Below are 72,089 nucleotides of genomic sequence, written 5' to 3' on the forward strand. Positions count from 1 at the left end.
CAAAGTGATTCACCAAGATTAGTTAGTCAGAATTAAATATAGTTCCTATACAATTAAGTAATTCAAACAAAATTGGGTTCTTACTGCCCACTTCTGAAATCACCGCTCTCTCACATCACCTGGGATCTAGGTGTAGGTTGGCCACGGGTGGTCGTACATGAACTTAATCACCTCGGATATCTTCTGTGTGCACGCATTGGGATTTGGTGCAAACTTGTTAGAGAAAAAACCTCACATTAACAAAGACATAAGATAAACAAACTTAAGATAAACAAACTCGACATAAATAAACTTAATATTAAAAAATTAAACTCATGACTGCATGCCATCGGGCCAAATCTACAGTCAGATGACGGGCGGTGGTGGAGGGGCATGGGAGGAATCACCCACCGCGGGCTCTATCGACGTCATTATTGCATCTGCAGGGGGTGTAGCAGAATGAGACACCTAGTTCGGGTTTGGGACCATGATGACTTGCTAGTTCGATGGACCCACCTATGACGTCAAAGAGGTTGACGGAGTAGAAGGCGATGACTGGACAGCCCTAGGGGATTCGGTGGAAGCCCGCCCTCTACCACGACCATGTGACCCGCTTGACCTACCTCTGCTACCTGTCATCATATCTATACATTGAATATATTAGTAACATATTAATAACATAACAAATACCAATAAATAATAACATAAGAATAAACTCAAGAAGTAACAAATACTTCTAAAAGTGTTTTAGTTTAGTAAATTAAAAAAGGGAAAATTACATAGTGGTTTAATTTCAAAATAATTAAATTAAAATGAATAAGTATTTTGGTTAGTTTAGCAAACTAACAAGTTCTTATAGAGCACTAAAACACTAATTACAAAGGAGAAAATTTTCTTTCATAAGAACCAAAATGAATATACACATATATAGTTCTCTTGTAAATGCCATAAATGTTTATCATAACACCAACTTAACAAAATAAAAAACATAAACTAAGATCAAAATAATTATTCAAATTAACAATTGCACAAAAATATAGCAACCCAACAATTAATTATAACAATTTCAAAAACATAATTTTAGTTTTTTTTATTTCACTGAAAATCTCATAAAAATTTCAACAGAGTTTCCCCTAACATTCGGATTTCTCCACCCTTCAAGGGTTACATCCAAACCAAATACCCATCAACCCTTCTCAGCAGGTTAATTTTTTCAATTATTATTAAAGTAACATACAAACAGCTCAATCATTATTAATACAATCAAGCATTTTTCTAACAATTTCAACAGCAGGAATTAGCAAAACAACTCAATAATCCAACATTTTTCAGCAATCTCAGAGTCTAATATAACGTATTCTAACCTATCCTAACCACCTAAATCAACTAAAACAGAAAATTAAACAAACTAATCTCTACTAACTACTTAATTAACTTGATATAATAGAATTTAAAATAACTAGAGTTCAAACAAAAAACCTTGAAGAGGGTGGAGGTGCGGTGGCGGCAGGGGCATTGCAGCAGTGGCGGTAGGGACATTCAGCAGTGGCGGCATCATCTTCAACAATGGCAGTAACGTCTTCAGCGGCGGTGGCAGCTGCAGCGACAGAGGAGGTTGACAGAAGGGGAAAAGTTAGTAGAGGGGAGGGTGAGAGGAGAGAGAGAGGGACAAAGGGGAGAAGTTAGAGAGAGAGAGAGTGAGAGAGTGAGAGAGACTGAATTAGAAATGAGGGGGAGGGTTTCATGGTTCCAATTTAGGGCACGATTACCGTCAAATTTACCGTCGAATATTTTCGACGGTAACGTGGTGCGGATCACCAAAATGCAGCGTTTCATTAAACGTCTCTACTGTCGGATCTATTTGACTGTAACTCTGATGCAAAAGTTTGGCGCCAATTTGTCGTGGTTTTCCACTGAAAGTTACCGGTGGATTTACCGTTGGAGGAGATTATCCACCGATAATTATTTGACATGACGAATTCTATATCAAATCCATCGCTAAATCCGATGCCATGTTTGACGGTAATTGTCTTTACTAAATCCAATGGTAAATCCAACGGTACTGAGCTTTTTTCTTGTAGTGATGGAAAGAAGGGTAAAAAGGTACCACAGTGAGGGGCAAGAAGAAGATCTATAGCAGTAGCCTCCTCCTCCTACACCTGAGCCTCAAGCTAAACCCAGTCAACCTCAAGGTCAAGGGGTTGATTTGGAAAAGTTTTATTAGGAATTCCAACAGTTTTGGTTGGATATGATAGATAGAATGACATATCTTTGTGCTGTCATCCATTCCTTACACCCACAACAAGTTCTCACTTTCGAACATCTGAATCAAGTATGGAAACAAAATAGAAGAGAAGAGGAAGCTCGAAGACCATGGGAGGAGGCACAAGTAAGACAGAGGATGTAGTGTCCTAAAACCCCAGAGGGAGTAGTTGAGACGGAAGATAAAGAGGAATGTGACAATGATGATGAATAAACTTGGTAACTTTATTTTGTTTCTGGTGGTTAGTTTTTCTTTCATTTTTCTCTTTCTTTCATTTGTCGTTTTCTTCTTTTTTTTTTTCTTTCTTTTACTTTGTCAATTGTTTTCTTTTTCTTTCTTTGTTCAATAATAAAAAAAAGTATGGAAGATCAAAAAATTCTAAAGTTATAACGCTCTGAGCACCAATAACTATAACCCTGTTATGTGCCTGTGATGCTTATTGTTTCAAGGAGAGACTTGGGCAAGTAAATCCGAGGGGTGCCTCATCACCCGATAACTTAAGCCAACTGGCTCGAGATTATCGATTGAAAACTCATATTAAAGATTTGTCTTAAAACAAAGTATTTAGATTCCAAAGAGTCTCTAGGCATCCATGTTTGGATGAATGAATTCCTAGTTATGTGCTTGTAGTATGATTGTGTCAAGGAGAGGCTTGGATAATCAGATCCGAAGAGTGCTTTATAACCCGATAACTTAGGTCAACTGTGTCAGAATTATTGATTGAAAACCCACTAAGAACTGCCTTGAGACAAAACACTGAGAGTCAAAGACGTCAAACATCTTTTCCCGATTGAAACTGTTAAGTAATTGCTTCAAAATTCATACAATTTTAAGAGGATTCTCATGATATAATCCGCAATTGAGTTTTTGAATATTCTTGATTCCTAAGTATGCAAGATTCATCAAAATCCGAGAAGTCCACATATAATCATGGAATTTTCGTAAACCACACTTTTATTTGGACTTGAATTTACAAACTCTTCAATCTTTTTATTAAGATAAACTCTGTTTACTCTTCTTTTTTGCTTGAAGACAAGCAAAATTATAAGTTCGGTGTTGTGATGCCTAGGCATCTTTAGTTGTTTTTAGGTTTCTTTTTAATTAGTTTTCTTAGATTTGAATCAAAGTTCTTATGTTTTTAGTAAAGCTTTTATGACTAATCATATGTCTAGAGCTGTTTTGGAACAATTGTGTTTCAGGATTTATTTTCAAGAAATCAGAAAAAAATACAAGAAAATACAAGTAGGAGGAAACACAAGGCTAGCCCCAGGCTTGAATAGACCAAGCACAGCGCCAGGAACAGGCGCCCAATGCCCTTGCACCAACCTCGACGTCCCTGCTTCCAAGCCCAGTCCCCATGCTCCCTAGCTGGACGACTTGTCCTTCAAGCCCAGCGCCCAAATGAGCGCCCAAATATTGGAATCCAAATGCCTGGGAGAAGCCAAAATGGGCTGGCGCCCAACTCTAAGAAGTGGCACCCAATGCCATTTAAATCAAAGTGCTAGGCGCCCAGCGCCTAATTCTGAATCCCGGCTCCAAGTGTATTTCCAACTCCAAGTGGCCTAGGATTCATCAAAGCCCAGCGCCAAACCATGAAGCCTAGCGCCAAGTCCAAAAGTCCACTCCCAAGAACGAAGCTCTAAATTCAACCAAAGATTCAAGATTTAAATGATTAGTTAGCATTAACTTCTTCTAGAAAGATAATATTTGGTTGTTAGGATTTATATTATATTATATTTGAATTATTGTTTTGAATTTGAATAAGTTGTTATCTTACTCTTCGAAAGATAAGATTAATTTTTGAATTTCAAATACTTAGAAAGCTAGAATATAAATAGGTAAACAGGGTTCACAGATAGAGAGGAATCCACGGATCAAGGAGCTTTTTAGTTTTAGGTTGTTTTCTTTTCTATCATGAGTAACTGAACCTCCTCTTTTTAAAGGTTAGGAGCTCTGTTTGATTTTATGGTTTAGTAATGTAAGTGTTTTCTTTGTTTTGATTCATGTTTTTCTACTTTTTCAAGATTAAGTCTCATTCTTCATTTTAAAGGTTAAAAGTATTAGAAAATATTCTAATTTTGTTTTGGATTCTGTTATTACTTTGGAAAATTTAATATCAAAATTAGTTTGAAACTTCTTCTCATGATTTTCAACTTGACTAGGAATAGTATTTTAAAAAAAGTTATGTGGCTTTAAAATAAAAAATGTGCTTAACTGCTTAACCTTTTCTCTTAATTAGTTGACTAAAGAATTGGCAATTAATTAAATTAAGAGAAATTAAATTGCCAAGAAATTAGAATTTGAATATAAATTATTTGCTGTGAAAAGATTTTTGCATAAGTCAAAATAGAAAACACAAGTATTACTTTTTCTAAGAGTTAAACACCTCCAAAGCCTTTAACATCTCATTCTCTAATTGCTTCACCAAAATTTCTAAGCCTTCTCTCATTCACAATCAACAATCTTTTTTACTATTATTTGCTTTTACCTCAAGATTCATAATCCTCTTGCCAAGGTTTGATCAATCTAGTTAGAAATTTAATTAGACGTTACTTGATTCAATCCGTTAATCCTCATGGAAATGATATCCACTCACTGTTGGAGCGATTTGGTGCAATTACCAATTCGAGTGTATGAATTTTGGATTATCAATTATATATATTCATTTATGTTTAATATTATTTAAAACATTCTTTTTCTCCAAAATTCAAATGAAAAATTCTTTTTATTAGGAGATTATAATTTCAATGATAAAGTATATTTTTTGTCTTTGAAATTTATCAAAAGTTTTAAAAATATCCCTAATTTTTATTTTGTTTCAATTTTATCCTAAAAATTTTTTATTTATATCAAATATACCCATGACGGCTAATTTTTTAAAAAACTTAGGACAGATTTAGAAACAAATTTACAAAAATAACTATCAACACAAGCAAATCAGAGATAGTTGTCATGCATTATTACTGAATTAGTCCTAAAGTTTTTGAAAATTTAGCTATCAAGAGTATATATATTTGATGCGAATCAAAAATTTTAAAACAAAATTAAAATAAAATAAAATTTAAAGATATTTTTAAAATTTTTAATAAATTTTAAGGATAAAAAATATACTTTATCCTTATAATTATTAGGTTCCAATTAATTAGGTTCAAATTATGTTTAGCATCGCACCTGTATATACGAATTGATTAGGTTCCAATTATTGTTATTTTCAAGGACTTAATTGTTAGGTATTAATAGTTTGAAAGAATCATATAATTTGTGAAAATACAAACGATGATATTTGATTCTATAATTTCCATGTATTTATTATAATAATAAATCTAATGATCCGTTTAATTGGTATTAAATTAGGATATTATTTATCTTATAGTTATATATTAATTATACATCTATTTACACCGATTCTTTTATTAATTCTAACAATTCAATCAATATATGTTATATTTAATGATTATTTTATCCTATATTATTTTAATTATAATCATTATAAGAAGTTATTTTATTTATGATTTTGTATAAAATAAATCTTAAGAATATTTAATATTATTTAAAATATTTTTTTGAGTAATTATCTAAATTAGTTTCCGAGAATTTTAAAATCGGACGTTTTAGTCTCCGAAGAAAATTAATACCCAAGTCAGTCTCCATGGTTTATCTCCGGCGGCCAAAACAATCCCCAAACCATTTTTCCATTTTATGCCACCAGAAAAAGGTGAAGTGGCACAGTTACTCTCCAGCGTGTCCAGCAATAAGAATAGGTGTCATAGAAGGACAAATTAGTCCCCAGCCATGTTATGAAAACGGCGCCGTTTAAGGATTGGTACCAAATGTTGCGTTTAAGTGGGAAACACAAGGTCGCGCTTCTTCTCCTCTACCTCAACCCCTTTGTACTTGAACAGAAACGTCTTCTTCGTTGAAGCTTTTGGAACCCTAGTTTATCAGCAGCTGCAATGACACCAAGCAAAGGAAGCTCGTCATCTTCGAATCGCCATGGTGGGAGACTCGGCGATGGCCATAGTTGTAGCATTATCAGAGACGGTGACATCAGCAGCCTAAGCAAAGTTGAAATCCCAAAGGGCAACACTCAAAATGTCTATGCAGTTTGTATGCAATAATCTCCACTTCAAGGACTCATAAAAATCTGGGTAGACTGTTTTTTGGATGCCCACTATATAAGGTAAACAATTGTAGGATTTCAAATAATTTACATTCTATAAGAATTGTGTTGAAGAGCTATTTTTGTGTGATGACCAGGAAAAGTTATTTCATTGCAAGTTATTTGCATGGGTTGACAAGATTTTTGACATTAAGTTGAAGAATGATGACTCGGTGAAGAATATACCATGGGTGGTGGTGAGATTACTGCTGATATTTCACCCATGTATCATACCAATGATGCTGGTTTGGAACACAAACTGATGGAGTTGCAAAATAGAATTGATTTGTTAGAACTTCAGAAAAATGTAGTCCCAAAAGCTGAGGGCAAGAGTAAATGTACGAATATAGTAATTGTTATCATGTTCTTTGCAATGTTAGTGTTGATTTTGTCAGTAACAATAGCTATTTTGTAAGTTATATCTTAGTATTAAGAGTTCACTGAAACCTGTATGCAAATTTGTATGCTTTTTTTGTGATCTAAATGCTTGTGAGAAGAAGAAAATTTATGCAATATATCAGCTTTAAAGTTTTCTTCCAAAATTATTTAGTTGATGACCTTTATGAATCCAAATAGAAAATCATATTGCTATGTCATGTAGTAAAATGAATAATGAAAAAAAAAAGCAACAGCACCATTACTTATAAGTTCAGTAACAAGTAGCATGAAATGAATAATGAAAAAAAATAACAGCACCATTACTTATAACAACAAATATATTGCTTTAATGTCAAATAGCAACTTCAAATCATAGAATGCAAGTCACAGATTCGACCTAATAAAAACAACATAACTGTCATAGTAGCAACTTAAACTAAAGTCAGAATTCGGCTATACATGAGCCGAAACATAATTCACAAAAAAAGTTTCATCCACACTACTCTATCATCAATCTCTAAATTAAGAGTATTTCAAGTTTAGGTCCATCAACTTGAAAGCTCATTACCAAAATACAAACCAAACTATTACATCAAAAAGTATAATCATTTGTCTTCATTCACTTCTGTCTCGGATGCTTGAACCCAAAATTTGGAATAAACTGGAACATCCTTGATGTAGTACCCTCACTTGCCGCTGCAATTGTTTCTACCGAGACGCCTTGAGTTGGTCTAGGTGGTGGAATAGGAGGTGGAGTGCTAGACTGGACTGGTGCAGGATATTATGGACTAATGATAGGCTGCTTGGCCCTTGCACTTTAGAGAATTGTCGCTCTAGAATTTGCTGCACCCTATGATAAAGAAGATAGCATATGCATAGAGTAAACAAATTTATGGTAGCAAATCTAACAGTGCAGTAACACAAATTACATATCTTTACATTTAGTTTTTCACTCACCATACTAGACACAAAACTTGGTGCATTAGTTGCGGGCTGAGTTGAATTAGGATGATCGACCATATTCTAAAATAATGAAAAAATTAGCCAAATAGAAATCCAAATTGGTCCTTGTGGAATTTAAAAAAAGACATATAAGTCCCTAATATTTTTTAAAGTATCCACCTAAGTCCCTATAGAAGCCTTAAAAACTCAATTTAACAATCGCGAGCAACAATTAACAGGTTATATATGGTGGTTTACCTGCACCTGGGGTGCTGATTGTGAGAAATGTATCTCCTCTGTAGGTTGGTTTGATGTTCCAGGATTTGCACCAGCCTTTGTCTTTCTTCTATTTGGATTAGTTAGACGTCTAGTTGTTGCTGCTGGAGGTCCTTTACAAGTCTTGTAATTATGGCCAACCTCTCCTCACTTGCTACAAGTAACTTGAAATGTTTTCTTAACTTTGTTGCCGTCAGTTCTGCTCACTTCAGTCTCGGATGATTCTTTTCTTCTTCTCTTGACGGGTCTGCCAACTAGCCTCTTTAGCTTTGGGGGAACAGGTTTCAGATAATTTGTCTTCTCCCAGTATTCCTTAGAATTAACAGGTTATATGCAATGTTGTACGTTGCTATTGCTGCCCCAATCTTAAGCAGAGGGTGGACATATGTCTCAGGTCTATCACCCCTTCTAGCTATGGCAGCAAGTGCATGAATGCAAGGAAGACCTACAATTGCAATATATTTAGCAACATACAAGTGTAATTTAACAATTGTAAATTAACACACAAAATATAGTGAGTATACCGGTTAATTGCCAAGTGTTGCATGTACATTTGTTTGTAGACAGGTTGACAGAAAGCTTCTTGGAGCCTTGTTGAACCTCGAAGACTCTCCTTTCATCGTCACCAACCCAAACTGGCTGCCAATATCTAACATCCTTCATAATGTCATCAAGCCTTTTTTGTTGAGTGGGTGCGATCTCAGTTCCGATGTGTGTCTCCAATACTTGTTTGTACTTGGTCATCCGTCGCATGATATAACACCGAAGCTCCTCACACATTGTAAGAATTGGTTTTGACCAGTAGTTCACTATTTTTGCGTTCCAAACCTCACACATGTTATTGATGAGGTTGTCACATTTTGGTCCGTGACTGAAGTGAGCTTTGGTCCAGCAAGCAGTCTCAAATTTTTTTAGATAACTCCATGCTTCTTCATTGATCCTTTTCAACTTCTTCATTCTTGCTTGGAATTCAGCATCAGTAGTGCATTTAGCACATTCCCACACAATATTCTTGACTTGCTTGTCCTTGTATCTATTGGTAAAATTTTTTCAAATATGCCTGACACAATTTCGGTGATGAGCATGCGGCATCACCTCCTTTAGTGCCGGCAACAATCCCTAAGAGCAAGTATATAAACACAACTTAAATTGAAAATAGCAAGCAATAAATAGCAACTGAATTTTTTGAACAAGCAACAATCCCTAATAGCAAGCAAATAAACACAATTTAAATTGGAAATAACATGCCATAATAAGCAATATATTGATAACATCATTAGAGCAATCAACTCGAAAACATCTAGTCCTAATAAAATGTATCGTCAGTTTTCATATTAAAAACTTAAATAGGTTTTGCTAGAAAGAGAGAAAACACTTAAAACCAAGTATGGTATTGAAATTCTACTTCAAATTCTCTTATGACTAAATCAATTAGTAATGTCCATTTTTTTATTGTTAGTACTCTGAAAATATTACTTTATAGTGATCTTTGAATTAATTATATAATTTTGTCAGGTTTCTAGGTGTGTAGGTCATGATTATGTTTGATTGAGTCTTAAGAGAAATATATTAGTCTCAACACATTGAACTAGTATTTTGGAAGCTGCATTAACAGAACGTGTTCCCTTTTATATATATTCTAAATAACTTTTGAAAGAATGGGGAAATTTCTTCTAGTGCAGAGCAAGATAATTAATCAATCGCTTGTTAGTTTATATCCATCAAGTAAGATAATTAATCACAACTAAATTAACTTATACATTAACCCGAAAACAACTAAATTAACTTATAACTTAATCAGCAACTATAAATAGTCCCAACAATGTAACATAATCAGCAATTTAACTATAACTTAATCAAAACTAATAGAACTAACAATGTTAATTAAAAAATAGTGCAGAGTAAGATAATTAATCAATTGCTTCTTCATTTATATCCATCAAGTAAGATAATTAATCACAACTAAATTAACTTATACATTAACCTGAAAACAACTAAATTAACTTATAACTTAGACAGCAACTATACTATAACTTAATCAAAACTAATAGAACTAACAATGTTAATTAAAAAATAGTGTAGAGTAAGATAATTAATCAATTGCTTGTTAATTTATATCCATCAAGTAAGATAATTAACCACAACTAAATTAACTTATACATTAACCTGAAAACAACTAAATTAACTTATAACTTAGACAGCAACTATAAACAGTCCTAACAATGTAACATAATCAGCAACTTAACTATAACTTTATCAAAACTAATAGAACTAACAATGTTAATTAAAAAATAGTGCAGAGCAAGATAATTAATCACAACTAAATTACCTTATACATTAACCCGAAAACAAATAAGTTAAAAGAATACCTTTGGTTGGTCTGAGATAAAATTTCACCCATGAATATATTGATCTCCAAGATCTTCTTATAACAAGGTGAGGAAGCACTTCCAACTCTCCTTTTTTTCACTGTCAACAACAGCGAATGCTATCACATAGAAGTGATTGTTTGCATCTTGACTTACAGCGGACAATAGCTGGCCCCAAAGTATCCCTTCAAGAAGCAACCATCAAGACCAATTAGTTTTCTACATCCAGCTTTAAAATCCCTTTTACATGCATCTAGAGAGATGTATAGTCTGTTAAACAGTGGGAGGGACTGAGGGATGGGTGTCACATCAAGAATGGTGGAGCTCCCTGGGTTACTCCTGTGTATCTCTGTTAGATAGTCCCTCAACTTGCTGTATTGTGCTCTCTCGTTGCCAATCACACGCTCCCTTGCTTCCTTGAGGGCCCTATATACCATCTTCCCATTAATCATAACGTTGTAGTCGATTTTGATGTGCTCATAAGCCTCACTCAGAGTCATGTGAGGCTGAGTTTGAAGCCTCTTCTCCAGCTTCTTGGCTACCCACTTCTGATCTGCCATGTTGCTTCCAAATTCTCTAGCACAAGTGTGATGAAGAGTATAAGTCTTGATTTGGTAACTCTTAAGCTGATTATTCCATGCATAATAAATTAGCCATGGACAATGATTTAATTTGGCACTACCAGTTCCATTTTTAACACAATTCTTAGTTCCAGCATTCATATTCCCAGCGTCAACTTTGGAAGCCTCAGTTGTCAGAGTCTCTTCAGTCACAACAGCTTCATTCACATTGTGCACACCTGAAATATTACTTTGCTCTTTTGGCTTTCTTGGCTTTTTAATCCTCTCCACCCCATGTTCACAATCGCATCTAACCCTCCTTTGATCATTCTTTATGTACCTAATTTTTCTCCCCTAAAAAATTACATGATCCTTAAGAGCATTCTTAAAACTTTCAATTGTGGCAAACTCCATTCCCAACTCAAAGTTTACCTCCCCAAATCCAACACCTTCATTAAATTGAGGGAATTCATACCTATCTCTCTCATCTTCAGAGCTTTCCGGAGTCAATAATGTCTCTGATTCATACTCAAAAATTAGATCTTCTTCTTCAATATTTTCCTCAGCCTCATCTTTACCACTATTGTTAGTAGCTTCAGCAGCATTGGCAGCCTCAAAATTTGGCAATCCAGCACTTGTTCTAACAGTTTTTGGCCCATTTACAGTTGGGCCAGATGAAGTTGACCAATGACCTTTTTGTCCAGCATTTTTTGGAGCCCTAATGTTGGGCCTAGCAGCAACAGCAGCCCTTGACATGTTTGGGTCTGCATACTTTGATCCAGAACCAGTAGCTCCATTAGTGTTTGTCTTGATTGTACTTGGCCCATCTGTAGCTTTCTTATTCTCTTTTAAAGCCTTCCTTCTTGCACCTATATTCCTCTGTGAACCTACATTCCTACACCACCCTCTATTTTTTTGCCAACTTTTCTAGTATTTCTCTTCACAATCAAACAATCTGAGTCACTATCTTCATCCTCAAATCCTGCTGGGGGTGGTCTATATGGTTCATCCTCTATCGTTTCATACCCGTCATCACTAGACTGCTCCTCAACATCTACATCAGCATCAAAGTCCAAATTGATGTCCTCTGGTGGAGTAACCATTATTGGGTGATCGAAATATAGATAAAACTCGTCAGTCTCCTGGTTCATCTGTTTATTTTCACGCAAATGATTAATCTCCACATCTCCTTTTATAGGGTGCAGCCCCCTCTCTAAGTCAGGAGCCTTAGGATCAAACCAGTACATAGCCTTGTAATCTAAATAGCCTAAACCTTTGAATAGAGTTTCCAGGTCAAAGAAGCATATAAGGTCAATATCCATCTTAGGAAATTTGTCAACTTTTCCATCAATATATAGAAGAACTCCCTGGTTATCCCTTACAAAATGTCCACCGTGGTGGAAAATAGGAACTACATAATCCTCCATCTAACTGCAAGTACAACATACTTGAAATCAACAAACAGAATCATCAAATCCTAAACTACTCTATTTTGAGAATTTTGGTAACTGAACCCTAACCAAACACTATACAATCACAACATAACAACCAAACCATTATACTCCATAATTATCACAGAACAGAAACTCAAAATCCAACATACTCTGTAATGGTGACATGCAACATTGTACTTAACTAATTCAAAATTCCATAAATCTAATCAACATAAGAAAGAGAATACAAGCTCACCTTCCTCAATGAGCGTGTTCAATGATAGTAACATCCACTTCCCTCCGTCTTGCGCGCCAATTGTTGCTTCTGTTTCGGGAGCGACGCGTCAACAGAGTCACCCAATGCTAGCGTTGGTGATCGAATTCTTCAGCTGCTCTGGGAGATTAGGTGCAAGGGATTGACAGCCACCTTTTCTGTAACAGTTTGAAGAATGTGTGGGGTTTGGTTTCTATTTGAATAGAAAAGGGTTGAAGTTGAGAAGAAGAAGTCTGACCTTGTGTCTCCCACTAAAACTCAACGTATGTTTGGTTCCAAGCCCTAAACGATGCCATTTTGATGAGGTGGCTGACAAACCCCAATTTGACGGTTTGTTTTGCATTGAATTTAGAACATTTTGATAACCTTTTGTCACATTTAGCCTAAGAATTAGCATGGTTTTGCTATCTCTTCCATAATTGTGCTTAAGTGTAAAAACATGCTTTTTAAGCCTTATTTTGGTGAATTCTAGTTTCTGTTTGATTCCATAAGATGCCTTGATGTGTTTGCTAGTAACCTCAGGTTGAAACTAGGCATGGATCAAAGGAAGCAAGGAAGGAAGCATACAAGTGGAGAGAAGCATAAAAAGTCAAAGAAGCAAAGTCAGCCATGCACGCGCACGCGCACAAGGCGCTCGCGCGCACATTGCAGAATCGACCAGGGACGCGCACGCGTACCATGCGCGTACGCGCCGATGATGGCACATGACCTCATTAATGCAACACGTGCCTGGCGATTTGAGAGGTTTTCTGAACCCATTTTGGCGCCAAATTGCTAAGGGAAAGGAATAAAAGGATGAAGGATTAAGGGGAAGGCATCACTTAGGACTTTTCATACTTTTCATACTTTAGAAGTTAGTGACCATTAGTTTAGTTTTAGCCTTGTAGTTAGTTTCTAGAGAGAGAAGCTCTCTCTTCTCTCTAGGATTAGGATTAGGTTTAGGTTAATCTCCCTTCTTAGATCTAGGTTTAACTCATGCTTTGATTCACTTTTCATTTACCAATTCTTAATCTTCTCCTCTTCCTCTTTCTAGTTGTGTGCTTTAATAATTGTAATTCTTCATTTTGTTTTGGATATATTGTTGTTCCTTGGTTTTCTTTCAATAATGCAATTTGAGGTAATTCATGGTAATTGTGATTTCCTTGATTGTTGTTGTTAATTCTTTACATTCAATTGTAGTTAGAACTCATTCTTGTTGTGATTGACTATACTTTTCTTTTGTGCCTTCCAAGTGTTTGATGAAATGCTTGGTTGGATTTTAGTGTAGATTTTGTTCCTCTTGGCCTAGTTAGAGTAATTAGTGACACTTGAGTTATCTAATTCCTTTGTTGATTGATAATTGGAGAGACTGCTAATTGGTTTGGAGTGCACTAAGGCTAGTCTTTCCTTGGGAGTTGGCTAGGACTTGTGGCTCAAGTCAATTCATCCACTTAACTTTCCTTTCTTTAGTAAGGGTTAACTAAGTGGTAGCAACGAACAATTCTCATCACAATTGAGAAGGATAACTAGGATAGGACTTCTAGTTCTCATACCTTGCCAAGAGCTTTTATAGTAGTTAGTTTATTTCCATTGCCATTTACTTTTCATGCCCCTCATCCAAAACCCCAAAATAACTCATAACCAATAACAAGACACTTTATTGTAATTCCTAGGGAGAACGACCCGAGGTCCAATACTTCGGTTTATAGATTTTAGGGGTTTGTACTTGTGACAAACAAATTTTTGCATGAAAGGATTATTGTTGGTTTAGAGACTATACTTCAACGAGATTTCATTTGTGAAATTCTAAACCGTCAAAAATCCAATCATCAAAATGGCACCGTTGCCGGGGATGAGCAATGGTGTTATGTTATTGGTTATTGTACATATGTGAATAGTGTAAATAGTTTGTCTTTTGCTTGTTTACTAGATTTTGTTAGCTTTATTTTGTTTTTCTATAATGAATTCTCACTTTGGCTATGAGTTTGGTTCTAATTGTGTTGTAGGGAATGTGAACTTCAATGCTAACATGTACCAAGGATGGAACACTCCAAGCTGGGAGGAGCCTCAAGGAATCGATCACGCCTATTGGCATCAACCTCCGGACACTTATAGGTATAATTTCCATCCTAATACATGCCAACTTAGCGGCTATGATGATTCTTTTTGTGACATTCAACAACCACCATCATATGCCTATGAATCTCATCCTCAACATGAACCTCAACCATTCTCACAAGCCTTTCATCACCAAGCACCACCCTATGATCCATATCCATCATATAACCAATCATCCATACCATATTTTTATGGCCATTATGAGCAAGAACCTCTAGAATCACCACAACCATATCAAGATTACTCCCAAGAACCACCTCAATACTCATCATCTCCATACCTTTACCAAGAAGAACCACCTTCCTACTATGAACCCTCTCTCCAAAATAATGAACCTTCCTATTTACCCCAAGCCCCAATAGACGAGCCCCTCATCTTGTTACTTCAAGGACAAGAAGCCATGAAGCGGGATACACTTGAGTTCGTGACCAATTTGACCAAGGTGGTGCACACTTTAGCCCACCAATGCTTGAATACTCAAGGTACTTCCGTGACCACATGTGAAAAGTCAAAAGAAGAGCAAAGCATGAAGGAGAAATTGGAAAATTCGGTGGAAAAGGAGGAGTCAAATTTTGTGTTGGAACAATTGGAGAAGCCTATGATCATTGAAGAAAGGGGAGAAGTGGTTGAAGATCTAGGAGATGTTGAAAGTCCATGGGAATGTAGCATCATGGAGAACTCTTCCAAGAAGCTTGATATTGATGTTGAGGAGGGCGCGCAATCTCCAAGACATATCATCGTTGGAAACTTGGAAGCGGTTTATCAAGAAATGGATTCAATCATGGATGAATTTCTCTCTACAATGGAATCCCCTCCCATTGGACATGGAGTTGAAAGTATAAAAGAGTGTGCACAACCTCCCATACCCTTAGTGAGCAATGAGAAAGAGAGCTACCAAGAGGAAAACGTTGGCATGGTGTATATCGAAATTGAAGAATATGAAGAGGTTGATCAAGAAATGGATTTATTCATCAATGAATTTCTATCCAAAATTAAACCACCTCCCATTAGGCAAGAAATCAAAGTTTTTGAAGACAACACCAAGCTATGTGATAAAAGGGGAAAGGTTGAAATCGAGGAAGCTCGCAAAGAGGTGGAAATACACAAAGAAGAGCACAAGGAAGTAGACCTTGCATTGTCTAAGTGTGGGGAGGTCTCCCTTCCCGAGTCATCATCCAACACAACATTCAAGTGGGTAAAATTCTTATCCATAAGCTTCACTTTCTCGCTTGAATATGGTTTGATTGAAAATGATGGTCAACTTAGAGCTCTTTGTGGAGTTAAAAGTATAAGAGAGTTGTGCAGTGGTTGGAAACATCATTCTAAGCTCATGATGGTTGTAAGCTCAACATTCAAGAACAATGGTTGGTGTAGAACCAAATTGCATGGGTCTAGGAAGTTGTTTGGAAGCTTCTTCGAGAATTCTACATGTCAACCACACTTATGTCAACCACCCGGAAAGAAAATGTATGAAGATCGAATCGAAGATGGGTGTGAAGATAAGATATGGGATCCCGGTTCGCTATGTAAAGACCAACTATGGGGACTCATATCTTGGGTAGAACTTTGCCCAAGTTTGATGAATATGGTTGGAAATTCTGTCAACCAATTGAGGAGCAAAGATCCTTGGAGATTCAAGGATGAGTACAAACATAAGCCACCATGACAATAAGCATCTCAAAATGTCCAACTTAAGGACTTAAACTAAAAGTGCTAGGTGGGAGACACCCCACCATGGTAAACTCTTTCCATTCCCTTTTAAATTTGCCTAATAAGTAATTTGAGTTACCATTGTAGGTGGATGTTTCATACAAATTTGTTTGTACAATTTAATTGTTAGCTTAGTCACATGCATGTTGTGTTTAGTAGTAGATGAATAATATCAAAAATTGTATTTTTGTGAATTGTATGATGGTTGAGTGAATAAGAATTGTGACACTAAGGGGAGCACTCAGCAAGTTTTTTTTTTTTTTGTTCTTCTGAAAAAAAAAAACAAGGAGGGGCGCAGACGGGCACTACGTGCGGGCGCGCCGACTGTTAGATCCTGGAAGTTCGCGCGGACGCGCACCTGCCGCGTCCGTGCCGATTTGCTGCTGCAAATGATTGGGCCAAACCCCAGAGAGTTAAGCCATTTCTGGGCAAACTCTAGGCCCCAGGCCCAACCCCATCTGCGCGAGCGCACGCATCACGCCAGCGCGCCATTTCACAAATTCGTCAATGTACGCGGACGCGCACTTGCCACGCGTGCGTCCTTGCGCGGTGCCACCAAACTAGGCCATGGACCAGAGTTGGGCGTGCCTCAAGCCCATTCTAAGCCTACGGCCCAATCTCATGTACGCGTGCGCGCACGGTACGCGCATGCGCCCCTGCCTCATATGCCACCCCACGTTAGCGCGCACTGTACGCTCACGCGTGGATCTCCATCCCCCTCAATTCACGCGGACGCGTCTATGCCGCGTGCGCGCAAACCTCGTGGCGCGACTCCCAAGCCATTCTCCAGAGAGTTAGGCCTGAGTTGGGCCAACTCTAAGCCCCTGGCCCAACTCCATGCACGCGTGCGCGCACGGTACGCGCACGCGTCCTTTCCTCTTTCTGCTCATCCCCGCTTAAGCGCGTTGTACGCGCACGCGTAGGGTCCACATTCTCTCAATGGGTGCGGACGCGCAAGGTGCGCGTGCGCGCCAATTCAAAATAAGGATAACCCTAGCTCGCGAGGCACACTGCGCAGTCGCGCACCCCCAACTCTCTCTTCCTCTAACGTTCCATTTTCCCCACCATTCTTCACCTTCTTCTTCTCCCAACCGGCCGTCCTCCGGCGAGCACTCCGTCCCCGTCGCCGCCGCTGCCGTAGCCTCGTCCTTCTCCCCCTCTTCTCTCACCACCACCCGTTTTCCCTCTCTTTCTCACTCCTCTCTTCCTCCTCCCGGCCAAACTTCCACCGCGCCACCATCCTCGATGCCGCGCCATCTTCACCGCCGGTGACTCGCCTTCCCTCATCACTCCATCTCTCTCTCTCTCACTCGTCCATTAGGCTCAGTCTCGCACGCCTCCGAACGCCGCCGGCGACTCGCCTTCACCGCCCTGCCATTACCGCCACCACCCACGGCGGCAAGCCTCACTGATTCTGCTGCTTCCGTTCCGACCCCAATTCCCTTTCTCATTTTTTTATTCGGCCCAGCTCCCAGGTTCCTGCCCTAATTCTGCTTTCTATCAATCCGTCATTTCTGTTAATTTCCTGTTAGTTAGTTAGAATTGGAATGTTGTATGTTAGGATTAGTTAGAAATACTTGCGGTTAGGTAGCTAGGACTGGATAGAGGATTCTAGGCCTGATAAGTGCTCCGTATGTGCTTACTTGCCGTTTGTCTGTTTGACTGTTGTATGCTGCTTTTGGACTGCTTTTTATGTACTTCTTGTTGCCTGAATGCTGTACCACTGCTGCTGTGCTTAATTGATGCTGCTTTCTTACTGTTTGTGCTATTCTGCTATCCGGGAACGTCCAATTTTAAGCCGGAATGCTGCCCGATTTTCAAGGAAATTAGTTTCATTTTGATCTTTATTTCAGTTTTGGGCAAATTTCCGTTCCCTTTTTGACTTCCCGGATTTGCACAATCATCGTGAACATGAACCGCAATTTCTCGTTCAATTGAGCCTATATATCATCATATCACTAATCCACTTTTCTAACCAACTAATTTCTTTCACCATTTTACTTACACTCACTTTTAACCCTCTTTAACAATTCTTTCATGAATATGATGATATTAGTGCCTTTTGCATATGAGGTGTTACCTTTAATGAGGATTACGGTTTTGGTTCAGTCACTTATGCTTACTTGTACACTTTTACATATTCAGTGCAACATCATGATTGCTCTTTGACAATGGTATCCTGAACATGTCTTCTTTGTTACATGCTAAATGTTTTATATATTCTATCACATTTTTTTTTCAGGATGTCGGATAAAGGCAAAGCCATAGCCACCGCCTCCAAGAAGAGAAAACACTCTACCCCCTCCATTCCTTCCATCTACAAGAACTATGCTAGGAATCCATTGCAGGACGAGGATAAAGAGAATCAGCAGTTGCCTTCTACCAATCCTGGCAAATTCCCCAATCTCTACTGTGAGCTTCGATTCTCTAGATATCGAACCACGAAGCTAAATATTGAGAAGAAGTTGCTCCTACCTAACGATGTGAGACGGCGCATTAATGGTCGGATCCTTGAGTTAGGTATTGACTTTGTTGACCGGGATTTGGGTGACATCAATATATCTTGGGTGAAGGAATTCTACTGCAACTTCTTCCGTCCGACCTTGGATTCAGTTCAGCTGAGGGGTAGAGAGATTATGCTCACCGAGGCCGCCATTGGGGAGGCATTACATTGCCGATACATTCCGCATGACCAGTGTGCCCATCATCAGGCTGAGATAGCCATCCATACCATGACTTTTGATTATGAGGCGCTTCGGCGCGTGATTGGGATACCGGAGGCTTCATGGGTTATGGATGCGGGCAACACCAAGCCAAAGGGGATGTTATTCACTCATTTGACTATAGAGGCCAGGACTTGGCAAATGATCTTCGCCCACTACGTCCTGCCTACCACCCACTTTTCTGAGGTCCCCATGGAGATGCTTCTGCTGATCGGGTGTGTTATGGAAGGGAAGGATGTCTCCTTCCCTAGACTTATCCGACAGTGCATGTGGCGGGCGCATATTCGTGGCCTACTTCCGTTTCCTACATTGGTCACGAGTATGGCAGCCTTGGCTGATGTCCCGTGGTCAGATGATGATGTGCGACCACCACCAGCTGATGCAGATGACAGGGAGATTACTATCCCCTGGGGTGTTTGGGTGCACGAGAAGCCACCTGCTAGCCGCCGCTCTCGGGCTAGGGCTGTCATAGGGACACCTTCACCACCAGCCCCTGCAGCTGGCCCATCCTCTTCTACAGCCGCAGCTCCTTCACCATCTACAGACCCTCCAGCAGCACCTGAGCCTACCTATCTCCTGGTCCAGCGTCTCTTCCGGTTCTTAGAGCGAGAGCGACACCATGTCAGACGCCGTTTGGATCGGATGGACCAGGCCCTTATCTCTCTGGGCGCTGAGCTACCTCCGCTTCCCGATTCTCCGGCCTCCGATGAGCAGGATCATCAGGAGGAGGACGCAGAGGCACCAGCTCCGCAGGATGCCCCTGACACTACAGAGCCAGCACACATGGAGGCACCACCTCAGACACAGGAGACTCAGCCGGTCCCACAGCCACAGTCAGAGCCAGAGCCTATCGTTGTACCTCCCACTGATCCTCCGGTTTAGCATCGAGGACGATGCTTAATTTTAAGTGTGGGGAGGGCACCGGTAGCATTATTTGGGAACCGGTGAACTTTTTTTCGGCCTAGTTATCTCATTTTGCACATCCTTGTATATATTTTGATGCATTTGCATTTCTAGTTTGCTTTGGATACTTTTATTGCTTATTTTGGATTTTAGACATTTTGATGCTTCTAGATATTATTGGATGCTTTTGGATATTTTTAGATCTTTTGGATGATAGATTCCGTACTTTTAGTGGATTCTTCTTTATACATTTTGTTTATCTTTGTTTTTAGTTTGCGGTTGTGATTAGAAATCATGTTTTAAGTAAAAACTTAGGCACCCTTTTTGCATATTATATTGATTCTAAGTGAAAAAGGAAAGGGTGAACTAAGAAAATTTTTGAACTTTTCAATCACAACAATGCTTAGTCAAACATTGAGTTTTTTTTTTTCAAGGAGTTAAATATAGGGCATTAACCCAATTGATTGAAAAAAAAAAAGAATTTTTGAAACTTGCTTGAATTTCATACCTTGTGAAGCATGTATTGAATTGAGAACACAAGCTTGTGAGACTTGAGCCTATTGATGTGGTTACATTTTATAACCACCTATTTTCCATTCTTGTGTGAAATTGTTCTCTTTCCATGATTGTGACCCTTAATTTGCCTGATTCTATATATCTGTTTATTTCTTGTGTTTGTGCATTTATATGATTGAGGCCATTATTTCATTTGCCACTTACCCAAATAGCCAACCTTTTACTCTCCATTGTTAGCCAATTTTGAGCATATGCTTAACCAACTCATTCTTATTTTAGCTCATTACAAGCCCAAGGCGGAAAACCAATGAAAAGTCCTTGTTTGGATCTTTGATTAGCCTAGGCTAGTGAGAGTGTGTATTATTCAAGTTGGTGAGGCTTGGGAACATTGGATGGGATAAAAAGGGGCAATACACTTTTATGTTTAGGAATTGGGCACATATTCATGTATTAATCAAATGTAGAGACCTTATGCATTGATGTTCTTGTATTTAGCTTGAAAGAAGAAAAAGAATATATATATATATATATATATATATATATATATATATATATATATATATATAAAGGAAAGAAAAAAAAATGATGAAAAGAAAAACAAAATGAAAGAAAAAGAGAAGAAAAAAAAAAGAGAAAAAAAAAATAAAAGGGGACAAAATGCCCCAAAGTGAAGTCAATAAAAAGGAATCAATGCATAGGTGTTGTGAATCAAATAAAAAAAAAAATGCATGAGTATGTAAGAAAAAGTGAAGAATGGGTAGTTAGAATAGCTCACATTTGTATAGGTCATTAATTAGGTTAGGTGGGAAAGTCTATGCTAATCAAAGATTCAAATCCTAGCCCACTTGACCATAAATGATCCTACCTTGACCCTAACCCCATTACAACCTAAATGAAAGACCTCATGATGAATGTATGCATGCATTGAATAAATGTTGATTGTTAGAAGAAAATCAAATCTTGGAAAACATGATTAGAAGAGAATTGAGTGAATTAACCCTTAAACACTTGAGTGAATAGAGCGGATACACATCCGGTGAGGGTTCAAAAGTTCAATCACATGTGTTCACCCACATTATCTATATTCTTGCAAGTTTGAACTCCTTTTAACAATTCAATACAATTGTGGTTTGGACTTGGTCCTTATTACTTAGCTCTTGTACTTACACATGCTCTCTTGGGAATTGATTTGTTTGAACTAAGCATTTCCAATTGCTTTAGATAGTTGCATTTAGATAGGACTCATATAGTTTAGTTGCATTCAATAAATGCCATACCCCTTAGTTCCTTCTTATTTTAGCATGAGGACATGCTAAGGTTTAAGTGTGGGGAGGTTGACAAACCCCAATTTGATGGTTTGTTTTGCATTGAATTTAGAACATTTTGATAACCTTTTGTCACATTTAGCCTAAGAATTAGCATGGTTTTGCTATCTCTTCCATAATTGTGCTTAAGTGTAAAAACATGCTTTTTAAGCCTTATTTTGGTGAATTCTAGTTTCTGTTTGATTCCATAAGATGCCTTGATGTGTTTGCTAGTAACCTCAGGTTGAAACTAGGCATGGATCAAAGGAAGCAAGGAAGGAAGCATACAAGTGGAGAGAAGCATAAAAAGTCAAAGAAGCAAAGTCAGCCATGCACGCGCATGCGCACAAGGCGCTCGCGCGCACATTGCAGAATTGACCAGGGACGCGCACGCGTACCATGCGCGCACGCGCCGATGATGGCACATGACCTCATTAATGCAACACGTGCCTGGCGATTTGAGAGGTTTTCTGAACCCATTTTGGCGCCAAATTGCTAAGGGAAAGGAATAAAAGGATGAAGGATTAAGGGGAAGGCATCACTTAGGACTTTTCATACTTTAGAAGTTAGTTACCATTAGTTTAGTTTTAGCCTTGTAGTTAGTTTCTAGAGAGAGAAGCTCTCTCTTCTCTCTAGGATTAGGATTAGGTTTAGGTTAATCTCCCTTCTTAGATCTAGGTTTAACTCATGCTTTGATTCACTTTTCATTTACCAATTCTTAATCTTCTCCTCTTCCTCTTTCTAGTTGTGTGCTTTAATAATTGTAATTCTTCATTTTGTTTTGGATATATTGTTGTTCCTTGGTTTTCTTTCAATAATGCAATTTGAGGTAATTCATGGTAATTGTGATTTCCTTGATTGTTGTTGTTAATTCTTTACATTCAATTGTAGTTAGAACTCATTCTTGTTGTGATTGACTATACTTTTCTTTTGTGCCTTCCAAGTGTTTGATGAAATGCTTGGTTGGATTTTAGTGTAGATTTTGTTCCTCTTGGCCTAGGTAGAGTAATTAGTGACACTTGAGTTATCTAATTCCTTTGTTGATTGATAATTGGAGAGACTGCTAATTGGTTTGGAGTGCACTAAGGCTAGTCTTTCCTTGGGAGTTGGCTAGGACTTGTGGCTCAAGTCAATTCATCCACTTAACTTTTCTTTCTTTAGTAAGGGTTAACTAAGTGGTAGCAACGAACAATTCTCATCACAATTGAGAAGGATAACTAGGATAGGACTTCTAGTTCTCATACCTTGCCAAGAGCTTTTATAGTAGTTAGTTTATTTCCATTGCCATTTACTTTTCATGCCCCTCATCCAAAACCCCAAAATAACTCATAACCAATAACAAGACACTTTATTGTAATTCCTAGGGAGAACGACCCGAGGTCCAATACTTCGGTTTATAGATTTTAGGGGTTTGTACTTGTGACAAACAAATTTTTGCATGAAAGGATTATTGTTGGTTTAGAGACTATACTTCAACGAGATTTCATTTGTGAAATTCTAAACCGTCAAAAATCCAATCATCAGTGGCTGGGGACTAATTTGTCCTTCTATGACACCTGTTCTTATTGCTGGACACGCTGGAGAGTAACTGTGCCACTTCAGCTTTTTCCGGTGGCATAAAATGGAAAAATGGGTCTAGGGATTGTTTTGGCCGCCGGAGATAAACCATGGGAACTAATTTGGGTATTAATTTTTTTCGGAGATTAAAACGTCCAATTTTAAAATCTTCGGAGACTGATTTAGATAATTACTCTATTTTTTTTAATAGTTGTGCTCTCCTACAACAACCATACATAGGTAAAGAAAAAATAAATATCATCAAAACAAAATCATACCTAATACACTAAAAAATAAATTCTCAAAATAATTGCTTAAAATAAATTAATTACGAGATTTAAAAAAAAAACTAAAAATATTATTTTATTATCAAAATTTAATTTAAAAAATTTATTTAAGAGATTAACGTATTTACCCCTTAATCCGAGATTATGCATTTAATTATCATGCTTTTAAGATTGGAAAATAAATTATTAATTAATGATATAATAATTTAATTTTCTAATTTAAGAACAAATAATTATGTATAATTTATATTTAGTGTAATTAATAATAAATTAAAATATTATCTTTTCCCTAATAGTATAATCATATATGTCCCTACCATTAATTGATTTAAAACATTACATGTTCCTCTCATTAGTAAATTCTTTAAGATTAGGAAAAAATTATTAATTAATGATTAATAAGAAAGAAGCATCAAAATAAAGTCATACTCCATACATAGAAAACAAAATCTCAAATTATCTAAAACAAACTATGATTTTGGAACAAAGAAGAAATTTGAAAATATTATTTTATTCTCAAAATTTAATTTAAAAATTCTATTTAATAGACTAATATGTTTACTCTTTGGTGAGAGTTTATGCATTTAATTATAATATTTTAAAATTAAAAAATTATTAATTGATAAGAATGATATAATAACTTGATTATCTAATTTAAGAAAAAAATAATTATGATAATTTTATGTATAATTTGAATAATTTATGTTTAGTATAATTTATAATATATTAGAATATTATCTTTCTCCTAATAATATAATCATGTACCTTCTTATTATTAAGTAATTTAAAATATTAATACATATATTATAACTTTAATAATATATAAATATTATTTCTCATAATCATGTATTAATATCCATACTTTTTTTTATAATATTTGTTAGTAATATTATATAATTATGTAAGGATTATATAAAGTACATATTTAAAGCATTTTTTATATAGATTTAGTATTATTGAAAAAAATATTATTATTATTTTAAATGATTCATGTTTTATGTATTAATAGCTTGAAAGTATATTGAAATTAAATGTTATACTATTATATTAGTAGTATTTTTTAACTTAATTACTTGGATATATTTGAATTTGATAAAAAGATCCATAAATGGTAAAAAATGAAATTGAAAATAAAAAAATTAAATGTTACATATCCAACTTAAATATATGTAACTTATCATATTTAAATATAATTAGTATCTGGATAGACGAAAACCAATCTAGGTGGAACATGATAGATGTAATGAATTATAAATAATTGTGTAAAAGATAATCCTGACTGCAAGGATAAAAAAAAAATTAAGTAAAATCTCTCATTATGTAATTAAAAGAATAAAAGTAAGATTGAATTCATAAAAAATGGAAACATTATAATTTATTATGTAATTAAAAGAATAAAAGTAAGATTGAATTCATAAAAAATGGAAACATTATAATTTATACCTTAAAAAGGATCAATTTCTATTAACAAAAAGAAAAATACAATATCATTATATGAAATAATTAAAAAAAAATAAAAAAACAAAAACAAAATACTTGTACTTTAAAACTTACACTCATAAACAATAAATAAAATACTCTATATATAATATCCATAAAGATATAAAAATAAATTATTATTATTTTTAAAAAGATATGATATAAAATATTATGATTATTAACAAATATTACTATAATTAATTATTAAATGTTAATAATATAATAATTTAAAAATTGATATTTCAAAAAATAAGAAACAAAAGAGAGACACAAATATATTTACAGTAGAATGCACTAGGTCAGTATACTTGTCACTTGGCACCAAAATACAATTGTTATAGAACAATATAATGATAATGCATGATAAGTGATTTAAAATATTAATATACACATTCTAACTTTAATAATATAAAAAATATTATATTTCTCATAATCATGTATTACTATCCATGTTTCTTCTAAAATATTTGTTATTAATATTATATAGTATATTAATATATGTAAAGTATTATGTAAAATACGTATTTAAAGATTTTTTTTATACAAAATTGACAATAAAAACCTATTATTATTTTAAGGATTTATTTCTTACGTATTGATAACTTAAAAGTATATTAAAATTATATTGCATGGTATCATATGAATTGTATTTTTAATTTAATTATTTAGATATTTTTAAATTTGATAAAAGAACTCATAAATGATAAAAAAATAAAATTGAAAATAAAAAAATAAATATTATATATCCAAATTAAATAGACGTAATTTATTATATTCAAATATAATTAGCATTCAAATTCACGAAAACAACTGAAGATGGAGCATAATGAATATAATACATTGTAAATGATTATGTAAAAGATGATCCAAGTGCAAGGACAACAAAAATTGAATAAGAATACTCATTATATAATTAAAAAATAAAAAAAGGTTGGATTCATAAAAGAATAGTAAAATTATGATTCATACTTTAAAAATGATCAATTTCAATTAAAGAAAATACATTATCATATGAAAGTTAAGGAAGAAAAGGAAATTAGAAAACAAAAATAAAGTACTTTGGCTAAATAAAAGATCGAGCTCCTCCCAAAAAATTAATTTTATCCACATTCTATTAGGTTGGTCATAATATATGAATAGATTCAACGATTCTTCGATAAAATAGAGTTTATTACCCTTTCATTAAACTCTTACATCCATATAATAAGAACCTGGATAAGTGAATACAACCGATATGGTATTTGATGGATGTGGTATATTGTAAATGATTGCGGTAAAGAAGAATCGCGCTGTAAGGTTAGATAAAAAAAATAAATTTTAGTAAGAATAATCTTCAAATTATAAAAAGAATAAGAGAATAGCTAAATCAATAAAAGATCATAAAAATTATAACTTATATCTTAAAAGGATTAACTTCGATAAAAAGTGAATGATACATTCTTATTCTATGAAGTAGTCAAAAAAGAATAATAAATTAAAAAATTAAACAAAATATTTTACCTCTAAAACTTAGGCTCATGAAGGATTAAAAAAAACCACTATATATAACCTTTAATCTCACAAAATTAATTATGAAAATGTTCAATCAATATATATGTTATTAATACACACATATATAACACATATATAAACATAAATATCAATATATCATATAAGTAGTAATTATATATGATTGATAATTATATTATAATAATTGGCAATAAGTATAATTAGAATTAGAATGATTTATAATTGAAATGATTAATAATTAATATAATTATTTATAAAATACTATTTTTATATAATTATCCTTTTTAAATATGTTGAGAAGAGAGAAATATCCATACTAACACTAAAACACACCACGTCAATATTTTTGGCGCCAAAATGTGATTGTTGTAAAATAATAATAATATAATATAACTTATGATAAATAAACAATATTAATTTGTTGACAAAAAAACAACAAAAAATATGTACAATATCATAACAATAGTTATGTTATATTAAATCCTTTTAATTTTAAAAAATACCAACTCATTTAAAAAATTAACTTTATTGATATTTTCAAAAGTACACTTAAAACTTTTAAAAGTAAAAAAAGCAAGCAATGTTTATTTTTATTCTTATTTATCTTATTTGTTAAACAAAAATATATAGAGCGAAGTGGAACGTTTATACCTCTAAAAGGTACAAATACATTTTTAATAAATTTTTTTGAATTTATTCTTAAGACTTGTTTGATTGAGTTTTTATAGAAAAAAATATTTTTAAATAATTTTTTTAAAAATGAAACAAATTTATATTTAAATATCTCATATAAAAATATTTTTATTAGCAATTATATTTAGAGTATAGCAATATATAAGTATTTTTTATTTATTTATTATGTTAAAATATCTTTCTTTAGGTAAAAAAATATAAATTACAATTTTGTAAACAAAAAATGTTTTAATATTTTTGTTTTTACTACTGAAATTTTACCAAAGACATCAAAAAATAAATTTTTTTTCATTGAATTTTCTTTTTCTAATAACTTATTCGCTCCCAAACAATTACTTAATCAGTTATTCTACCGAGAATTCATCAACGATTGTAAAAAAGAGTAATGGAGCACTGAATTATTCACCACAAAAGAAACACGTTACTTTTATGTTTTTTTTTTTTTAGGGATATTAATTTCGGACATTCCCCTAAATAAAACATAAAAATAAAAAAAATATCCCGACAAAAAAATAAAAAATAATATTTATGTTCAAGAGAGTGAATGGACCAAATAATTAGAAGGCCCAACTTTGATTCCCAAATCCCACTCTATCGTCTAAAGTCTTAAACCCTCGGAAAAACTCCATGTCCCATTTTCCTGTTTTGTTTAAGCAATTTTCGTGATCTAACACTCACTCCACTCTAAATGTTTACCTGAAGAAGAACCAGAAGAAGATGATGCATCTCAAACGCTTTCAGTTTGTTCGCACGCTTTACCGTGCTTCTTCTTCTTCTTCCTCCTCCTCCTCATACCTGTTAGTAACCAGTTCCTAGCTTAATTGCTTTCTCAAATACCTGAAAATTAAATAAAGCATCTTCTTTTTCATTTTTGTTTCTAACTTTTATATGATTATTTTCTTTTTCTTTCTGAAATTGCATTGTGATTTGAACTTTCAGGCTCGGTAGTAGCTGCAGGAGCTATTCCAGTGCTCTATCCAATGGTAATCTCTTTCAACCCTATACTGTTTTCTCTCTTATTTTTTTTTTCAATTTGAATTTGCAGTTTAATAGTTTCAATGTAGATATTATTCATGCTGCGTATTTTTTTTAAAAGAAAAGTATAGTTATTGGTGTACATAGATGTATATGTTAAGAGTTGAAAATTGTGCTTCGACCTTCAATTTGTTGATGACTGAAGTGAATTCTTCTTTGATCAGGTTCTGAGCGTAGTTTTAGGAGCTTCTATCCTCATTTGAATAATGGATACAATGAATTTTCCTTGGCTAGTGTTAAGGCTTTGACTCTCAGGTCTACAATGGTAAATTAATGTATTCTCCAACATGCTGTCTCATAAAGACAATGGTTTTTAGAATTTTTTTTTTTTCATTTTTCGTTATTTTTTGTTTTCTTTTCATATTGGGAGAGTTGACTTCCAACTTTGTTATGTGTTTATTAGGCTGCGGAGTTGTCTCTTTTCATGAACGATAAGAGGCTTTTATCAACTCAAGTAAAAAGCGCTCCCCCTCATGCAAGACCAGTGGTGCGCTCTCATAAATTTCCCCTCTTCATTTTTGTGATGATTTAATATATACCTGTATCCAGTGTTCAATTTCATGTCGGATCGATAAACTTATGGGATAATTTTGGCTGTATGGACGATGGAACTTGTTTCACTCTGTAGTGCTGCTTGTCTGTATTTTAGGTTATAGTGATAGGTATTGAGCAATGTTTTTTAATTTATATGTTATTTTCCTTCTTCTTTGTCACTTCCTTATGCAATAGTGTATATCCATTTTTTGCACTATCTTTGTCATTTTTTAATCGATGCAATGTTTTTTAATCGATATGTTATCTTTTGTTTCAATTTGAGGATGTCTTCTTTTCTACATTCTCTTCTCTTCTAATCAAATTGTATTTTCTACCCAAAAAAGAAAGAGAAAAAAAGAAAAAAAGAAAAAAAAAAAAAAAAAAGAGAAACTGATGTTCAAGCCGTAAAGACAGCCACCAATGTTATTATCAGGTTAGGCTGCGTACATTACACCCTTTGGGTGCAGCCCTTCCTCCGACCCTGCATTAACGTAGGATGCTTATGCACCAATCTGGCCCTGTGTTTTTTATAAGTAGTTTTGAATTATTGTTCTTCCCTAACAAAACATTTATGCAGGGACAACAAATAGCATTAACGAGCCCTGGATTTGTCTATGAACCTTACAAACCTCGTGAAAAAATCCCACTTTGGAAGAGGTTAGATACCCTTCTTTTTTATGATTAGGTACCAATGGTTTCAAACCTCTTTGGTTGTGTACTTGATTTCTTCTCTATAATATAATCTAACTAAAATCACACTAAAAATATATTATAGGGTTTGTCTATCTTGTGCCCTTAGGGCACCTCTTTGGTTTGTGTTTTCATTTTCTGTTTTCTGGATTTTGTAAAGGAAAAAGTGAAAACAGTAAAAACAATAAAATCCTGTTTTTTGTTTTTACCTTCTGTTTTCACTTTTTCCTTCACAAAATCCAGAAAACACTGAAAATGAAAACACAAACCAAATGCACAAGTTTTCAATGCATTTGTTTTATATTCATTAAATAAAAACATTTAAAACTTTCTATTAATTGTAAGCTTATCATGTGCCCTTAGGGCACATGTTAGCTAAACCTCATCTTATAAGTCTCTAGGTAAGTTGTAACTTTTTCAGTTATTTTCTTCCACCAAATTTTAATGCCTTCCACACACGTAATGCATTATTCCTTATATGGAGTCATAATTTTTGTATCATAATGAGTTCTGTGATCCCTGACCCTGATATATTTGATGTTTGTTTTTATCAGATTGTTCACTAGAACTGGTTGGAGAAGAACTAAAGAAGACATGATTCTGGAGGTAATGATGCTTATCACTTATGTATCTGGTTGCATAAATTATTTCCGCTCTTTAGAGCCTATGTAATAGTTTCTCTTTGTCCAAAATTTTCCTTCTCATTCCCGCTCTTCTTTTTCCCTCAATGTCATACTGTTGCTTTCTTTATGAGGATCCCTTCTCATCTGCCTTACTTTTCTCCATTTTTTCTACTAGTTATTTTTCTTTTATAGCAGTATAGAAAACAGAGTGCAAATTAATGTTACACTGGATGTTTTGAAACTTCAACTATGGACAATTGCCTTTCCTTTTAATGGATGGTACCAGTCACTCTGATTTTTCTTTTATCTTTTTTTTCCCCTTTTTTTTTTCTTTTTTTTTTTGGTGGCTGTTGCAGCTAAAAAGTGCCTATGCCATTGCAAAGTTAAGGAAAAAAGGATATTCAAAAAAAGAATTCTACAATGAGGTTGCCAATATCTACAAGGAGGTTTGTAGCTGTCATTCTATATAGCCTTTACCATGTGTTACATTTTCCTACAACTCATTCTTTTGTTTGATCATTTTAGAATACAAGGTGGTCCTTGAGTTTAGTTCATTTGGACGAGCTTCTGCTAAAATATACTTTTTAAAATGATCTTCTCTTAAAGGTCTTGTAAAGAAGTAAAAGTTGTTTATGTTTGGATGCAAAATGATACTTTTCTAATGATTACTTTTACTGAGAGAAATTACCCTAACATACTAAAAAACACAAAAAGCACTAGAGCCACTGACGGTCCTTCTGCACTTTCTTCTCTTGATGCCATTGCTTTCTTCTTACCTCCTCATCTCAAATCAATGTGGTATGCATCAATTCAGAGCCAATGTGGAGAACATCCTTGGAATAAGAACTGGGGACCAAACTGAAATTTTTTTAGAACTATATGATCAAATTTTCATTAAGATCTTGACAAGTTAAAAGCTATTAGATAAAGTAATAAATCATAAATATTTTGTTAGAAAGATACATTCTGCAAACCTGAAATCAGGTATGATATTTGTTTTATTTTCTGTTTGGAACCCAAAACTATGGTTTGGGTAAAAGCTAGAAAACATGCTATTATATTGTAATGATTTTAAATCCTTTTGTATGTAGTTTCTTATTTGTTGTCCATCCGTTTAATGGAACAATTTCAGCCTGATGAAAACAGATATAAATTGAATTTCATTAGCCTATTCAAGAAATGAAATAGTCCAAATTTGATAAAATTGGAATGGTACAAAGAAAGGAACTTCATTTATTTTGTTGTGGTACCACACATTTTGAGTACCAGTATTTGTATCATTCAATAGATTAGGAAGAGGGTTTATTGTGTTGCAAGTTGCAACAAAGTTTGTAAGGAAAGGTATTTCAGAGTGAGGTAGTTACTTTGGATAATGTTGAGAAGAAAAATATTGAAGATTTTGCATTCAAGAGCTACTAAGAAATTATGGATATAAAAGACTTTGATGCTGGCCCCTCTGTTTGGTATATTTTTTACCAAATATGACAATTTTCCATCAGTAGTCCTTGGCAGCTCTCTTCTGTAATAATATGTATTTTATTATATGATGAATATCATCTTTTCAATTGGCTTACGTGTCTTGTAATATTTGGCCGAATGCTGAGTGTTTCTTCTTTCTTTTGCAGTTAAACACTCTAATAGCTAATGGTGACAAAAAGACATTAAGGAAAGTAGTTACGGAGAATATGTTTTCTGTATGCTTCCATTCCTTTATGTGATTTTATCATTATACGAATTATGATGAATCTATGTGCATTTTTAGAGGTTCAATTTTTAATATGTATTTAATTTACTTCTCTACAGGCACTAAAGAATGAAATTAAGCAAAGAGAATCTGTGTGGAGCAAGGTATACTGGGAAATGGTTCAGCCTGTTGTGAGCATACGAACATTGCGTGCTCGTTTGGTTAGTATTCTACTCAATTCTGTTTGTATTAAACTTTTGGTCCAGGTGATGTAGTGACTTGAAATGTAGAACAGGTATGAATTTTGAGAGTATTGACTTTGCTGGCATTTTGTGATATCGAAGAGTTGACATTGTTAACTTGATGAAAAAAAGTGAGGAGTCATTGATTCTAGTCTGGTCCAATTTGTGCAAGTTGGATTATTATTTGAATGTGCTGCGAATAGCACAAGAGGTTATTATTTATGGTATTGAACTGTACTATCTGTACTCTCTCTCTCTCTCTCTCTCTCTCTCTCTCTCTCTCTCTCAATGAAGTTATTACATGCTGTTTTTTTTCATTGCTTTATCATTTACAGATTGGTGTCGATAGAAAAGACCATGATAAAGTATTTATTCAGCTTACTCTAGAGATTATGGCTAAGCAGGTATGCTTTAAAATTTTCCCCACAACAACTAAGCTTAATCCCACTAAATAGACATTAGAAATAATCTTATGGCTGTAAAATTTTAAACATCGACATGGTTTCATGAGCCAGAGAAATTTCAAGACCATATATACAATGAATTAACTTCAGATTACTTGCAGAAGTTTGAGGCATACGACTCAAAAGGTGCTGTAGTAGCTGGTGATAAAAATAAGGAGGTAATGATACTATGATAATAAATTTCTTTACTTGTTTTTTTTGCTGCTATTTCGAGAAAATGGTTCAAACAATTAAATCAACATCAAATCTTTCTTAATTGGCTTGTCTTTTCTTGGTATGTTTTCCAGGTTCTTGTCTGTGATATATGGGTTTTTGAGAAGTCTCTATTTCACAAAGGATCATATTGGCGTGTTTGTGGACGATTATCTACAAAAGCATCATAGCTATATTCTAGCCATTCCTATGTTGTAACTCACGATTCCTGCCTGAACTGAATTCTTATATTTGATTTGATGAATAAAACTATGTATAGGTGTAAACCTATCCAAATTTTGTTCTTTCAACGGAACTCATTTCAAGACTTTTATTTATTTATTTATCATTTTTAATTTTTCTATGCCCCTTCCTTTTTCTTGGTGACAAACCATAAAATAATATGGAGTGAAGGAAACCATTTGGGAAAGGAATTCATTGACATTGACATGAATAAAGATAAAATAAATAATAAACGTGGAAGAACGGTCAAAGTGATATTCTACTCCAAACCCCACGATTCATTTGTGGCAAATGGATTAACAATTCAGTAATAATTTGGCAAGATTTAGGGGGAAAAAAACGACACAGTATTCTTGTATTAATGCTGATTAGTTGTATCTTTTAAGTGTGCTCTTGCCGCAATTAGAGTATGAAAGGTTCAAACAATCTTAAGCAATGTTTTCTCATATTAATTATTATTGCTTTCCACTTTCAGTTATATTAGTTTCTTTATAAAGGCTGCAAGATTTTTCTATAACATCCCTTCTAAGGAAAGCAAAGAATGTCTTCCAAATAGTTTCATTATCTACTTCCAAGTTTAAAATTCTTTATTCTTGGGATTGATCAATCTCATTGCACCCTACCTACCCATTTACATTTAATGCACCATGGACCAAAGAGAATGCCATCTTCAACCTCTTGGCATCTGCTATAGGGTCTATAATTTCATCACAAAAACTCTAGCTATGCGGGCGTTGAAGACAGTGACTTTAGGGCGTCCGGCACGTTGCACTAAAATGGTATTGGTGGAAGATGGTGACAGGAAGGAGCTCCCACCAAGTCAAGGGAGCGTGACGAAGGGTGATGAGACGGCGGAAGAGAAGGTGACATTGGCATCACCAAGTGTAAGTTTGCCACAAGAAGCAAAACCTCCAAAGAAAATGGTAAGCATAAATGAAATTGTGGAGGAGATACCAACTAAGAAGATAAAAAAAACGAGGAGTAAGAAGTCCTTCAGAAAGTCAAGTTCTAGGAATCAGGAAGAGGAAGAAGAGGGAGAATCAAAGCCTCTAAAATCAATTCTAAAAGTGGGTTCTGAACTCCCCGAAAATCATAAAGTTTGTTAGTAAAGTTTATAGCTGTGTGAATCATAATATATGTAATGAGATAGGAGGCCAAAGCCCACAGACCAGTGTGAATATGGGGTATGACAATCTCTATTCTATGCATTGAAAATTCCATAATTGTCTTCTTTCTTCTTTCTAATTTGTGCATCTATCTTATCCGGTTTGGAATTTGAGGACTCATTCAAACTGATTTCTAAAGCAAGTGGTATTTTATTGAATGCACAATTCTTACTTATTCCATGGGAGTTTTCCACATGAAGAGATCATGTGATTCAGATAAAGAGGTGGACATAGATATGAAAACTATCCATTAGATTCCACAGATTTTGTCATGTGCAAGTTGTCTTTCTAAACTAGAAAGAAAATAACCTGAATAAAAGGAATTCTCAAGAAAATTCTCAACTAAATTAAGTCATCCTCCTCCTTGTCACAAGAGTTCAACACAAATCAGAATTCAAGTGCCTGAGAATCATAAACAATGTTGAAACCAAACAAGATCAGTACAATACTGAGTACAAACTGGAACATCACGATCTTTCTATACCATATATGCTGGTTCTTCCACCATATAATGAATAATGAATAATATACGACATATTGGAAGTTTGAAACAAAAGAAACCATTCCCTACACTAACATAATCTCCATATACCTACAATCAACTAAATATTTTATGGAAATGAATTAACCAATTAGAACTGGAAACCAGCAACCAATACCCTATTATCTTATCCGACTTCTTGTTAATTTTTCTCCTTTTTAAGGTTTTCCTTTCTAATACAATTTCTTTTATCACTTAAAAAGAAAAAGAAGACCAACCTAGTATCAATTAGAATGTTGAAAATGAATCTTTAACCCCCAATTAGCTGGCTCGTTATGGACATATGCTTCATGTATTTGTTTCATCTTCCTTTTCAGCAATCTCATCGTCAGAGTCAGGAAGATGATCAAAAAAAGCATCAAGGTACCACGGACACTGATCATTCCAGTCACCCCTGCATGCGGTGGCACGCCATTTTTGGTCGGCTATCATCTCAGGGGAGAGGCCCCATTCCAGCATTTCTTGTGCTGTATGATGAACTGCTAAGCTGTATTCCCCGCCAGTTCCTAGCTGCATGACCCGGAACTCGCAGTTGCCAAAATTGTTTAGGTGCTCAAACTGTTCAACTGTCCATTTGAACCACTTCATTAGGAAAATACGTGATGTCAGCCCATGAGACACAATCACAAGATTCAAATCATTGCAAGGATCATGACGAAGCCTATTCATGTCAAGGTCCCTCCAGAGAGATTCAAAGAAACCTGCAGAGGAATTAGATTCTCCATTACAAACATGTTCCAACAATTTGTTGGAGATTCATATTAAAGTGACCAAAACTCCCTAAAATTTTAAGCATCATTAAGAGTTGAGCTTTTCTGTTATATTCCTAATAGAATTATTCTTTTTGCCTAAACGAGTCCATTAAGAATTCTAGACTTGCTAGAACAGTAGAACATGGGTAACTCATTTTGCAGTAAAGCTCTTCAACCATTAAACATTTGTTGAGAGTGGATTTTTTTTTCAATTTTTTTTATTCAATTGTTTGATAAAATATAATTTTTTATTATTTAACTACTTCTCTTACATATTTCTTTTTGTTTCACTTACAAAATGTAAACTGAGAAATCACGCTTTATTAAACAATAAAAAAAAAATTAAAAGGATTCCTTTCCATATTTTTCATTCACAAAATTCGAACAAGGACCTTATCATAAATGAAACAAGTGGATTAGAACCACACCAAACAAATCGAACACTGATAGTGGTAGTGGTATGCATAGGGCATAAGTAATCATATATATATATATTCAAATCTATTTTACAGAAATATCCAAACAGCTTTTTATTTTTAGTATTGTAGTTCAAGTGGTATTTTTCAACAATATGAATATTTAGTGTCTTTTTTTTATACCACAAAATTGAAGGTCATATTTATGTTTTTTAATAAAAACCGACCCATTGATTTGTTTATCACTTAAAAAAATTTCAGTTCATAGAAATCTGAGACTCAGATTTTTTGTTGGCCCCATATCCGACCCTAAAAAATAATTTGTTTACTCAGCATTACACCTAAACTTATATTTACCAAAAGCCTACACTAAATTCAAGAAAATGTAATATGCTTATTATATGTGTACCAATCCATTAATAACGCAAAATTCATCGAAAGTAAAAATATAATCAATGAGGGGGAATTGGGGAAATGAAGTATGACTAAGACTAAGAAGAAGAAGAAGAAAGAAGAAGGATAGTAAGTGGCGGTTACTTGAGATGCGATCGAATACATCGGCGGCAGATTCTCCCTCGGGAAAGCGATAAAAGAACCTTCCAAACCTCTCACGCGTCTCCTTCACAGCCTTCATCCTGTCTTCAATCTGAAAGTTCCCGAAATCCTGCTCTCTAATCCGAGACTCCTCCCTCACCCCTATCACTCTCTTCCGGCTTAACCTCCTCCCAACCTCCCTCAGCGTCGACCTTGTACGCGCGTATGGCGACACGTAGAAGTACGCGCGCCACTCCGGCGAGCATTCCTCGCCGGACATCAGCCGCCGGAGATCGCCCCCGGCGCGCCGGGCCTGCTGGATCCCTTGCGGAGTCAGCTGGATGGCGTGGTCGGGGGTTGTTGTGTATGCTGACGTGTCAAGGTTCCCTTGTGACTCGCCGTGCCGCATCAGGATTATTCTTTTCGGAAGCATATTCTATTGTTATTTTGGTACTACGCGGTGTTTATGTTATGTTTAATTGTTGGCATATATAGCTGGAGGTTGGAGCCACTGGGGATTCATATTTCTTAAATTCTTTTACTATGTTTTCGTAGGAACATGGTTTGTTTGGTCAAGATGCTGCAGCTGTAAACGTGTATGATTATTATTCCATCTTTGTTGAACAGGGTGGGATTTGATGACTTTTGTACTTAGCACAGTTAAAGAAATTCAATTAGGAGTTGATTTTCAAATTGAATATTCAGCATTGGACTTGGATCCACTTTTGGCAATTATTGAATTCAGTGGAATTACCGAATTACTGGAAAGAGGTTCTCCATTTGGGGAGGAGATCTTCTCCAATGAAAAAAAAAAAAAAGATGGTGTCCAGTGTAGAATTTTAATTTTTATTGCTATATCTCTCTTATTAATTTTGTTCTTATTTATAAAACTATTTGACTTTGATTAAAAAGTAAAAAAAATAAAGAAATGAATGCGAATTAAAAATTACAAGATGTGGAGATGCGGGGAATCGAACCCCGTGCCTCTCGCATGCGAAGCGAGCGCTCTACCATATGAGCTACATCCCCATTTTACTAGAATTAATAATTTGTTTAATAGTATTTAACATATTCGTTGTGTGTGAGAGGGGTTAACAATTTTGTTGTCAGAACAATTTCTCCTTTAGATACAAGGGTAGCTAGAAAAGCTACAAATGTCAACAAAAATTATATGATTTAGATAATTTATATCCGAAAAATATATGTTAAAATTATCATTAGTAAAAATTTTTAAATTTTTTGTTGAATAATAAATGTATTAAAAATTTAAATTTAAATTTATATTATTTTTATACAAAATTTCTTAGTTGATAATGATAAAATGTATTTTTAAAACACAGATTAATTAAATTTTAAAATATATGCTTAATCAAAATTAATGACTAAAAATTCTAAAAGAGAAATTGTTCTTACTACAAAATTAACTCCTCAATAGTGTGCTCACACAATGAATATCTTGAATAATATGGAATTAATTATTAATTTTAACCAAAATGATATGCTTAAAATGTTCTCTTAAAGTTGATGTTGCACTGTAATAGTACAGTATTATTCTGAGAGTTACCTAAAATGGTGATTTGGTTCTAAATGTGAAGTCCAAACTCTTTCTAAGGTAGCGTTCGACTTGTTCTAGTACTGAGGTGTCGCCGTCCGAGTTCCTCGTGAAGAGGTGGGGGTGGTATCTGCAAGAGACTCCGATACTTAAGTTAGCAAGGAATTTAGGTAGGTTTTTAGTATATTGGGAGGTGAATATACTCAAGGGGTGTCAGTGTATTTATAGTAGAGTTGATAACCACCTTTTTAGAATAGTTCCACTTTTGTTGGTAGATGACTGTTTCCTTTATCTTGGTTTTGTTGGAATCTATCTTTAAGTGGAGATAGAGATAGTAGGAGAGTTTCAGGGAGGCAGTTAATTATTTGGATAAGTAGAACTGGACTTTTTGGTCGTGTCGGACCTCTTAGGAGGTCGGGTAAGTGGAGGTCCTTAGTGAGCCTTTAAACTTAATGGGCCTGGCTTTACGTTTTGGGTCAAGGTATGAACAGTGTCCCTGCTTGAGTCCGAGCTTTCATAAGGTCGGGTTCAAGCATTTATAGTTCCTGCTTCATGCCTCGGGTGCGCCGCCTTCATGAGGTCAGGCACTCAATGTGTTTCAAATTTTGAAACGTTGCCTCTTTAATGATATGGCGAATGTTACACGAAAGTTTCCTGGAAATCCGCCCATGGCTTTAAAGAGGGGGTGTGAAATGTCTTTTTGCCCCTTATTTCTTATAAAAGCCTCGCGCTTTTCTTCTTTTCTCTTTTCTATTTCTGAAAACGCATCTCTCTGCTTCGAAAGTTCATAAAAAACCTTTCATTCTTCTTCCCCTGTTCTTACTTCATAACAAAATTCTAGTTCAAGATTTCTCCATCTTGAATCTTTTGAAGATTTCTGTATGCTTCGAAGCAGAACGTTTGAGTTTTGTTGCTGTTTGACGTGCCCTTCCATATTCGCGCTTCATCAAGGTTGGTGCTTTTACCCCTTTTTCTTGTTTTCTGTTTCGATTGTTCTGGTTTCTTTTATCTTCTTTTGGATGATATGATAATTGGAGATATTTGTTGGTGACAGGAGTTTTTGCGTTTCCTTTAACTCTCACTGCTTGTTTGTTGTTGAAAACATTTTTGAGACTGTTTATTGTCTGAGATTGTTGCTATGGACTTTGATTGTGTTGCCCCCAATTGGTGTCACATTTGTTTTTTTGAAAGTGACAACATTTCAGTATCTTGGGGGGTTTTTGTTGAAAAAAATATTTTTGAATTTGTAGTCTTTATTCTGTTGATAGAAAACCCGACTTCTTTAGTGATGATTTCTTTGTTTGTTTTATTTGTAGGTATAGCTTTATGTCTCGATCTGTTATTCACAACATGTCGACCAAAGTTCCCTCTCACTTAACCTGGGTAGATATTACTGTTCCTACTCTTGTCCCCATTATCGATAGAGAGTATGCCGAGACCTTCCGTAGGCACTATAAGTTGTGTGAAAACCGAGAAGATGAGCGAAGCTATGAGATAGTGGTAGTTGACCCCGAGGAGAAGGTGTGTTTTCCCCCGCTAGATAGGTCGGAACGCCCTTTCTTTTATGCTTATGACTATTTTTTCACTAAACTAGACATTAGCCTTCCTTTTTCCAACTTCGAAATCAATGTCCTTTGGACTTGCAACGTTTCTCCTTCCTAACTTTATCCCAACTTGTGGGCTTTTCTGAAAATATACCAACTTTTTTGTCGGGAGCTTGATGTCCGACCTTCCCTCAAAGTTTTCTTTTACCTCTTTGTTTTAACCAAGCCCTTTGGTTCCAAAAAGATAGCTTGGCTTTCCTTTCGTGCCGTTTGGGGTAGGAAGGTTTTCTCCATTTTTGACGAGTCCTTCCACGATTTTAAAATTATTTTTTTAAAATTCAAGCTGTTAAGGATGCCCGACCTTTCTTCCTTGATGAGAACAATGAACCTAGTTTTTCATTGTATTGAGAAGAGAAACCAGTAATAGCCAAGTATAATATAGATGATTTAGATGATCTTAAGAATAGTGTAGTTGGCTTGTTTCAAGAGTGTTGGGGCCAGGCACCTTACTTGGATACCAAAAAATTCTTAGGGAATCCTAGTCAGCTCCGGTCTGAACTAGGTAGCCTTTCTTTCTTTTACTTATGAATTCTTGTTGTGAAATTATGTCGGCGACTGACGTGTCTTTATTTTCAGAAAAAATGGCTCTTAAGTCGACTGCCATAAAGATGCTTTGGGCCACCAGAAAGAACATCGTAGCTCGGGGTATACAACAAAAGGAAGCTAGTGACACTACTGCCCGACCTTCACCCTCAAAGTCGAACTCGGGAGCATCAACTTCTCGAAGGATTATACCCACCCCGGTGTCTCATCCAATTCCCTCTACCTCGGACAGTGTTGTTGCCTGTCCTCTTCCTTCTTCCTCCAAACCCCCTCCCAAAAGGCAGAAGACTTCTAAGGGGGAGAGCATATACGACAAAGGTTTTGACGGGCCTGGCTAGAGCGAAAAACATATCCTCCCTCCCTCATAGCCACAATATCATGGATGATGTATCCCTTAGAAACCATCTTTAGCTCCTGGCCTGAGGCAGAATTCGAACAGCGGGCATATGTGCAGCCTTGGCTAGGGAGTTAGAGAAAACTCCCCTTGGTGCCACCCACAGTTCCTTGGTGGCTTCTCAGGCCGAGGTAGAGAGGTTAAAGGAGATAAAAAAAGGAGCTTAAGGAGGAGAGATATGGATTGACATCCGACTTGGGTAAAGCTCGGGCCAAGGTGATGCAGGCAGAGGTGGCCTTGGTTATGTTGGAGGGGATGAAGAAGAAGGCAGAGGAGAGCTATACCCGTGTTTTCGGGGAGAGGCTCGACCTTGAGGATGAGATAGCTAAGGCCTGGGACAGATATGCAATTCTGGAGGAATCTATGGCTGAAGGAATGGACAAGATGCCCGCAAATCTGAAGGCCCAGATCCAAGTCATTGCTCCAGATGCGGGCCTTTCCCTACTCAGCCAGGATAATATTGTGGTAGAGGGAAAGATCATCTCGGGTCCCGAGGATGAATAAGAGGTTCCTCTACCTAACCCGAAGACTTCAGGTGCAGAAGTCGGTCAAATTCCTCAAAATCCTGAGCTTATAAATGTTGAACTCCCGCTTTCGCCGACTGGTCCTATTCTGGCTATGCTGGTTTCTGAATATAACCCGACTCCTTCTGCCCGAGCTGAGGATGTTGCTACTGGCGATGAACTCAACCCTTTGTAGTTCCTTTTACTTGTTGTAGTATGAATGGCCCGAAGTGTGGGTCTTTTATGAACAATCTTTTATTTGTAATAGCTTTGTAGCTTTCTGAATAATTTATTTCATTATAGTTTAAACACCTTTTGGAATTTCCTTTTAAGAACCTTTCCTTATTATGACTATGATTATAGGTTTTTGGCTTTTTGTTAGTTTAGCTCTTAGCCTATACAGTTGTTTAGTTAGAAATCATGTTTCAACAACTTTTACTATTGTTTTCTTTGCTAAGTTTAAAATTGATGTCAGCGAGGTAGATCGGTAAAGAATATTGTGTTTCCCTTTATAAGTTCCGACTTCGTGTAATCGAACTTTGTCAAGTTATTTTTACACTTTGTTTTTATTCCGCCTTAATTTTTTGGCTGATTTTACAAATTTTTTATATAAATTCTTACATTAATTTGTACCTCGTCACTTCATCTTGCTAACCACTCTAGGTCGGGCAATAATTTTTGCGGTTTGTCGAGCTTAAATTAATGCATTTTTAAACTTTAAAGAAAATAGATTTATCATTGATAAATGAAAAATTTCTTTGCATAAATTTGCTACTAAGGATTTTGACTACCCTTAACCCTTGTTATGGTGCCTCATTAAAGTCCCCTTCAGAAAAGAAACCATTTTTCGAAAAAAATCTTTAAGGTCGGAAAAAAGAGTACACCAGGGAACCAGGTGCGCAACCTAACTATAGTATTTCCTTAGGTTACATGCGTGCCACGACCTCGGGAGTTCCCTTCCTTCTAGGTCAGACATTTTATAGTAAAATTTTTCCAAGACTTCAATAATCTTGTAGGATTCTTTTCAGTTTGCAGCTAGTTTTTCTTCTCCCGACTTCTGGATTCCGATATCATTTTGGATCAGTATAAGGTCATTTGTGGTGAAGCTTCTTTTGATCACCTTTTGATTATACCTTAAGGCCAACCTTTGCTTTAGTGCTTGATAAACCACTATGAATTTGGTGAGGAAGAGCTCGAAAGTGAAGAATCTTTTCAAAAGGTGGAAGTCCTTCGGCAAGGTTGGACGGGAGTTGAATACTTTGTCAAGATCGTCGGAGACTTCTCTACCTAGGTTGTCGTCTACTCCTTTGTTTGAGTGGGTAAAACTTATCTCTCTTAGCTTCAGATGGCCAACTTAGGAGGCTTTGTGGAATGAAGTGTAAGAGAAGGATGTTTAGTGGTTGGAGTTGCAAATCAAGACTCATCAAGGTTGAGATTTCAAGAGCTACATGCAAGGGTTGGACTAGTGATCAATTGGTTGGATCTAAGAGAAGAGTTTGGTACTTCATTGAGAATTCGGATTTCTTGCCACCCGGTTGGAACAATGATGATCCACTTAAAGATGGACGTAGAAACAAGATTTAGGATCCCAGCATACAAGAGGATCAACTTTGGGAGCTCAAAGCTTGTGAAGAACTTCATCAAGGCTTGGTGAATTCACTTGGAAATATTGGAGCTTGTTGGAAGTCCAAGCATTGGTGGAAGTTTCAAGATGAGTTCAAGCACAAGCCACCATGACAAGGAGCTCACCAAATTTCGAACTTAAGGACTTTAACTAAAAGTGCTAGGTGGGAGACACCCCCACCATGGTAAATTCTTCCTATTTTCTCTTTTATTTATATTGGTAATAAATTGAATTTTTATTTTTAGTTAGGATTATTTAGTTTAAGATGTGGTTTCACTTATTTAATAAAGTTTGGCTTTACTTTGGTAGCTTGTTAGTTTATTTTAAGCAAAAAAAAAGGGGAAGCTCACGCGTGCCCGTGGCCGATGCACACGCGTCATATTGAATGTTGCTCTCTAGTACAACCTAACCCACGCGTGCGCGTCGCTGATGCGTCATTTACAATTTTGGCTTCCCACGCGTGAGCGTGGCCGACACGTATGCGTCGTATGTTAATGATGCCACCTCCAATATAAAACCCCGAGAGTTGTGCGGGAACTGTGAGAGTGTTGTGCGAAGAGCACAATTCACCTCCATGCGTATGCGTGACTGACGCATACGCGTTACTTTCTAATGTCTGCTTCTCACACATACGCGTGAGGGACGCTTACTGATAAACCCCAATTTTGTGGTTTATATTGTGTAGAATTTGGGGGTTTTTGTCAATATTTTTCACACTTATCCACAAGAAATGCATGGTTTTGTGTTCTCTTTCTAATTTTACTTCATGATGAAAAACATGCTTATTTTGCCTTAGAATTGCTATATTTTGATCCTCTTTTATTGTCATTCAATGCCGTGATGTAATTGTTGAGTGATTTTAGGGTTTATAGGACAAGAATGGCCTAGAAGAGAGAAACAAAGCATGCACAAAAGGAAGGAACATGAAGATTTGGATTTTGGGAACTTCAGCATGGGCGCGCACGCACACTTCACACGCATGCGTGGATGTGGATAGCTGGAAGCTACGCGCGTAAATTGGCGCATCCGCGCGGATCAGAGAAATCCCACCGACGCGCACGTGCACATGGCGCGTGGTGCACGAAATTGTGTATGTCAATGTCAATATTACTATTTCTTACAATTTCGCACAACTAACCAGCAAGTGCACTGGGTCGTCCAAGTAATACCTTTCGTGAGTAAGAGTCGAATCCCACGGAGATTGTTAGCTTGAAGCAATCTATGGTTATCTTGTAACTCTTAGTCAGGATATCAATTATAATTATCAATTTGAATTGCGAAGAATAAAAGAGCATGAAATAAATACTTGTTATGCAGTAATGGAGAATATGTTGGAGTTTTGGAGATGCTTTATCTTCTGAATCTCTGCTTTCTCCCTATCTTCTCCTCCACGCACGCAAGGTTTCTCCCATGGCAAGCTGTATATTGGTGGATCACCATTGTCAATGGCTACCATCCGTCCTCTCAGTGAAAATGGTCCAGGTGCGCTGTCACCGCACGGTTAATCATCTGTCGGTTCTCACTCATGCTGGAATAGGATCCATTAATCCTTTTTCGTCTGTCACTACGCCCAACCTTTGTGAGTTTGAAGCTCGTTACAGTCATTCAATCCCTGAATCCTACTCAGAATACTACAGACAAGGTTTAGACTTTCCAGATTCTCAAGAATGCTGCCAATGGATTCTAGCTTATACCACGAAGATTCTGATTAAGGAATCTAAGAGATACTTATTCAATCTAATGTAGAACGGATGTGATTGTCATGCACGCGTTCATAGGTTGAGAATGGTGATGAGTGTCACGGATCATCACATTCATCATATTGAAGTGCGAATAAATATCTTAGATAGAAACAAGCGTGTTTGAATGGAAAACAGAAATAATTGTATTAATTCATCGAAACTCAGCAGAGCTCCTCACCCCCAACAATGGAGTTTAGAGACTCATGCCGTCAAAGAGTACAAAGTTCAGATCTAAAATTTCATGAGATACAAAATAAATTTCTAAAAGTCTTTTAAATACTAAACTAGTAACCTAGGTTTACAGAAAATGAGTAAACTATGATAGATAGTGCAGAAATCCACTTTTGGGGCCCACTTGGTGTGTGCTGGGGCTGAGACTTAAGCTTCTCACGTGCCTGGGTTGTTTTTGGAGTTGAACGCCAGGTTGTAACCTATTTCTGGTGTTGAACTCCGACTTGTAACCCGTTTCAGGTGCTGAACGCCAGACTGCAACAGAACTGGAGTTGAACGCCAGTTTAGGTCGTCTATTCTTGAGCAAAGTATGGACTATTATATATTTCCGGAAAGCTCTAGATGTCTACTTTCGAAAGCAATTGGGAGCGCGCCAATTGGACTTCTGTAGCTCCAGAAAATCCATTCCGAGTGCAGAGAGGTCAGAATCCAACAGCATCAGCAGTCCTTTTTCAGCCTGAATCAGACTTTTGCTCAGCTCCCTCAATTTCAGCCAGAAAATACCTGAAATTACAGAAAAACATACAAACTCATAGTAAGTTCAGAAATATGAATTTTGCCTAGAAACTAATGAAAATATACTAAAAACTAACTAAAACATACTAAAAACTACATGTAATTAACCCCAAAAAGCGTATAAAATATCCGCTCATCATAACACCAAACTTAAACTGTTGCTTGTCCCCAAGAAACTAGACAAATAAAATAGAATACAAATAAGTCAAGAAGCAATAATTTCTCAGAGTTTTTGAGTGAAGCTCAGATTCTAATTAGATGAGCGGGACTAGTAGCTTTTTGCGTCCGAACAGTTTTGGCATCTCACTTTATCCATTGAAGCTCAGAATGATTGGCATCTATAGGAACTTAGACTTCAGATAGTGTTATTGAGTCTCCTAGTTCAGTATGTTGATTCTTGAACACAGCTACTTTATGAGTCTTGGCCGTGGCCCTAAGCACTTTGTTTTCCAGTATTACCACCGGATACATAAATGCCACAGACACATAATTGGGTGAACCTTTTCAGATTGTGACTCAGCTTTGCTAGAGTCCCCAATTAGAGGTGTCCAGGGTTCTTAAGCACACTCTTCTTTTTGCTTTGGACCTTGACTTTAACCGCTCAGTCTCAAGTTTTCACTTGACACCTTCACGCCACAAGCACATGGTTAGGGACAGCTTGGTTTAGCCGCTTAGCCCAGGATTTGATTCCTTTAGGCCCTCCTATCCACTGATGCTCAAAGCCTTGGATCCTTTTTATTACCCTTGCATTTTGGTTTTAAGGGCTATTGGCTTTTTCTGCTTGCTTTTTCTTTTTCTCTCTCTCTCTCTTTTTTTCCTGCAAGCTTTTGTATTCACTGCTTTTTCTTGCTTCAAGAATCAATTTGTTTATGATTTTTCAGATTATCAAATAACATTTCTCCTTTTTCATCATTCTTTCAAGAGCCAACATATTTAACATTCATAAACATCAAATTCAAAAGACCTATGCACTGTTCAAGCATTCATTCAGAAGACAAAAAGCATTGCCACCATATGTAAATAATTAGAATTTTTATTATTAAAAACTCGAAAAATATTGCCTCCTTATTCTAAAGAAAATTTGCTATTTTATTCCTGTTTAATGATGATGAGAAAAATAAATTATAGCTTAATTGGAGATAAAATCAAAATATAGATACTAATTACTACTATATAACTTCTAAGGTAAAACTCAAATAAGAACAATTATCACAGAGTTAAGGCTAAGATTAGAACTTAACAACCTTGACTTTGGGAAGTGGATGCCTCTTTAGTCTGTAGAGTGCTTGGTCCTTCAAGAGATAGCTTCTGACGCTTTAATTCCTTCAGTTCACGCCCTTGCTCTTCTTGTTCTCTGAGCAGTTTGCAGAGCATGCTGTTTTGATTTTGCTGTTCTTCCTTTATTTGATCCATAGCTTCTTGCAACTTGGTAACAGATGCTTCAAGATGTTCCCAATATTCAAATTGAGGGATTTCTAGGAGGAATTCATGTGCCCCCCTCTTAATGGGGTTATCCTGCACTTGCTGTTTTTCCATTGTGGTTTTAGTGATTGGTTGCTCAACTGAGATATACTCTGTTATCCCCTCCTCACTCCAGCATCTTTGCAAAGCATAGAGATTAAGCTTGGGTAAGCCAACCTTGCATCCTTGGAGTTCTTGTTTGCAATTATGTAAAGTTCACATGAAATCAGTTGATGAACTTCCACTTCTTTTCCCAACATAATGCAATGGATCATCACTGCTCTCTTAATGGTGACTTCAGAGCGGTTTCTAGTGGGCAATATAGAACATCCAATGAAGTCCAGCCATCCTCTGGTGACTAGTTTGAGATCTTCTCTCTTGAGTTGATTTGGGATGCCCTTGCTGCTGGTTGTCCACCTGGCTCCAGGGATGCATATATCCTCTAGAATCTTGTCCAGGCCCTTGTTTGTTCTCATCATTCTCCTATTGAAGGAGTCTGGGTCATCTTTTAGCTGAGGTAGCTTAAGATCTCCCTGATTTTGTCAGGGTGGATGTGAGTCATAGAGGGCAGTTCCAGATATTCTCTGCCTGTCTGTTTGCCACAGATTAGCGTAGAATTCCTGAACCATATTCTTTCCCACTTTTGTTTCAGGATTAGCTAGGATTTCCCAGTTCCTGTTTCGAATTTGCTCTTGGATCTCCGGATATTCATCTTCTTTCAGATCGAATTTGACTTCCGGGATCACTGATCTTAGACCCATTATTTTGCAGTAATGGTCTGAATGTTCTTTGGTTAAGAACATCCCTTGATTCCAAAGTGGTTTTGGAATACTCTCTTTCTTGCCTCTTGGAGTGGGTTATTTTCCTTTAGGAGCCATGATCTTAGTGGTTATGGTTTAGTGATCACGGATAAACACACCAAACTTAGAGGTTTGCTTGTCCTCAAGCAAAAGAAAAGAAACGAGAGGGATAGAAGGAGAGCTAGTGTCGAATGGTGGATGAGAGGAGGGAGGCCGAATGTGGCTTTAAAAGGGAGGGGGTGGGTTTTCGAAAATTTTAAAAAGATAAGATAGAGGATATGATTTATAAAAGATAAGTATGATAAGAAAAAGATATAAAAATTTGTGGATGATATTTGGAAAAGATAATTCTGAAATTTTTTTATTTTGAAAAAGATTTTGAGTTTTGAAAAATTTGAAAAAGAGTTGGATTGGATTGAAAAAAAAAATATTTGTGTTTATGGATTAAGATACATTTGATATTTTTGAAATAGGGATTTTAGAAATTAGGGTTAAAAAAAAATTTTGGAATTGAGAGTTTGTAACATGTTTATGCAAGAAATAATGAATTGAAACATGAAAATTAAAATTAAAATGAAAAATGTGAAGTAAAAACGAATTTACCTCCTCTCTACCATCCTGGCGTTAAATGCCCAAATGCCGCATGTTTTGGGCGTTTAACGCCCAAATGCTGCTTCTCCTGGGCGTTCAACGCCCAGCTGTTGCTTCTTTCTGGCGTTGAACGCCAGGAACTCCTTTGTCACTAGGCGTTTTTCTGAACGCCCAGGATGCTGTAAATCTGGCGTTAAACGCCCAGAAGCTGCTTCTTTCTGGCGTTTAACGCCCAGATGGCTATCTTTACTGGCGTTAAACACCCAGTAGATGCTCCTTTTGGGCGTTTAACGCCCAGTTGTACCTCTTACTGGCATTTTCTTGCCAGTGAGCTCTTTTTTTCTGTTTTGTGTGCTGAATCCTTCTGTAACCCTATGAACCTATGCAATTGACTTTTTACCATATTAAAATTGAACTTATATGCTCTAAAAATAAATAAAATGAAGAATAGGGCAAAATAACAAAAAGAGTTTTGCCAATGGCTGGGTTGCCTCCCAGCAAGCGCTTCTTTATTGTCTTTAGCTGGACTTTGCTGAGCTTTTAAACTAGCCTTAGCCTTGAGCACTCTTGCTCAACATTGCCTTCAAGATAGTGTTTGATTCTCTGTCCATTAACAATGAACTTCTTATCAGAATCAATGTCTTGAAGCTCCATATAACCATATGGTGATACACTTGTAATCACATATGGTCCTCTCCACCGGGATTTCAGTTTCCCAGGGAATAGCCTGAGCCTAGAGTTAAACAACAGAACCTTTTGTCCTGGTTCAAAGACTCTTGATGACAACTTTCTGTCATGCCACCTTTTCGATTTCTCCTAAGCTTGGCATTTTCGAAAGCAGTGAGTCTAAATTCCTCTAGCTCATTTAGCTGGAGTAATCTTTTTTCTCCGGCTAATTCGGCATCAAAGTTCAGAAATCTGGTTGCCCAGTAGGCCTTATGTTCCAGTTCTACGGGCAGATGACAGGCCTTACCATACACAAGCTGGTATGGAGAGGTCCCTATAGGAGTCTTGAATGCTGTTCTGTAAGCCCACAGAGCATCATCCAAGCTTCTTGCCCAATCCTTTCTGCAGGTACTTACAGTCCATTCTAGGATCCTTTTTAGTTCTCTGTTAGAGACTTCAGCTTGCCCATTTGTCTGTGGATGATATGGAGTTGCCACCTTGTGGCTAATCCCATATCGGACCATGGCAGAGTAAAGCTGTTTGTTGCAGAAGTGAGTGCCCCATCACTGATTAGTACTCTAGGGACACCAAACCTGCTGAAGATATATTTTTGGAGGAACTTCAGTACTGTCTTAGTATCATTAGTGGGTGTGGCAATGGCCTCTACTCATTTGGATACATAGTCAACTACCACCAGAATGTAAGTATTTGAGTATGATGGTGGAAAAGGGCCCATGAAGTCAATTCCCCATACGTCAAACAACTCAATCTCTAGGATCCCTTGTTGAGGCATGGCGTAACCATGAGGCAGATTACCAGCTCTTTAGCAACTGTCACAGTTACGTACAAACTCTCGGGAATCTCTATAGAGGGTAGGCCAGTAGAAGCCACATTGGAGGACCTTGGTGGCTGTTCACTCACCTCCGAAATGGCCTCTATATTGTGATCCATGGCAATGCCATAAGATCCTCTGAGATTCTTCTCTAGGCACACACCTAGGGATTATTCCGTCTGCACATCTCTTAAAGAGATAGGGTTCATCCCACAAGTAGTACTTTGCATCAGTGATTAATTTTTTCTTTTGCTGCCTGCTGTACGCCTTGGGTATGAAGCTTGCAGCTTTATAGTTTGCAATGTCTGCAAACCATGGTGTTTCCTGAATGGCAAACAAATGCTCATCCGGAAAGGTCTCAGAGATCTCAATAGAGGGGGGAAACTCCCCTTCTACTGGTTCTATCTGGGACAGATGATCAGCCACTTGGTTCTCTGTCCCTTTTCTGTCTCTTATTTCTATATCAAACTCTTGCAGAAGCAACATGATGCCAAGGCATCTTAGGCGAGTTTCACTAGCATTTTTCTGTTAGTTTTAGTTGTTTTATGCACTTTCTTGAGCTTAAAGTAACCAAGAATGGTTAAATGAATAACAAAGCAATGAACCATCCAAATAGTATGATTTTTATGCAAATTTCATGAGTTTTTAGTTATATTACTTGAATGCTATGAATGGAAGATTCTCATGAAAACTTGCAAGACTTTGATGCAGTTGTTGGATGATTTCAGGAAAGAAGAGGCTAGGCCAGGAAGCAACAAAAATCAATAAAGGAAGCTTGAATATCACATGTGGAGTTTAAGTTCCAGTTTAAGCTTAAACTGGAACTTAAACGGCCAAAATCATAAAAGCTGAGGAAAGGGTGAAAGTGGCGTTTAACCTCCAGTTTAACCTTAAACTGGAAGTTAAACGCCAGAAATGGGAAATGCACCAGGGAGCCATTTCCACGTTTAAGCTCCAGTTTAACCTTAAACTGGAGCTTAAACGTGTTCGACCAAGTTTTCTCCTCCAGGGTTGCTCTCTCCATTTCCACGTTTAAGCTCCAGTTTAACCTTAAACTGGAGCTTAAACGTGTTCGACCTCCAGGGCTGCCTTTCCTATCTCCACGTTTAAGCTTCAGTTTAACCTTAAACTGAAGCTTAAACGTGTTCGACTACGTTACCCTCCAGGGCTGCCTTCTTCCATTTCCACGTTTAAGCTTCAGTTTAACCTTAAACTGAAGCTTAAACGTGCTTCCACAAAAGGCATCACTGGAAGTGTCTGGCGTTTAAGCTGCAATTTAAGCTTAAACTGCAACTTAAACGCCACTATTGGAAAAGGTTTCTGGGCCAAAAATATTGCAGTTTAAGTTAGCTTTTGAGCACAAACATTAACTTAAACTTACTCTGGTATGAAACCCAATTGAATATCATGGTTTATGGGATTGGGCCTGAAGGATTGATGAGTCTGGAGCTTTAATTTGTTGAGTCTTGTGTCATTACTTGTTTATCACTAAGTTTGCTCAATGAATGTTACAGAATTGGATCACAGCCTCATCAGGATTATGGATCATAAACCCAAAGCAAAAGGAAAGCAGGAAGAGGCCTCAAAGCCCAAGAAACACAACAGAAGCTCAATATAGAAAGTGTATAAATAGGATAGAATTTAAGTTAGGAAGGACTTTTACCTTTTCATTTTGCTAGTTTTCATACCTTTGTAATTGAATTCAGAGCTATGACTCACTAAACCCCCTTTCATTGGGTTAGGGAGCTCTATTGTAATTCAATGAATCAATAATAGTTTATCTTCTTCTTCAATCTTTTCTCTTGAATTTTGTTAGAAAGCTTCTCGATCTAATTCCATTGGGTAGTTGTCTTGGGAAAGAAACTACTCATAATTGGAATCCTTCGGAACCTTGGGAAAGGAATGGAGGATTCATGCTAGAGAAGCTTTCTCACAGTGAATTGGATTGGGGTTTGGATGGATATTGTGACATGTAATCCTACCAAATTGTGGTTCATGAAACTGTGTGGTATAATCAGTGATCGAGCATCATCTCTTCTTATGAACATTTAAACCAAGGGATTGGGAATTTGTTTGTTTTTAGAGAGAATTGGTGAGCCAAGGGATTGGGATCCAATCATATAAGATTGCCAAGCAAAATTCAATGAACGCATTGGTTGAGGAAGAGATAAACATGTTTTGATTCGGAGATCTCAATATCTCCTATAACCCAATGAATTCCCCATTTCTGATTTCCACTTTCTCTTTACATTCTGCAACTCAATTCATGCAATCACCCCCATTCCCTTTTAAATTCAGCAATTTAGCTTCTGCTCTTTAATTCATGCAATTTAAGATTCTGCCATTTCAATTTCTTGTCATTTACGTTTCCCGCCAATTTTACATTCCGCAATTCTCATCTAATTCTTGATTCCGCTCAACTAGACACACTTCTAATCCGAATTGCTCATTCAACCAATCCTTGTGGGATTCGACCTCACTCTATTGTGAGTTTTTACTTGACGATAACCGGTGCACTTGCCGGAAGGAATTTTGCCGATCGTGCAATTTCCTAAATCGTAGCATAACAAGTTTATGCGCATCAAGTTTATGGCGCCGTTGCCGGGGATTGGTTTTCGATTGACAATTCTCAAATTGGAAGTTAACTAGATTGAGCATTTTTTTTGTTTTGATTAATTCAGTACAAGTTACTTGTTGAATTTTAATTTCTGCACTCTGTTACATGCTTTCTTTCTTTATGCCTTTAAATTCAAGCAACTAACTCACTGACTCACTAACTATTTGAATTAATTCCTCAACTGCTCTAACCATACTCTTCCATTAACCAAGAGTATTTCACTTGTTTGTTGCCTGTGCTGTGTTCTTGTATGACAGGTAGGAGAGGAGAGACATCAACTCCTCCATATACCGAACCAGAGAGGACCCTTCATAGACTTAGAAGGGAAGCAAGAGGGAAGAGAGTACTGGGAGAAGAAGAATCTGAAGGAGAATCTGAGGACAATTTTGAGGAAGCTTTAGATCTCAACATGGATAGAGAAGTTCACAACCATGAGAGAGCTGATGGAAACAATGCCATTCCTGAGAGGAGGGTTCTTAGTTCATACATAAACCCAACCTCTGGGAATTGTGGTAGCAGCATTCAGAAACCACCCATTCAGGCCAACAATTTTGAACTCAAACCACAGCTAATATCACTTGTGGAGAATCATTGTTCATTTGGTGGGAGTGCTAATGAAGATCCAAACCAACATCTCACAAAATTCCTGAGAATTTGCGACACTGTGAAGTCCAATGGAGTCCAGGAAGATACCTATAAACTGCTCTTGTTCCCATTTTCACTTAGGGACAAGGCAGCTAAGTGGCTGGAATCATTCCCAAGGGGGAGCCTAACAACATGGGACGAGGTGGAAAGCAAGTTTCTGGCACGTTTCTACCCCCCACAAAAGGTCAATAGGCTTCGATCTGAGGTTCAGACTTTTAGACAACAAGATGGTGAAACTCTCTACGAGGCATGGGAGAGATTCAAGGATTTGACAAGGAAATGCCCACCAGACATGTTCCATGACTGGGTGCAATTGCATATTTTCTATGATGGACTCTCTTATGAATCAAGGAAGGCTGTAGACCATTCATCAGGAGGTTCATTGAACAGGAAAAAGACTGTGGAAGAAGCCATTGAAGTGATTGAGACAGTGGCTGAGAATGAGTACTACTATGCATCAGAGAGACACAACACTAAGGGAGTCATGGAGCTGAACCATGTTGATACAATTTTAGCCCAAAACAAGGTGTTTGCCAAGCAACTAGCAGAGCTCACTAGGAAATTAGAAACAAAGCAAGTGGCTGCAATACACACACAAGATCAAGAGGAAGTAAGCACTGAAGGAGGTGATTGGGAAGAGGCCAACTATGTGGGAAACCAACAAAGGCAATCATATGATCCACATTCCAACACTTACAATCCATGATGGAAAAACCACCCAAACTTTGGGTGGGGGAACCAACAAACCCAACCACAAAACCACAAACCTTACAACCACAACCAACATAACAATTCCACATACCAAAACTCCAACCAAAGATCATACCAAGCCACACAAAACACTTACTCCCAACCATCATATCATGGCCAAAATAATCAACCTACCCAACCTAATCCGAACCAACAATTTCAAGATCAATTAAACAGGATAGAAGGAGTGCTTGCAAACATGGGTCAGGACATAAGAGAGTTGAAAAACTTTAGGGATGATGTGAGATCTACCTTAAGGAACCATGGTGAAAAACTCAAGAGGATGGAGTCTCAAGTAGGAGAGCTATCTCAACAGGCCCCCAAGTCAACTGCAGTGTTCCCTAGTGACACAGAAAAGAATCCTAAAGGGGAACAAAAGAGAGTGAGGTGGGAAGAATGCAAGGCCATCACCACATTGAAGGAAGTCTCAGAAGAAGAAGGAATCAGACCCTCAGAACAGGAGCCAGAAATCTTGAAGGAAGGTGTGGAAGAAGCTAAGCAGGAAGGTGAAACTGAACAAGCCAAGGAACTGCAAACAGGCATGCTGGAAACATACCAACCAAAAGCACCATTTCCTCAGAGGTTAGGAGGAGGTGAAAAAGGGAAAACCTATTCAAGGTTTTTAGAGACATTTAAGTCTCTCCATATCAATATTCCCTTCCTTGAGATCCTCCAGCAGATGCCTACACATATCAAGTATTTAAAGGAATTGTTGAGCAAGAAAAGAGTTTTGAAGGGAGGACAAACGGTAACAATGAACAAAGAATGCAGTGCCCTCATCAAGAAGGACACAGTCTCTAAGAAAACAGACCCAGGAAGTTTTCATATCCCCTGCATCATAGGGGAAACAAAAATTGACAGAGGATTCTGTGATCTAGGAGCTAGCATAAATGTGATGCCTCTAACTCTTATGAAGAGGCTACAACTGAATGAGGTGAGATCCACTGATGTAATCATACAACTGGCTGACAAAACTCAGAAGCAAGCTGAAGGGGTAGTTGAGAATGTGCTGGTGAAAGTGGGAGATTATTACTTCCCCACAGACTTTGTCATTTTGGACATGGAGGAAAGCTACTTACACCCTATCATTCTGGGCAGGCCATTTCTAGCCACTACTAGAGCGCTCATAGATGTAGAACAAGGAGAGCTAATTCTGAGAATACATGATGAACAGCTCATTTTCAAAGTTTTCAAACCTGCATCTGAGCCTGAACCAGAACCTGAAAAGCCTAAGGATGATAGTAGCCATCTGTGTTTGGAGGAAAGTAATCCAGCAGCTAAAACTCTAAAACAGTCCTTGGAAGGCAAACAAGAATTGCAAGAGTTAAAGCCACAAGAATCAATAGAAACAGATCAGAAGGATCCTCATGGCATAAGGGTCAATGAAGAAATCCTCAAGAGAAAGGGAAGAATTGTAAAGAAATTGCCAAGAGGATGGAGAAACAAGAAAATTCCCACTGAAGGTTTCTCTCCGGGAGATAAAGTGATATCAAGTCATTATCTGCCAATTCCACCTGGCCTCAAAACCATTCCTTCCCAGCTCCCTCAAGTGTTCACAATCAGGAAAGTTCTTTCTATGGAACATTTAGAAGTCATGAAGGAATCAAATGGGGACGTTTTCATAATGAGAGGAGAAGGCATCAAGCACTACAATCCACCCTAACAAGGGACAACCGTCAAGCTAGTGACGTTAAAGAAGCGCTTCATGGGAGGCAACCCATGTTTTAGTATCCTTACTCTTTATTGTTTTGCTTTGCATCTAATAAAGCATGGTTTCTTATGCATGAACTTGAATCCTCAGGACAACTGTTGAAAGAGTGCACTAAACATTGCATGTAAAATACAATTGGTATCTAAGTTTGGTGTGCCTGAAGGCACCCCAAATTTTATTCAAATTGTATTCAATCTTTCATTCAAAGTGCACAACCAAACATTAAGTTTGGTGTTCCTTTTGAACACAGTTAATGAAAAGCAAGAAGTTCCTCTGGATTTAGAAATTCATGACAAGTATACCATTTGCATGTTTTAATACTTTGATTTCAATTACTTTAGGTAGTAAAATTGTTTAAGATCAAAGAGCCAAAGTGACTATGATTTGTTATAATTATGCACATTCATTAAGGATAACCAACATGGATTTCATGTCATCAGGAGACATCACCAAACACTAAGTTTGGTGTCCAGTAATAAGTGTGCATACATACAAAGGTCACGGCTATAAGCTCAGGAAGTCAATCATTGATTTACAATTCAAAAAGAAAGAAAAAAAAAAAACATGTACAAGTACTATTCATTATTCACATGAACGAAAAAATGATAGCAATTTTGTTTGCTTGTGCAGGTACAAAAGGAAGGATAAGAATGGAGGAAAAAGACAAGGGGGAGGTACGGTGCTTGGTCAAAAAGGAAGTTCACAAGTCTTTGAAACTAACACATGGGAAAAGGAAGTTCTGCATGAAAAGATAGCTACATGTACAACCTAATGCACTCAGAATACTTCCAAGAAAATGAAAAGCAATTCGTCCTTTTCCCTAATTCATATATTTACCATCAAGCCACCCTTCACAAATCACCCTAGCCGTCCATTTTTCACTTACGGGCACTATAAAGAACCACTTGGGGAACGAGTTCCACACCACCAAATATCCTTCATGCACATTTTCTTTCATCATAGCATAACTATCTCTTGCCGAAAACAACCTCACCACACTTCCAACAACACTTCTTGCTTCACCTTGTCAACTTTAGCTTGTCACTTACCAAAACTAAAGAACCAATGGCAGCCTCATCTAGCCACAAAAGAAGAAAAGACAAGCAGCCAATGGAGGAGAACAGGGAATTCGATGCATGGAGATACAAATCAGTTTTCCATGAGATTCAAGCCGAATGGATGAGACCTAAAACGGTACTAGCTGAGGTTCCCTTTGACCTTGAAAAGGATGAGTTCCTAGGTGTTTGGGAGAAGATCAAAAAGAGGAAGTGGGAGCTCCTGACTAAGCCAATCACTAGAATCAACATCAACCTGGTGAAAGAGTTTTATGCAAATGTAGTGAGGGAGGATTCAACCTTGAAACCCACATACAAAAGCTATGTGAGAGGGGTGGAAGTTGACTTCAGCCCCAAGGCAATCATGAAAACTCTTGGCCTGAAAAACATACGTTTCAGCCAAGCAAGTTATGAGGAAAGGATGATAGGAGAACCTGACTATACGACTATTGCTGAAGACCTTTGTGCCATCAGAGCTGAATGGGTGAGAAAAACAAGAGGGGCTCCAAGAGTCTTGAGAAGAGGAGACCTAACACCTGAAGCTAAAGGGTGGTATGCAATAGTTAGGAGATCCATCCTACCCACTGCAAACTCTTCAGAAATAGTCCCTAAAAGAGCCATCTTGCTACATTGCATTATGGTGGGAGGGGAGATCAAAGTTCATAAACTCATTGCTGAACAGATACAAGAGCTTAGTGAGAAAAGTGATCCTGAATCCTGGCTCCACTTCCCTAGCACCATCATTAGACTATGCATCGATGCCCAAGTACCACTTGAAGATGAAAGACCTAATTGGCTACATCCTGGAATGGCCATAACTGCGTACAGAATGACTCTTGGCCCAATTGCTCCAAGACATACAAAAAAAAGAAATGAAGAAGGGCAACAAGCAGAAGCAGAGCAAGAAGCAGAGCAAGAAGGACAAGAAGGAGAGGACGGAGAAGAAGAGCAAGAAGAGCAAGGAATTCCAGAAAGAAGACAACAAATTCCCAGAGACCCCATGGATATGAGCAGAATGCAGGAAATCATAGAAGGAATGTCTCAACAATACATGAGGTCTCAGGAGAGACAAGAGGACTTTCACCTAAAAATGATGGATATGCAAAGGAACTTTGAATCAAGATTCTTAGATCTACAAAGGGAACAGAATTTACACTTACAGGAATCCTTCAGCCACATATGCCAACACCAAGATACCAATGTCTTGGCAATCAAGGAAGCCACCACTTTACAGAACGCAAGATACTCAGTTCAAGCTGATTACAACATCAGTTCTCAAATCAAGCTTAACTACATAGGGGAACATCTACACAAGATGGACCCAGCATTCCCAGCTTTTGATGAGTATTTCAAAGGGAGGAAAGAAGGAGAAATAAACAAGGCAATGATCCTTGAAAAAGGAGTGGAAGAAACAATGAAAAAGGCTGGATTCTGGAAAAAGCTCATAAGAAAAGACAAAGGAAGTACAAGTGGTCAAAAAGTGGTAGGAAGCAAGAAGAAGCAGGATCCCAAGAATCAAGAAGAACCAAGCAATAAATGAGAGGTGGTCTCGTTCCTTAATAATCAAATGATAATTGGTGAATTGTCTTTATGAGCTTTCTTTCATTATTAGTCATTTAAGTTTTATGTGAACGTTCTAGTATGTTTGTCTGTTTATTGCTTTGAATAAAGTGAATGCCTAGATGTTTGGATATAACTTCACCTTCTTAAACAAATGCTTGCCATGCTTGTTCTGTTTCCAAAAATTAAAAGAAAAGTTTGAACAAAAGTAACTTGGCTCAATTAGTGACAAATCAAGTAGAATTAAGTGGTGGTATGCATGCTTGATTGTTTAGTCAGATCACTGGAAATAGAGTGTAGAATTATCATTTTTTGTGTAGAAATTGAAAACTGTCTATGGATCTTGATGAATAAATGTCTTTGGCCATGAAAAAGAAAGAAAAAGAAGAAGAAAAAGCCACTGAAAAAGGGCAACCAAAAAGCAAAAAAAATTGAGAAAATAAGCTAGGCACCAATGGTTTGAACTTCTGAGACAAATGCTTGTGGTGTTTATGTATTAAGGATATGCTTGGATGAATAGGTTCTGAGGAGTGTTTCAACACTTGGTAACTTGGGTTAACTAACCCGGGATTATCAACCAAAAGTCCATTATCAAGAGCAACCTAAATACAAAACATTTAGTCACACAAAGAGGTGCTGGGCACCAATGTCTCAAGAAGAAATGTGAACTAAAATGCCTGCAGTGGATATGTGTAGTGCACTGATAAGAAAAAGAAAATGCCAAAGGCGTGTGCAACACATGACACTAAGCAAAGAAGGAGCAAAGGAGCTCAAAGAAAAAGAAAAGAAAAACAAAGAAGAGAAAAGTGCCAAGGACATAAGAATAACAAGAGGCCATAGCAGTGTTTGATGAATGCAATGAAAAAGTGATAATCTTACCTGATAAGAATGAAAAAGTGATGCTGCAACTTTCTGCATAAAACCCTTCTGATGAACTTCAAATGCTTGCTAATATAGCCAATGTAATTGCTTTCTGTTTCATACTTTCTTCTCAAATAACTCAGGACTTGCTTAGGGACAAGCAAGTATTAAGTTTGGTGTTGTGATGCCAAGGCATCTTAGGCGAGTTTCACTAGCATTTTTCTGTTAGTTTTAGTTGTTTTATGCACTTTCTTGAGCTTAAAGTAACCAAGAATGGTTAAATGAATAACAAAGCAATGAACCATCCAAACAGTATGATTTTTATGCAAATTTCATGAGTTTTTAGTTATATTACTTGAATGCTATGAATGGAAGATTCTCATGAAAACTTGCAAGACTTTGATGCAGTTGTTTGGATGATTTCAGGAAAGAAGAGGCTAGGCCAGGAAGCAACAAAAATCAATAAAGGATGCTTGAATATCACATGTGGAGTTTAAGTTCCAGTTTAAGCTTAAACTGGAACTTAAACGGCCAAAATCATAAAAGCTGAGGAAAGGGTGAAAGTGGCGTTTAACCTCCAGTTTAACCTTAAACTGGAAGTTAAACGCCAGAAATGGGAAATGCACCAGAGAGCCATTTCCACGTTTAAGCTCCAGTTTAACCTTAAACTGGAGCTTAAACGTGTTCGACCAAGTTTTCTCCTCCAGGGTTGCTCTCTCCATTTCCACGTTTAAGCTCCAGTTTAACCTTAAACTGGAGCTTAAACGTGTTCGACACCTCCAGGGCTACCTTTCTCCGCTTCCACGTTTAAGCTCCAGTTTAACCTTAAACTGGAGCTTAAACGTGTTCGACCTCCAGGGCTGCCGTTCTCTATTCCCACGTTTAAGCTCCAGTTTAACCTTAAACTGGAGCTTAAACGTGTTCGACCTCCAGGGCTGCCTTTCCTATCTCCACGTTTAAGCTTCAGTTTAACCTTAAACTGAAGCTTAAACGTGTTCGACTACGTTACCCTCCAGGGCTGCCTTCTTCCATTTCCACGTTTAAGCTTCAGTTTAACCTTAAACTGAAGCTTAAACGTGCTTCCACAAAAGGCATCACTGGAAGTGTCTGGCGTTTAAGCTGCAGTTTAAGCTTAAACTGTAACTTAAACGCCACTATTGGAAAAGGTTTCTGGGCCAAAAATATTGCAGTTTAAGTTAGCTTTTGAGCACAAACATTAACTTAAACTTACTCTGGTATGAAACCCAATTGAATATCATGGTTTATGGGATTGGGCCTGAAGGATTGATGAGTCTGGAGCTTTAATTTGTTGAGTCTTGTGTCATTACTTGTTTATCACTAAGTTTGCTCAATGAATGTTACAGAATTGGATCACAGCCTCATCAGGATTATGGATCATAAACCCAAAGCAAAAGGAAAGCAGGAAGAGGCCTCAAAGCCCAAGAAACACAACAGAAGCTCAATATAGAAAGTGTATAAATAGGATAGAATTTAAGTTAGGAAGGACTTTTACCTTTTCATTTTGCTAGTTTTCATACCTTTGTAATTGAATTCAGAGCTATGACTCACTAAACCCCCTTTCATTGGGTTAGGGAGCTCTATTGTAATTCAATGAATCAATAATAGTTTATCTTCTTCTTCAATCTTTTCTCTTGAATTTTGTTAGAAAGCTTCTCGATCTAATTCCATTGGGTAGTTGTCTTGGGAAAGAAACTACTCATAATTGGAATCCTTCGGAACCTTGGGAAAGGAATGGAGGATTCATGCTAGAGAAGCTTTCTCACAGTGAATTGGATTGGGGTTTGGATGGATATTGTGACATGTAATCCTACCAAATTGTGGTTCATGAAACTGTGTGGTATAATCAGTGATCGAGCATCATCTCTTCTTATGAACATTTAAACCAAGGGATTGGGAATTTGTTTGTTTTTAGAGAGAATTGGTGAGCCAAGGGATTGGGATCCAATCATATAAGATTGCCAAGCAAAATTCAATGAACGCATTGGTTGAGGAAGAGATAAACATGTTTTGATTCGGAGATCTCAATATCTCCTATAACCCAATGAATTCCCCATTTCTGATTTCCACTTTCTCTTTACATTCTGCAACTCAATTCATGCAATCACCCCCATTCCCTTTTAAATTCAGCAATTTAGCTTCTGCTCTTTAATTCATGCAATTTAAGATTCCGCCATTTCAATTTCTTGTCATTTACGTTTCCCGCCAATTTTACATTCCGCAATTCTCATCTAATTCTTGATTCCGCTCAACTAGACACACTTCTAATCCGAATTGCTCATTCAACCAATCCTTGTGGGATTCGACCTCACTCTATTGTGAGTTTTTACTTGACGATAACCGGTGCACTTGCCGGAAGGAATTTTGCCGATCGTGCAATTTCCTAAATCGTAGCATAACAAGTTTATGCGCATCACAACACCCATCTTATGAGCCTGGGTTTTGAATCCTGCTTTGTGAGTAGATATTTAAGAGTAGCATGGTCAGTGTACACAATCACCTTTGATCCCACTAAGTAAGATCTAAACTTGTCAATGGCATAAACCACTGCAAGTAATTCCTTTTCTGTGGTTGTGTAATTTTTCTGGGCATCATTTAAAACACGGCTAGCATAATAAATGACATGCAGAAGCTTGTCATGCCTCTGCCCCAATACTGCACCAATGGCGTGGTCACTGGCATCATACATTAGTTCGAATGGTAATGTCCAGTTTGGTGCAGAAATGACGGGTGCTGTGACCAGCTTAGCTTTCAGTGTCTCAAATGCTTGCAGACACTCTGTGTCAAACACAAATGGCATGTCAGCAGCTAGCAGATTGCTCAGCGGTGTTGCGATTTTTGAAAAATCTTTTATAAACCTCCTGTAGAATCCTGCATGCCCCAGAAAGCTTCTGATTGCCTTAACATTGGCAGGTGGTGGTAATTTTTCAATCACCTCTACCTTAGCTTGATCCACCTCTATTCCCTTGTTCGAAATTTTATGACCAAGGACAATTCCTTCAGTCACCATAAAGTGACATTTTTCCCAGTTTAAAACAAGGTTGGTCTCTTGGCATCTTTTCAGAACCAGTGTCAGGTGATCAAGACAGGAGCTGAATGAGTCTCCATATACTGAGAAGTCATCCATGAAGACTTCCAGAAAATTTTCCACCATATCAGAGAAAATAGAGAGCATGCATCTCTGAAAGGTTGCAGGCGTATTACACAGCCCAAATGGCATCCTTCTGTAAGCTAACACTCCAGATGGACATGTGAATGCTGTTTTCTCTTGATCCTGGGGATCTACTACAATTTGGTTGTAGCCTGAATAGCCATCCAAAAAGTAGTAATAATCATGACCTGCTAGTCTTTCTAGCATCTGGTCTATGAATGGTAAAGGAAAATGATCCTTTCTGGTGGCTGTATTGAGCCTTCTGTAGTCAATACACATGCGCCACCCTGTAACTGTTCTTGTAGGAACCAGTTCATTTTTTTCATTATGAACCACTGTCATGCCTCCCTTTTTGGGGACAACTTGGACAGGGCTCACCCAGGGGCTATCAGAAATAGGATAAATAATTACAGCCTCCAGTAATTTGGTGACCTCTTTCTGCACCACTTCCTTCATGGCTGGGTTTAGCCGCCTCTGTGGTTGAACCACTGGCTTAGCATCATCCTCCAATAGGATCTTGTGCATGTATCTAGCTGGGCTTATGCCCTTAAGGTCACCTATGGACCACCCAAGAGCTGTCTTGTGTGTCCTTAGCACCTGAATTAGGGCTTCCTCTTCCTGTGGATTTAAAGCAGAGCTTATGATCACTGGAAAAGTGTCACATTCTCCCAGAAATGCATATTTCAGGGATGGTGGTAATGGTTTGAGCTCGGGTTTAGGAGGTTTTTCCTCTTCCTGAGGAAGTTTCAGAGGCTCTTCCAATTCCTCTGAATCCTCCAAATCAGGCTGAACATCTTTAAAGATGTCTTCTAGCTCTGATTCGAGACTCTCAGCCATGCTGACCTTCTCTACTAAAGAGTCAATAAGATCAACTTTCATACAGTCTTTTGGTGTGTCTAGATGCTGCATGGCCTTGACAGCATTTAACTTAAACTCATCCTCATTGACTGTCAAGGTTACTTCCCCCTTTTGGACATCAATGAGAGTTCGTCCAGTTGCTAGGAAAGGTCTTCCTAGAATGAGAGTAGCACTCCTGTGCTCCTCCATTTCTAGCACTACAAAGTCAGTGGAAAAGACGAATGGCCCAACCCTGACAATCATGTCCTCAATCACGACTGATGGGTATTTAATGGAGCCATCAGCAAGTTGGAGACATATCTGGGTTAGTTTAACTTCTTCAGTTAAACCAAGCTTTCTGATAGTGGATGCAGGTATTAGGTTGATGCTTGCCCCAAGATCGCATAAAGCTATCCTGGTGCAATTATCCTCTAATATGCATGGTATCAGAAAGCTCCCGGGATCTTTAAGCTTTTCTGGAAAGCTTTTCAGAATGACTGCACTGCATTCTTCAGTGAGGAGAACTCTTTCAGTTTCTCTCCAATCCTTCTTATGACTCAAGATCTCTTTCATGAACTTGGCATAAGAAGGTATTTGCTCAAGTGCCTCTGCAAACGGAATCTTTATTTCAAGAGTCCTGAGATAATCTGCAAAGCGAGCAAATTGCTTATCCTGCTCTTCTCGGCGGAGTTTTTGAGGATAAGGTATCTTGGCTTTATATTCCTCAACCTTAGTTGCTGCAGGTTTATTTTCTACAGAGGTGGTTGGAGAAGCCTTTTTAGAGGGGTTGTTATCAGCACTTGTGTATGTCTGATCCCTCACTGGCATTTGAATGCCAGGAGTGGAAGCTGGAGTGACGTTAGACGCCAACTCCTCACTTGTTCCTGGCATCTGAACGCCAGAACTATGCTTCTTTTGGGCGATCAACGCCAATTCCTTGCTTGTTTCTTGCGTTGAACGCCAGGACTGAGCATGGTTTGGGCATTCAACGCCGGCTTTTCACCCAATTTCTGGCGTTTGAGTGCCAGAATTATTCCTCTCCGGGCTCTTACTGTCCTCAGATGGATTTTGGGTAGTTTGCTTATTTCTTGGCTTCTTGCTATCTTGAGGTGAGGCATCTAATGTTTTCCCACTTCTTAATTGAACTGCTTGACATTCTTCTGTTATTTGTTTTGACAGCTGCTATTCTGTTTGCTTTAATTGTACTTCCATATTTATATTAGCCATTCTTGTCTCTTGTAGTCTCTCCTTGAATTCGGCTAACTGTTTTGTTAGAAAATCCAATTGCTGATTGAATTCAGTGGCTTGTTCTGCAGGACTGAGTTCAGTAGTCACTGTTTTAGCCTCTTCTTTCATGAAAGGTTCATTGCTTAGGTACAAATGCTGATTTTTGGCAACTGTATCAATGAGTTCTTGAGCTTCTTCAATTGTCTTTCTCATGTGGATAGATCCATCAGCTGAGTAGTCTAGAGAAATCTGAGCTCTTTCTGTAAGCCCATAATAGAAGATGTCTAACTGCACCCACTCTGAAAACATTTCAGAGGGGCATTTTCTTAGCATCTCTCTATATCTCTCCCAGGCATCATAAAGAGATTCATTATCTCCTTGTTTAAAGCCTTGGATGTCCAGCCTTAGCTGTGTCATCCGTTTTGGAGGAAAGTATTGATTCAGGAATTTTTCTGACAGCTGTTTCCATGTCCTTATGCTAGCCTTAGGTTGGTTATTTAACCACCTCTCAGCTTGGTCTTTTACAGCAAATGGAAACAGTAATAATCTGTAGACATCCTGATCTACTTCCTTATCATGTACTGTGTCAGCAATTTGTAAAAACTGTGCCAGAAACTCTGTAGGTTCTTCCTGAGGAAGACCGGAATACTGGCAACTTTGCTGCACCATGATAATGAGCTGAGGATTCAACTCAAAGCTACTGACTCCGATGGAGGGTATACAGATACTACTCCCATATGAAGCAGTAGTGGGATTAGCATATGACCCTAGAGTCCTTCTGGACTATTCATTTCCACTTAGGTCCATGATGGAGAAAAGGAAATTGATATGAATAGCAAATAGAATATATTTTTATTTTTATTTTTTTCTTTTATTTAAAAAAACGAATAAATAAAAATAAAAGGATAAAATTTCGAAAATCAAATAAGATAATTAGAAATTAAATATAGATTTCGAAAATTAAGAACAAAAAATTTAAAACCAAAATAATTACTTAATTAAGAAGATTTGAGAAATTTTGGATATGGTTTTTGAAAAGGAGTTTAAATTTTGAAATAAAAAAAATCTGAATTTTAAAAGTAATTTTCGAAAGTTTGCTTTAAAATAGAGATAAAAGATATTTTTGAATTTAATAAGTAAAGAGAAAAACAATAAAATAGCACAAGATTTAAAAATTTTTAGATCTAATGCTCCTTGTTTTCGAAAATTTTGGAGGAAAAACACCAAGGAACACCAAACATAAAAATTTTAAGATCAAGACACAAGGAAAACTCAAGAACACCTTGAAGACTCACAAGAACAACAAGAACATGAATATAGAACACCAAACTTAAAATTTTTAGAAAACCAAAATAAAATTTTCGAAAGCTAAAGAAAAATTAGCAAGAAAACACCAAACTTAAAGTTTGGCACAAGATTTAATAGAAAAATGATTTTTGAAAAAGTTTTAAAAAGAAAAACTTAAATGGGCAACTATTCCCAAGAAAATAGACACATTAAAAAAATGCATGAACCAATTGGAGAAGAAGTATTTTTGAAAAATTTAAGGAACACAAAAAGCATGCAATTGACACCAAACTTAAAACATAAAACAAAACTCAATTATTAAAAAAAAAATTTCGAAGAAAAAATTTTGAAAAAAAAATAAGGATTCTAAAATTTTAACAAGAACAACAATAAAAGACTCAAAGACAAATCACAGATTAATAAAGAAAAATAAAAATTTTGAAATATTTTTGAAAAGAAAGTAAAAGACTCTGACCCAAAAGACAAAATCTTCCTAATCTAAGCAATAAGATAAACCGTCAGTTGTTCAAACTTGAACAATCCCCGGCAACGGCGCCAAAAACTTGGTGCACAAAATTGTGTATGTCAATATCAATATTACTATTTCTTACAATTTCGCACAACTAACCAGTAAGTGCACTGAGTCGTCCAAGTAATACCTTACGTAAGTAAGAGTCGAATCCCACGGAGATTGTTAGCTTGAAGCAATCTATGGTTATCTTGTAACTCTTAGTCAGGATATCAATTATAATTATCAATTTGAATTGCGAAGAATAAAAGAGCACGAAATAAATACTTGTTATGCAGTAATGGAGAATATGTTGGAGTTTTAGAGATGCTTTATCTTCTGAATCTCTGCTTTCTCCCTGTCTTCTCCTCTACACACGCAAGGTTTCTCCCATGGCAAGCTGTATGTTGGTGAATCACCGTTGTCAATGGCTACCATCCGTCCTCTCAGTGAAAATGGTCCAGGTGCGCTGTCACCGCACGGCTAATCATCTGTCGGTTCTCACTCATGCTGGAATAGGATCCATTAATCCTTCTTCGTCTGTCACTACGCCCAACCTTTGTGAGTTTGAAGCTCGTTACAGTCATTCAATCCCTGAATCCTACTCAGAATACCACAGACAAGGTTTAGACTTTCCGGATTCTCAAGAATGCTGCCAATGGATTCTAGCTTATACCACGAAGATTCTGATTAAGGAATCTAAGAGATACTTATTCAATCTAATGTAGAACGGATGTGGTTGTCAGGCACGCGTTCATAGGTTGAGAATGGTGATGAGTGTCACGGATCATCACATTCATCATATTGAAGTGCGAATAAATATCTTAGATAGAAACAAGCGTGTTTGAATGGAAAACAGAAATAATTGTATTAATTCATCGAGACACAGCAGAGCTCCTCACCCCCAACAATGGAGTTTAGAGACTCATGCCGTCAAAGAGTACAAAGTTCAGATCTAAAATGTCATGAGATACAAAATAAATTTCTAAAATTGTTTAAATACTAAACTAGTAACCTAGGTTTACAGAAAATAAGTAAACTATGATAGATAGTGCAGAAATCCACTTCTGGGACCCACTTGGTGTGTTCTGGGGCTGAGACTTAAGCTTCTCACGTGCTTGGGTTGTTTCTGGAGTTGAACGCCAGGTTGTAACCTGTTTCTGGCGTTGAACTCCAACTTGTAACCTGTTTCTGGCGCTGAACGCCAGACTGCAACATGGAACTGGCGTTGAACACCAGTTTACGTCATCTATCCTTGAGAAAAGTATGGACTATTATATATTGCTAGAAAGCCCTGGATGTCTACTTTCCAACGCAATTAAGAGCGCACCAATTGGACTTCTGTAGTTCCAGAAAATCTATTCCGAGTGTAGAGAGGTCAGAATCCAACAGCATCAGCAGTCCTTTTTCAGCCTGAATCAGATTTTTGCTCAGCTCCCTCAATTTCAGCCAGAAAATACCTGAAATTATAGAAAAACACACAAACTCATAGTAAAATCCAGAAATATGAATTTTTCCTAGAAACTAATGAAAATATACTAAAAACTAACTAAAATATACTAAAAACTACATGAAATTAACCCCAAAAAGTGTATAAAATATCCGCTCATCAGCGTGCACGCGTGGATCACAAAAGCAATCGGCACGCACGCACGCATGGCGCACACGCGCGGCAAGCCGCACGTGACCTCATTAAAGGAAATCGTGCCTGGCGATTTCTGAGGCTCATCAGGCCCAAATTCAAGCTGGTTCTGCATGGAAAAGACCCAAGGATGCTAGGGGAAAAGGGGGGGGGATATTCATTTACACTTAGACACAATTTTTTGCTAGTTTTTGGTTCTTGTTCTTCTAGAGAGAGAAACCCTTGTTCCTCTATAGATCTAGCTTTAATTTGATATTTCCTTGTTGAATTCTGGATTCGATCTTGTTAATTACTAGTTTTAATTGTTTTATTTGAATTCTCTAGTATAATTGTGTTTAGATCTTGTGTTAGTTTTATGTTTCCTTGTTATTTGTCATTTTATACTCATTTCATGAATCTTGTGGATCTTGATTTGTTATTGTTGCATTGATGATTTCTATGATTAATTGTGTTGTTTGAATGATTGTATGTTGATAATTGTTAGTGGGTACTTGTCAATTTCAATGTGATTGCAATTTGAACATGTTCTCTATGAATGCTTACCATGTGGTTGAATTTAGCTCCATTAAAGAAGTCGGCGGCGAAGTTTGCCTTAGCCGATAAGAGTGTGATCACTGTGATGGGAATAGTAGAAGATGTACTTGTGGCAATCAAGGACTTGGTCTTTTCGGGTGAATTTTACATCCTTGAAATGCCTCCAACAGAAAATAGAAGCTCATCCTCCGTTCTACTTGGTAGACCCTTCCTCAAGACCTCTAAATTCAAGTTAGATGCCTTCACCGGCACATATTCCTTTGAGGTTGGAGATAAGACTATCAAGTTCAATTCGGAAGAAGCCATGAAGTATCCTCCTAAAGAGCATTCCGTTCTCCGATGTGATGTAATCGATGAAGTGGTAGCGGAAGTGCGAGAAGAAGACCACAACAAGTTATGCTACCCTATTGTTGAAGAGACGGATGACCAAGAGGGTGAACATGAGAAAGTTGTTGAGAATGAACTCTGTGAGCTTGATGAAAAGGAACTTCAGCTTGAGGAAAAGAGTGAACTGAAGCCTCTTCCATCTCATTTGAAGTATGATTTCTTAGAGGACAACCAAAAGTTTTCGGTCATTATTGCTAGTGAGCTTTCTAGTGAAGAAGAAGAAAAGCTCCTAGATGTTCTAAAAAAGTACAAGAAGGCAATTGGTTGGAGCCTAGCCGATATTGTGGGGATTGACCCCTGCAAGTGCATGCATCGTATATTTCTCCAAGAAGGAGCTAGGCCGGTTAGGCAACCGCAAAGGAGGCTCAACCCGACCATCCTTGATGTGGTAAAGAAGGAGGTCACTAGGCTACTTGATGCGGGTATCATATACCCAATTTCTGACAGTGAGTGGGTGAGCCCAGTCCAGGGTTGTTCCCAAGAAATCGAGCATCACCGCAGTTGAAAAGGATGATGGTGAAGTGGTCACCAAGAGAGTACAAAATGCATGGCGAGTGTGCATCGATTATAGAAGATTGAATGCCGCTACAAGGAAGGACCACTACCCTTTGCCCTTTATCAATCAGATATTGGACCGTTTGGCGGGTAAATCTCATTATTGCTTTCTTGATGGATTCACTGGTTACTTCCAGATTCACATTGCTCCTGAAGATCAGGAAAAGACCACATTCACTTGCCCTTTTGGCACCTTTGCCTACAAAAGGATGCCATTTGGACTATGTAATGCACCTGCTACTTTTCAGCGGTGTATGACCATTGTCTTTTCCGATCTGATGGAGAATTGTCTGGAAGTCTTTATGGATGACTTCAGTGTTTATGGAACTTCATTTGATTGTTGCTTAGAGAACTTGGCCAAGGTTTTAGCTAGATGTGTTGACACTAACCTTGTCTTGAAGGCATGTAGTATCTCATGAAGGCATTTCTGTAGACCCGGCCAAGGTCGATGTTATCACCACTTTACCTCACCCCTCATCTGTGAGGGAGGTCCACTCATTTTTGGGACATGCAGGATTTTACAGGCGCTTTATCAAAGATTTCAGCAAAATTGCTTTGCCATTGTCGCGCCTACTCCAAAAGGATATGGACTTTGAGTTTGACAGTGCATGTGTGAGTGCGTTTAAAGAGCTAAGGAGAGTTCTTTCCACAGCACCGATTGTGCGAGGCCCCAACTGGACGCTGCCATTCGAGATAATGTGCGATGTGTCGAACCATGCTGTAGGTGCCGCGCTTGCACAGCGAAATGGTAAACTCCCTTATGTCATTACTTACTCTTCTAAACACTAGATGCAGCACAATCCAACTATACCACTATGGAAAAGGAACTCCTAGCTATTGTTGATGCTTTAGATAAATTCAGATCTTATTTGCTAGGGTCCAAAATAGTGGTATACACGGATCATGCAGCTTTAAAGTACTTATTAACAAAGAATGAGTCAAAACCTAGACTCATACCTTGGATCTTGCTTTTGCAAGAATTCGACATTGAGATTAGGCAGCGGAGTGGGTCTCAAAACTTAGTTGCGGATCATTTAAGCCGCCTTGAGAATTTAAAATTTGACCCATTTCCGATCAACGACTCATTCCCATTGGATAGTTTGCATGCTGTGTCGGATAGCTTTCTTTGGTTTTCCCCAGTGGCGAACTACTTGGTTGCGAAAATCTTCCTTCCCAACTTTTCCAAAAACCAAAGGGACAAGTTGACGAGTGACTCCAAATACTACATTTGGGATGACCCTCACTTGTGGAAGAGGGGCGTGGACCAAGTAATTCGAAGATGTGTGCCAGAATCTGAAATTCAACCTATTCTTGAAGCTTGCTGATGAGCGGATATTTTATACGCTTTTTGAGGGTAATTTCATGTAGTTTTTAGTATGGTTTAGTTAGTTTTTAGTATATTTTTATTAATTTCTAGGCAAAATTCATATTTCTAGACTTTACTATGAGTTTGTGTGTTTTTCTGTGATTTCAGGTATTTTCTGGCTGAAATTGAGGGAGCTGAGCAAAAATCTGATTCAGGCTGAAAAAGGACTTCAGATGCTGTTGGATTCTGACCTCCCTGCACTCGAAATGGATTTTCTGGAGCTAAAAAAGTCCAAATGGCGCGCTCTCAATTGAGTTGGAAAGTAGACATCCAGGGCTTTCCAGCAATATATAATAGTCCATACTTTGCTCAAGGATAAAGACGTAAACTGGCATTCAACGCCAGTTCCATGTTGCATTCTGGCGTTAAACGCCAGAAACAGGTTACAAGTTGGAGTTAAACGCCCAAAACAGGTTACAACCTGGCGTTTAACTCCAGAAATAGTCTAGGCACGTGTAAAGCTCAAGTCTCAGCCCCAACACACACCAAATGGGCCCCATAAGTGGATTTTTGCACTATCTATCATAGCTTATTCATTTTTTGTAAACCTAGGTTACTAGTTTAGTATTTAAACAACTTTTAGAGATTTATTTTGTATCTCATGACAATTTAGATCTGAACTTTGTACTCTTTGACGGCATGAGTCTCTAAACTCCATTGTTGGCGGTGAGGAGCTCTGCTGTGTCTCGATGAATTAATGCAATTATTTCTGTTTTCTATTCAAACACGCTTGTTTCTATCTAAGATGTTCATTCGCACTTCAATATGATGAATGTGATGATCCGTGACACTCATCAGCATTCTCAATCTATGAACGCGTGCCTGAAAACCACTCCCGTTCTACCTTCGATTGAATGAGTATCTCTTGGATTCCTTAATCAGAATCTTCGTGGTATAAGCTAGAATCCATTGGCAGCACTCTTGAGAATCCAGAAAGTCTAAAACTTGTCTGTGGTATTCCGAGTAGGATTCAGGGATTGAATGACTGTGACGAGCTTCAAACTCACAAGGGTTGGGCGTAGTGACAGACGCAAAAGGATCAATGGATCCTATTCTAGCATGAGTGAGAACCGAAAGATGATTAGCCGTGCGGTGACAGCGCACCTGGACCATTTTCACTGAGAGGACAGATGGTAGCCATTGACAACGGTGATCCACCAACACACAGCTTGCCATAGGAGGAACCTTGCGTGCGTGAAGAAGAAGATAGGGGGAAAGCAGAGATTCAGAAGACAAAGCATCTCCAAAACTCCAACATATTCTCCATTACTGCATAACAAGTATTTATTTCATGCTCTTTTATTTTTTGCAATTCAAACTGATAATCATAATTAATCTCCTGACTAAGATTTACAAGGTAACCATAGATTGCTTCAAGCCAACAATCTCCGTGGGATCGACCCTTACTCACGTAAGGTATTACTTGGACGACCCAGTGCACTTGCTGGTTAGTTGTGCGGAGTTGTAAAAAGTGTGAATCACAATTTCGTGCACCAAGTTTTTGGCGCCGTTGCCGGGGATTGTTTGAGTTTGGACAACTGACGGTTTATTTTGTTGCTTAGATTAGGAAAAATTTTTCTTTTTTGGTTTAGAGTCTTCTATCATTGTTTTTGGTTGAATTTTTTTTAAAATTCTTATTTTCTCTTTTTAAATTTTTCGAAAATTTTTACAAACTAATAATTGTGTTTTCCTGTTTGAGTTTAGTTTCATATTTTAAGTTTGGTGTCAATTGAATGTTTTTATTTTCTTTTAAATTTTTGAATTTATATTCATTGTTCTTTCTTAATCTTCA

At 37.1% G+C, this 72,089-nt stretch overlaps 2 protein-coding genes, 2 non-coding genes and 1 pseudogene across 4 annotated transcripts; 2 read left to right on the forward strand and 3 right to left on the reverse strand.

Annotated features, from left to right (window-relative positions):
* Positions 1 to 27,999: 27,999 nt before the first annotated feature.
* LOC107618154 (Mitochondrial inner membrane translocase complex, subunit Tim44-related protein) lies at positions 28,000 to 33,239 on the forward strand. The gene is made up of 12 exons (XM_016320113.3): positions 28,000 to 28,208; positions 28,351 to 28,394; positions 28,611 to 28,711; positions 28,850 to 28,933; positions 29,558 to 29,637; positions 30,225 to 30,276; positions 30,650 to 30,739; positions 31,919 to 31,987; positions 32,097 to 32,198; positions 32,555 to 32,623; positions 32,785 to 32,841; positions 32,971 to 33,239. The coding sequence occupies exons 1-12, from the start codon at positions 28,129 to 28,131 to the stop codon at positions 33,064 to 33,066; spliced, it is 924 nt and encodes a 307-aa protein (XP_016175599.1). The 5' UTR covers positions 28,000 to 28,128; the 3' UTR covers positions 33,067 to 33,239.
* Positions 33,240 to 34,683: 1,444 nt separating this feature from the next.
* LOC107618155 (phosphoglycerate mutase-like protein AT74) lies at positions 34,684 to 37,287 on the reverse strand. Its single transcript, XM_016320114.3, has 2 exons — positions 36,531 to 37,287; positions 34,684 to 35,526 (listed from the first exon to the last, which is right to left on the reverse strand). The coding sequence occupies exons 1-2, from the start codon at positions 36,958 to 36,960 to the stop codon at positions 35,114 to 35,116; spliced, it is 843 nt and encodes a 280-aa protein (XP_016175600.1). The 5' UTR covers positions 36,961 to 37,287; the 3' UTR covers positions 34,684 to 35,113.
* A 196-nt stretch (positions 37,288 to 37,483) lies between these two features.
* TRNAA-CGC (transfer RNA alanine (anticodon CGC)) lies at positions 37,484 to 37,556 on the reverse strand. Its single transcript has one exon. It is a non-coding gene; the product is annotated as a tRNA-Ala (tRNA).
* A 2,708-nt stretch (positions 37,557 to 40,264) lies between these two features.
* LOC148544576 (uncharacterized) lies at positions 40,265 to 41,319 on the forward strand (annotated as a pseudogene).
* An 11,719-nt stretch (positions 41,320 to 53,038) lies between these two features.
* Positions 53,039 to 53,142, reverse strand: LOC148544577 (small nucleolar RNA R71). The gene has a single exon (XR_015900565.1). It is a non-coding gene; the product is annotated as a small nucleolar RNA R71 (small nucleolar RNA).
* Positions 53,143 to 72,089: the final 18,947 nt, after the last annotated feature.

This window comes from Arachis ipaensis, chromosome B9 (genome assembly GCF_059453495.1).
Source record: "Arachis ipaensis isolate K30076 ecotype BB chromosome B9, ASM5945349v1, whole genome shotgun sequence".
NCBI lineage: Eukaryota > Viridiplantae > Streptophyta > Magnoliopsida > Fabales > Fabaceae > Arachis > Arachis ipaensis.

Excerpts from the sequence above, each read along its gene's own strand:
- LOC107618154 (XM_016320113.3), top strand. The coding sequence starts at position 28,129 with ATGATGCATCTCAAACGCTTTCAGTTTGTTCGCACGCTTTACCGTGCT. Across the intron at positions 28,209-28,350 it reads TCCTCCTCCTCCTCATACCT|GCTCGGTAGTAGCTGCAGGA; the intron begins GTTAGTAACCAG and ends TTGAACTTTCAG. Across the intron at positions 32,624-32,784 it reads TAGAGATTATGGCTAAGCAG|AAGTTTGAGGCATACGACTC; the intron begins GTATGCTTTAAA and ends GATTACTTGCAG.
- LOC107618155 (XM_016320114.3), bottom strand. The coding sequence starts at position 36,960 with ATGCTTCCGAAAAGAATAATCCTGATGCGGCACGGCGAGTCACAAGGG. Across the intron at positions 35,527-36,530 it reads TGTATTCGATCGCATCTCAA|GTTTCTTTGAATCTCTCTGG; the intron begins GTAACCGCCACT and ends ATTCCTCTGCAG.